The sequence below is a fragment of the Coenobita brevimanus genome, chromosome 13 (genome assembly GCF_032717465.1).
Source record: "Coenobita brevimanus isolate Jiangsu-jjx chromosome 13, ASM3271746v2, whole genome shotgun sequence".
In the NCBI taxonomy this organism is placed as follows: domain Eukaryota; kingdom Metazoa; phylum Arthropoda; class Malacostraca; order Decapoda; family Coenobitidae; genus Coenobita; species Coenobita brevimanus.
Window position 1 is genome coordinate 20,819,965 of NC_136966.1, and position 72,089 is coordinate 20,892,053.

The following is a 72,089-nucleotide window of genomic DNA, read 5'->3' on the forward strand; positions in this document are numbered from 1 at the left end:
GACAACTGCCTTCAAATTAATGTTTTTTTTTCTCTCTCTCTTTCTCGAACTGAAGGGATTAAATAGAGCTTTCATTAAAGGTTTGATAACAAGAAATCCTTCCTAAGCTGAATAACATTATCTAGGATGGTACTATTATACTAAAAAAAGATCTGTCTATCTATTGCCAGACGCCTTAATCCCGTAAGGGCTGGCCACAAACAAATTGTCCCTATGTCGCCCTGTCCCCCGCCATTTCACTGCCCTGCTCCCAGCCTACACCCCTCTCTCTCATATACCTCTCCATTCCATCCTTCCACCTCATCCTTAGCCCCCCCCCTCTCTCTCTCTCTCTCTCTTTCCCGGTCCACCTCACTCTCCTCGTCAGTCTCTTGCTGTTTATCCTCTCCACATGGCCAACCACCTCAATGTATTTCTCCTAACGCTTTTTATCACATCCACAGCCACACCACAACGCTCCTTCACTTCCTCATTTGTCAGTCTGTCTCTCCATGAAAGTATGTGAATGTCTGTCTGTCTGTTACCACGATAACTTCGCAACCGCTCAAGATATCATCACCAAATTTTTTTTTAAAGTGAGTAATAGGGATGAAAATCTCGTACGAGTATTGTTTTCAGTTTGCGTGTCTGTCTGTGGGTCTGTTAGCACGATAACTTCGCATCCGCTCAAAATATCATCACAAAATTTACAGGTGTGTAGTAGGGATGAAAATCTCCTATGAGTTCGAAATTAGTGAAAGTATGTCAAGGTCTGTGCATCTATTGCCACAATAACTTCGCAACCGCTCAAGATATCATCACAAAATTTTACAAGTGTGTACTACGGATAAAAAACTTCTACGAGTTCGAAATTGGTGAAAGTAGGTCAAGGTCATATTCCGGCTCGCGGCTGGCGTGATTCCGCCCTTGGAGGCCCTCTAGTTTGTTGTGTGATTCACATTGCTATCACATGGCAGTTTTTCATGGAACACCTTCTACAGCCGGCAGGGTAGTGTTTACGAAATTTTCATCGTGCTAGTACTGATCCTCTGTAGGATTGCATTCTAAGTGGCTTTGGAGATTTCTTCACACCTCTTCCTTAGCGACTTATTCTGCATACTACACATCCATATTCTCATGTATCTTACCGGTGTAACTATGTCGATATGAAAGGGATAAAGCAGTGCATGGTATGGTGTAATGTGTAATATAAATTATTAAGGAGGAGATGCTACGAAGTTTCCCATGCCATCTAAAACACGGCCCCTACATCAATAAGGAACTGGCATCAATACGTCAATGACACTGGGTAATTCATAAGATGAAGCAACAATCTCACACGCCATCTTGGCAATGCATAAGTAAGACACAAATCGCGTGAGTGTTTTCTGACACAGTCCCCTGTAACACAGGTCATATTATTTTCTGCGTAACGTTTTGCTGAGTGTAAAATTTATGCTGTTAACCCCTTTTGTATTATAACGTTATCCATTATATAAGAGCACAATGTGTGTGTGTGTGTGTGTGTGTGTGTGTGTGTGTGTGTGTGTGTGTGTGTGTGCTCGCAGTGCACTGTCATTATTTACTTAGGAAAATTATATTTTGCACTGTAATATACCTGCATTCGGACTTGGTATTGGGACCCTTTGGGCTATCCCCACGGAGGACGGCTCCTGGGAGGGGCAACGCTGGGTACCCATCATATTTCTTTTTTATTGTTCTCGCTACTTCCAGATAACTCTATGTAACTTAAGAGACTTTTAAAACTGAAGGCGTTAAATGTATCATTCATTAATCCCTTCACTAACATGGGGTTCTCCTACATTGTATAAAATATTCTGGTATCATGTCTACACTGTATTGTAATGGCTGGCTTGAAAACAACTGGCATGGGTGGGCATCTACAATGCACGTTCAAGCCGTGTTTTACGGGTCCTAAGTGCAACAAATCCGTGGCATTGAGGAACACAATTATCTATCACTTAGGCAGTGACCCACCTGAACTTAATGCTTCACGCATGGGTGTGTATAATTATATATAGTAGCAGAATAAACGAAAAAAGAACGTCAGAAGTTCAAGAGGTTAAATTCTATGATGAGAGATATACGATTAAGGTATGAAATAACTATATATCTTTTATCTTAACTTGGCCCCAATTTTTGACCTTTTGCAGCATATTTCGCATGTATCTCAGTAACAGAAAAAGGCAATGCTACGGCTCTACATCTTTTCCATAGCACAACTTTATGTCTAGCATCATGTTCTAGTGTTAATGTATAAAAACGATTCAGCGCTGAAGGTGGAGAGATGATAGTTTTACGTCAAATCTAAGTACAGTGAATATGTAATCCCATTGCTGAGTGCTGAGAAGAATATTTATTCCTTCGCCATTTAGTTTAGTAAGGGCAACCTTTTTATTGTATGTATTCATTTTTAAAGCCGTTTGACGAATTTATTTACCACATATGAGATCTTTATTACCAAAATTGTTGTATGCTGTGTGCTCACAGATTTTAATACTATGACGCCTCTATTCTATTTTTCCTGCAGCCATACGATTACATTAATTTCAAAAGAGCCGCAAGATGCGAGTATTATGGTAATAGGACAAAGAATGAATGTAGGCTGTGGTTTGAATTAATCACCTTCAGTGTGATTGTGCATATTTGTGCATTATTATTGCTATCACCCGGAAATTTCAATCAACTTTAGGCAAACCTCTAGTGAAGGAGGTAATGGCTTTTCTTTCACTCCTTAAGATCGAAAATCTCTCCAAAGGTAATTTGAATGGTCTAGTAGTGGTAGTAATAAGAAAATACAGAACAAGTCATCGGAGTGAAATGAATAAGAGTGCTCCGATTGTGCTAAATATTTTGAGTAACAAGTGTTGTACAATGTTTTCAATGGCTTGAGTCATTAATTGTTATTGCCTCAGGTTGTACTTGAAGAGTTAGCTCAGTGGTCTGCAGGCTAAATTCGCCTTTCTGCAGCATACCATCTTTTTTGAGGTTATGGATGGAGTTAAGGGACGTTTGTGTGGCCGGGCAGTGAAGCCGCTCAGTTCTATCGGTACCACCGCATGAAGGGGAATGATGAGAGGATGTATTGTCCAATACATAGGGCATTCAAGCTATAGCTTCAAAGAAACTCTGTCTTCTGACTGTGGCAAAAAAGCTCGTATATCCCACTGATCAATGAAGCTATACTATTCAGAAGCAAACATACTTGACAAATTCAGTGTCATAGATCATACGAAAAAATTTCCTGGGAAATGATTGCATGAATCGGATCTGCGAGGTACCACCTCAAACCTCCCTATAAACCACTATGATGATGATGATGATGATGATGATGATGATAATGACGATGGTGATGATGATGTGGCTGCAGCTGTGAATCAGGGAAAGTTTGTAAGTTTCTTTCCTTACCGCGAGCAAGAGAATCTACACATCACTTCTGTAAGTGATCTGTAAATCGAAGGATGGATTTTTTTTTTCTCCGACTGTGAGCATATGCATACTAGTCGGTTCCCTAAGGCCCAGCAGTCCTCTTTCATGTGCATCCCAGAGTCTACAATCTTTTGCATGCTCGTATTTTAAGTACCACTTCCTGGAAAACTTGGGTTCTTTCGTTGTTGCATAAAATAAAATTCACCTCTGTCAGTACTAACACAATACCCCACCATTACCATCACTATCACAATCCACCTCTTTTGTTATTACCGCCACGCATAACCATCATCGCCATCATCATTATCATCATCATCATCATCACCATAATCATCGCCATTGCCTCCATAATCCACATCTTTTGCCAACACCTCCACACCCAGTCATCATCATGAATACCACCACAGTACTTCCCAATTACCATTATCTCCACTGTCCACCCCCAGAATCAACACCATCTACGTCACCCATCATCATCACCACTGCCAGAGTACTTCATGGTCACCACTACCATCATAAACCACCTTCTTTATCATATCAGCACCATCTCAACCAGGTTTTTTCATCAACACCACAGCCTCCCATTATTTTCAAGCATGGCAACCACCACCTCCATCGTAAGCGAAATTATCCCCAACAACTTCTGTCATGAATTCCATCACCACCATACTGAAGCTTCATGACAACGAACTGTAGTATCTATATCGTCTTTATTTTGCACCTCACCACGATGACTGTCTCCCTCTTTAAGTAACCTGATCATCTCCACCAAAACCAACAATATCTTTCACGATCACCACCATTCCTATCATAAGCAAAGCCATCCCCCACAAACCACTTCCATCACCATCAGATTTTCACCCCCATGCCTTCACTACCACCACCACCATCACCATTCCCCCATCACTTGTATAGCAGCATTTCCTATCACTACCACAATCCTATTCTCCTACCATCACTATTTTCCACATTCCCCATTACCATTGCCATTCTCCACCACTACCATTCCCCCCACCAGTCGGTCATCCTTCGCGGCCTTTGCCCTCCCCTCACCATCACCACCACCGCCGCCACCACCACCATTTGCTCACCCTGGCCTTTGTCCTCCTCTTACCACCAGCACCACCATCCCACAGCATTTCCGGAAGTCATCATTTAGGGGCGGGAGGCCGGGTTTTGTTGACAAAGTACGGGTTACCAATTTTCCCAGAGCGAGGGTCATGGAGGGGAGGCATGGTGGAGAGAAAGGAGCATTGGATAGGGCAGAGGTTCTCAACTGGTGATCCATGGACCACTGGTGGTCCATGGTGACTTTTTGGGTGGTCCACAGGACGTTAACTATATTTGGTAATAAACTGGAGATTGGTGCATATATTTTTAAATTTATTGAAAATTCAGTACGAAAAATTTCATCAAAATAAATAATTGGCCATTCATTTTATTGTATTATTCCTATTGATTATTCCAGTATGATTGGTACTTACCCAGATCTGTCAACACATACAGTCAGATGTCATCTGCCATTTGCATCAACTTCCATGTGTGAGAGCAGATTTTCATGTTTGTTGCACATTAAGTCCAAACAAAGGAATCGGCTTGCAGTGGAAAGCGATATTCATTGTGCATTATCAAGTACTGTACCACTCCTAACATTGAAAAGCTTGTCAGTGAGAAGAGAATCCAAAAGTCTGGTTGCAAAGAAAAATGTTACTTGTATACTCCTACATAATTTCAAAATTCTGTTTGTTATAAATAAATTTCACAGCAAAATGTTAGGGAAGTATTCATGTACTTCCTGGAAATTATATTTGGAAGAAATATATTTCAGACCAAAATGTCAGCTGTCTACTATTTTAGATCATTTCTCGAAATTCTGTTTGTAAGAAATATATTTCTAACCAAAATGTTTGTTGTCTATGCATTATTTATCATTACTCAAAAATGAAATGGTCCAGAATATTTTTTTAAATTGGGCTGGTGGTCCATGGCCTGAAACGAGCTGAGAACCACTGGGATAGGGGGTGAAAGAGAGACATCGTTGGGGAGGGATGGGGGGAGGGAAGCATCGAGTGGAGGGTGGGAAACTGCCATATGTGGGCTGGTTCATTAGTCCCACTACCCTTCATCGCTTGAAACTTGCCTTCTCGTTAAGTGAAATATTGAACTGGAAGTTCGTGTTTCGCACATCGTCCTGTGTTTCTCGGTAAGTTTGATAGCCTTTGATCCAGTTAACCATACTATTAAAACTGAATACTGTACATGAAGATTTAAGTAAGCCGTAATTTATGAGTGCAATATAAAGCCAATGAGGATATGAAGTGATGAAACTTTATTCCACTATAAAATCTTCACTATGGTGACTTATTTTTAGCCCGTGGACTGCGACATACCTCATATGGAGATGTATTGGAAAGCTGCAACATACCTCATATGCGCGAGATTATCAGCAAGGCACCACAAAGGTTCTTGAAGGATCAGCACAACACAAAATTATGGGGTATTAGGGTAACTGGTAGCTCTAATTCCCATCTCCTATCTTGAGCTCATTTGCGAGTTGCACCAGCAACAATGACCTAAAAGTACGCACTTCATAATGCATTTCCTGCAATATTATCACCCCTGGAATGGCAGTCGTGGGTCAAAATTGCTTAGAATAACATAGAATATAATGTAAGGTAAATAGGAGGTAAGGGAACAGAAGTAGGGTGGTAAATAAAGGGTGTAAAACTAGCACCCTAAGCTCATACTGCAACGTGCAGACGAGCTGGCAACCCACCTGGCTAGCGATAAGGTCTACAGCCTGTCTTCTGCCACAATATGCATTGATCATTCTCTCTCTCTCTTTCTCTCTCAAACCATAGACTAGATTTCACTTTCCTGCCTGAGATGCAATTTCTGACAATTATTTTTCCAAATTTATGCAGACTGAAAAAAACAAACAAATCTGTGGGTAATGGCACGATGCAGTTTCCTAGCCACTGAGATACATTTCACGATAATCGGTAAGAGTGACCAAAATTGCCATTTTGCCACATCACGGGGGCTGTCTGCACGGTCCCTAGCCACAGACCACGGGTTAAAAATTTATCCTTCACATAGCCAGATGCTTTTTTTTTTTTTTTTTAAATTTAGAATCTGTTGAAGTGAAAGTGGTTAATGAAGGCAGTATCTAAATAGCCTACCTCCATTTCGAAGTCTCTCCTAAGCTGAATAAATATGTATGGGTATGACAAGAATAAACTAAAAAGGATGAAACTAGCACCAAGGCAGATAGGACAAATTTTTTAATATGTCGTGTTCTTCAGAAACAATCTTTAAATGTGGAAGCATTCTATACCTTTCTTGGTCTCAAGAAGAGTCCAGGAGCTTCACTCTATTGCATGAAGTCATCTGATGGTAGTCACAATAAAATAAGTGAACTTTCCATTATCCAACGAAACTCAGCCAACCCCCGTGCCAGATAATATAGAATGCCGGATATTGCATAGTACCCCCTAGTGGCTATTGATTTGGCATCAAGTCAGATAATGTGTTACTGTCCATCTCGACTTCCTGTCCCTAAAACTTTCCTACGGTATTACCCTTGAGTAAAAGATTAAAACTGAGCAGAAAATAGAATACAGTATTGATAAAGTACGCTTAGTACAGTAATACAGTACATAGTAAAATCATCATCACACAATACTAACCAAGTGTTGGCATCTATGGAGGGTAGATATGCACAGATACATCCTCACTATACTGTAGTCAGAGAGGCCACAAGGTTAGTCACAGTACTGCAGCAACGAGCAAAGCAGGGGAGGCCAAAGACTAAGTCACAGCATTAGGGTTTAGCCACTGTATGGGTCACAAGAGCAGAGTGCACAGATACATCCTCACTGTAGGGCGTCTGGCGTCCACGGGAGAGACTGAGAGAGCAACAGCAGGCTCGGTGTGCCAGATGGGCCGCTCCTGCAATGCGCTGTGATTGGCTAGCACGTTGCAGGGTCTACCCATGCACCAACATATCCCATGTCTGAGCCAGAGGGCTGATTGCTTCCCATTTCTGAGCTGGATATTGCATAAATTTGCTGGATGTTGCTTTAAGACAGCTAAGCAAAAAGCACCCGAAAATGCATTGGGCCGGATATTGCAATGACAGATAACTGAGAATTTACTGCAATAAAATGTCCCAGTTGTCTTTATGGGATTAACAGCAAAATTCAATAACTGCTGAAATCATAAAAAGAACTGTTGTAGCTTGAGTTGATGTGACTATGTGGAGAGAATGGAAAATAACTGATTGACTAGATGAATGTTCGCCAGTGAGGTAGAGAGAGGGAAGGGAAAGGGAGGCTGAGGACGAGATGGAGGGATGGGATGCAGAGGTATGTGAGTAAGGGTGTTGTGAGTTGGTGAGAGGCCAGCCTTACGGTGGAGGACAGGTGGACATAGAGGCAAATAATTTATGTTCACCTTCTGGGATTAAGGTGTCGGCAATAGCTGGATAGATAGATTTATAAATAAATAGTAATACAGATAGGCAGAATACCTTCATTAAATCCTTGCTGGCTTTTCCACCTCCTTTTAACTAAAATTTCTTGAATATCCAATTCCTGTAGGCGCATCATCGATGTTTCAGCTCATCCACTTCTCTTTTTCTCATTGCTGTCATGTTTAGAGACCGTGCACCTTCCCCTTCCTAGTTTACTTCTACTTAAAGCCCATAAAACTTACGTGTATGATATTTCTGCAACCTACCATATATCAGTGGAGAACGCCTGTGACAGAACCCTTAGGAAGGTGGTGAACTGGGCAATGAGAAAGCTTGGAATCGAGGTGAGAGTTAAAGGAGATTCGAGTGATGAGTATTCCGTGAATGTTGGTGTGCATCAGGGGTCAGTCATGAGCCCTTTATTATCTTGGTGCTCGAAGTCCTCTCACATGACTTCAGAGATGAACTCCTGTGGGAGATGTTGTATACCGATGATTTGGTGTTGATTGCAGGAAATGAAAGGGAGGTGAAGGAAGGATTTAGGAAGTGGAGAGATGATATGGGTCATAAGAGCTTAAGAGTAATTGCAGATAAAACAAAGGCGTTGGTATCTAGTGTTGGTGGCGGTACTGTCAAAGAAGAGGGATTTTGGCCATATGCGGTTTGCCACAAGGGTGTGGGAAGTAATTCCATCATGTGCAGTGTTTATGATATGCAGGTGCACAAGAGATGTAGTGGTATTAAAAGTAGACTGCAAGATATTGATGATTTCATGTGTGCAGTGTGTCGGGGAAAGCATGTGGAGATTGTCAGACATGATAGGCTTAATCATGCCGGTGAGTCTCTTGAGTATGTGTAAGAGTTTTGTTACTTAGGAGACACATTATGTGACGTTGGTGGGGCTGGAGCTAGCTCTGTGGCTCCAGTAAGGAGTGGCTGGAAAAAGTTCAGGGAATTGTTGCTTCTCCTGACACTGAGAGGGCTCTCCCTCCATGCTAAAGGATCTTTGTATGTGGCATGTGTTAAGAGCGTAATGCTGTATGGTAGTGAGACCTGGGCAGTAAAGGAAGAGGATATTATTTTGTAGGCTTAAACATACATAAATGAAAATGATTAGATGGGTGTGCAGTGCGTCCTTGAATGTGAGGCCGGAAGGGAGGGGGGGGGGGAGCTAGGTTCACTGTGAAAGAATTGAGAAGGATGGGGCTGAAGTGAATTGGTGTTGTGATGGGGAGGGGTTGATTGTGATGGTCTGGGTATGAGGAGAGAAGGGTGGAAGACAGTTGCGTGCAGAAAATGAGAAGTGTGAACGAAATGGGTGGGGTTACGAGAGGCAGGCTGAAAAAACCTGGGACGAGGTCATAAAGTGTGACATCAGGGATAAGCGACTGAATAGGGAGGCTGCTAAAGCTCGAGCAGCATGGAGGGGCACCACTGTGTGACCAGTGCCGACGAAGGCAAGCGTGCTGGAACTTTTATAAACGAATCGAACGAACAAACGAACATAATATTACACAAGAGAAGAGGAAGGTGTAGCATGCAGAGTAAATTGCTAAGGAAGAGGTACTAGCAAGCCTAAGCTGAGGAGTAGGCTATACGGCTTTCTGTCCACACTCTTAAGTTGACTTAGCTAACCTGTACTACTGTCCTTTACCTTATGTTTTCCAAGATTTTCGTCCTTTTGCAGTTTATTTCAGGGAGCTCAGTGGAAGAAAATGACAATGTTGACGCTGTGCATCCTTCTCAAAACATTTTTTGTGACTAGCATGATATTCTTCTGTTAATTTACTGGTACAGCTTAACATTCACGGTGGTGAGGTGGAAATTTTAGGCCAAGTTAAAGTGACAAGAGTATATTACTAGGTGGCTTATCTCAGACTTTATCCATTATGGCCGCCACAAAAAGACATACAACACAACCCTTATCACCTTTCATCATCACGTCCTCATGGCAGTCCAAGCTGTCCTTCCACATATGCTCTTCCATCTTATCCTTCCATTTCCTTCTTGGTCATTCTTTATTCATTCTCTCATCAGCTTCGCGTCAATGCACTTTCATTATCAACCTTTCTTCTTCAGTGCTTTCCATATCTGATTCCTGTCTTCAGACCGTCTCATCTGTGACTTTCTCACCTTGTGTAAAAAATTTAAATTATTATATTTTGGGAGATAAAACTCTAATGTCTTTTGACGCTTATTTTACCTGACTCAGTGGCAGAATAAGTCAGTGCTATGGCGCTACATCTTTTCTGTTGCATTTCTTCATGGCCAGCATTGTATTCTTTTCCGCTTTTACAATTCGTTATTCAAGATAGAGAGAAGAAATGTTAAGCCAAATTTAGGTAAAAAAAGTATCGGCAGTGTAGCTGTGTAGGTGCAGTGATGGTGGCGTATTGTGGTGCGTGAGTAATGAGCCTCCCTGTCATTGTTATCAGACGACCAGCTAAATACTCGCTGATTAGTTGCCATTTCTTAACGCGCCTCCCTTGCCCATGCTGCAGTATAATAATCATATCCTGTGCAACTTTATTTTTGCCTCTGTTCTTCCTTATGTCAGATACCTCTTTATTTGTATTCAGTAGTATGTATGGAGGATACAGGGAATGAAGAGACTGAAGAACATAATGAAAAAGTATATGAGTGAAGAGTGTGGGAGCTGGAGAGAGGACAGATTGATAGCAGAGGAGAGAATGACATGAACGTGATTCGTTTGTGACCACTCCTTCCGGGATTAAAACGTTTGGCTATAGATAAACAGAAAGAATGACAGATAGACAGATAGATAGAAAGAAAGCTTGCTCTCGTTTATTCCCTCCACTATCCATTTCCATCTGTCAATAAACAACCAGCTCTAATAGAAATAGTGCAGCTCCTTCAGTTAGCTACGCACACAAGGTCATCTTTCTCCTCTTACCGTCTCTGGTTATGAACCAACAATTGCTAATATATCTATTCCTTAGTATTGGTAATGGTTATTCTAAAAACCGAAGTAAATGCTCTAGTATTTATGATATATAGAACAGTCAGTTCACCTTTACATGTAAAAACTTAGCTAAATAGCTAAATATTTTTCCTATACTGGTGATCAGGATGGTGTCATGATCGATTTGTTTTTGTCTGGCGTAAGTGAGCCACTCTCAGCCTGAACACCGAATCGTGGCTATATAGCATTCGGTGAGCCGTAAGTAGGAGGCAGGAATGTGCCTCTTTGGTTACCAGTAAAATTAGCCCTCCAGTCCGTGTACTCATGACCATAACCAAAGTATACGAGGCTAGGGAACTTTGTAAGGTTAATATCAATGCCATATAGTACAGACACTTTATATTCAGGGTTTACTTGCTTCGTGAACCCATAGACGGGCTGGGATGATGGGTGCATTAAAACAGTTGAATGGAGGATGGTGTGGTGTGATGTATAGTGCAGGATGGTTTGTGGCGTGATGCAGGTTGGTGTGTGTGTGTGTGTGTGTGTGTGTGTGTGTGTGTGTGTGTGTGTGTGTGTGTGTGTGTGTGTGTGTGTGTGTGTGTGTGTGTAAGGTAGCCAAGGAATGTGGCCACTTCTACGAGGAACGCGAGGGGTGGCATGGTTGACGTGGTTTAGGGTGAGTGGTCTTTGTGGTGTCATGGACCCGCATTCTCGTAAGCCTAGCACGATTACTAGCGATTTATTCGCACACTACATCTTACCACTGTCTTGTACACGCCACACGTCTTTTTAGTGCTAACACAAACCGATTAAAGAAAATGCAAGGGATTATTAACATACTGTAAGAAGAAAAATGCAAAACTGCAAAGCAAGAAGTGCCGTGAGGCCTCCTAAAGCAACGAGAATACGGACAAAACACCCATGTTTAAATAATTTCAGCAGACTGTCAAGTACTTTTTCCTTTACGATTTATTCTAAATATTACACTTGGTTATTCTTTTCCGTCTTACTTTTCCCAGTTGTATTTATAGTTTGCGTAAATGGCTTTCAGGAACGTAATGTACTGGTGTCGTATGCACGGAGTGACTTATGCTGGAAGTAACCGTTTTCGCTCAGTGCGCATGCGCCGAGTGGCCGTTTAGCTTCTACTTTGAAAGTATCCGCGTGTTATCTCAAATTTTGTCATTTATCAACAACATTGTATGAAATACATGTGCCAAGTAGATAGTTGGATGTCTTATCGACCTATAGGTAACTATAGGTCGATATATGGATATATATAAATATAGATACTGTATATATGTATGTTACAGGCAGATTGTGAAATGAGTCATTTCGTGAATTAAGATTAGCTTATTTTAGGTTTATTTAGGTTAGGTTGATCTAGGATAAGGTTAGGTTAAGGTTAGGTTAGGTTTGGTTACGTTAGGTTAATTTAGGCTTAACAGAGAAGGGAACGGTAACTTCCAGCATAAAGTCACTCCGTGCATATGATACCGGAAACAGAAATACAGAAGTCAGAATAAGTGTTAAAAAGCCTCCTAAGAATATGGGAATACTGGCCAATGTATTTCGCGATGGCAGGAGTGTTAGAGGGGTCAGTATGTAATGTAGTCAAGGTGTTAATGACGTCAAGGTAATAAAGAGATCAAGATGTCAATTATACCGAGATGTTTCTTATAACAGGGTGACAGAGGGATTAGTATGTTAATGGAAGAAGATGATGTGTTAATAAAGACGGCTGGTTAATTCAACAGTGCTAAAGGATCGATTGTTGTCGAAAATTTTGATTTTATCTTCTATATTTTCGCAAATTTTTGTACATTATATAATTCTAAGGTTGATGGTTTACAGCAACATTGTAAATCTGTTAAAACAATGCCACTGAATTTAATGTGTGTGTGTGTGTGTGTGTGTGTGTGTGTGTGTGTGTGTGTGTAAAAGAGAGAGAGAGAGAGAGAGAGAGAGAGAGAGAGAGAGAGAGAGAGAGAGAGAGAGAGGCCTACTAAGTCACTGTAGGCATTAAACCTTTGTTGTTCAAAGGTAAATTCACAGGCATTTTTCAGAGTGTGGGTGGGGGAGGGGAAAGGAGGAGGGAAGAGAGAGGAAGGGGGAGGGGAGAGATGGAAGGTGAATGGTGAAAGGAAATGGGGCGAAAAGGAAAGGTAGGGTGGAGGGGAGAATGAGGGAGAGGAAAAGGGAGGGGAGAGAAAGAGAGAAAAGGGAAGGGGAAGAAGGAGGAAGGAAAGCAGGGGGAAGGGAAGGGGTGGAGAGCAGGTGGGTGCGTTACGATAAGTCATGTGTAGAGCAGAGGCTTTATTCAAAAATATTTCCTGTGTTTTGATTACTTGCATGATTTTTTGTGTATTATAATTCATCTTCACTCACACAGCTGCCAGGTACTTCACCACCAAAGCCGAATCAGGATGGAATTTCCTAATGAGCAAAAGACCTTATAAAATTATATTAATTTTCATAGAAAATTATTTATCTTGATAGCTGATTAAGATACTGTATTAGTAGTCCCGGTGCTGCAGATGGACCTCTTCAGGGGTTATCACCAATACTGCCAGGTTATAAAAACGTTTTTCAACAACTCTTTCTCTCTAATGGAGGATGGTAAACTGCGGGAGATTGGAAACTTAAGCCTGCACTTCACCAGTTTCACATTCCTGGTCAGCCAAGGACAACAACAGCACCACCACCAACAACAGACCAACAAAAACACCGCCAACAAGTCCAAAACAACACCACCAACAGCAGTAAAACAATAACATAAAAAAAAATAATAGCTTCCCTGTCCTTGTTCTCTCTCAGGCCAGTTAGTTCCACATGGTGCAGTTGGCCTTCCAGGACGTACTTGATATTTCCAGACTCTTTTATTCAACGCAGAGTAGTAGATTCTCCCAGGTGAGGCCAGATAACCTTCACTAACTCCTTCACTATGAAAGGTATTTCCCAAGTCTCTCTCTCTCTCTCTCTCTCTCTCTCTCTCTCTCTCTCTCTTCTGTTCGATATACAAAATTCCCTTACCTTACTCATACACATTCACTAATCATCTTTATTACCCTTTATCGTGTTCACCTATTTATCCCCTCTATATAATCTGAGCAATAAAGATAAACACCACGAGTCGCACTGTTGCCTCATTTACTCCAGTTTATCGACCTCACTTGATATCCATTCTGCTCTCTCCAGACGTGTGTATTCAACTTAGGAGAGACTTTTTCGAAATGGACATCTTAAGTATAGCCTTCATTAACTCTTTCACGTATAGCATGCTCTTCTAAGCTTAATGAAATCGTCTGAGAGTATCAAGAGAATAGAATACAGAAAAAGAGTCGAGGAGCTTAATGGAAGGTTTGTGTTGTTGATAAGGCGTACATGATAGCTGCTACCTGGCCTTAATTAACGCCAATTGAAAGATAACATCACGAGAGAGAGAGAGAGAGAGAGAGAGAGAGAGAGAGAGAGAGAGAGAGAGAGAGAGAGAGAGAGAGAGGTTTAATCTTATGCATTCATTTTTTCCCTCTAGAGATGATAAAAATTGTGAAAAGCATACCATTGCTGAGTTTGGCAGACATATAGGGTACATGCGTACAATTTCCTATGATCTCCAGTCTTTCAAACGCTGTGTCCAGGCATCTCGAAATGAACAGGTCATGAATTTGGCTCTCTGCTGGATTGTTTTTTCTTGGAAGGAACGGTTTGCAGGCTCCTGTCGTTTGGTTCCTTCTTCCTTGCATAAAAACAAAAAAATACTTCGAAAATATTACCTCACTAATAGAGAGTTATAACAGGTAATGTGAAGCGCATGATTGTAGATGTTTATGCTTATGAGGTGGAGGTAGGATTCCGGGGGCTTGGATGGTGAGTGAATGAAGGGTCGTCCAATTAACTGGGCAGACTTTTTGATAGTTCTACTTCCATTATTTATTTATTTATTTATTTTTTGTTCTCTGTACAGTACCTTCCCTAACCCCATCCATAGGTAGGGGAAGAGGATGGGATGATAATGATGAAGATGATGATGATAACTCAAAAATACCTCTCTGAATTTCTAACTCGATATTACCATTTGTATATATATATATATATATATATATATATATATATATATATATATATATATATATAGCTATATATATATATATATATATCTAACCCGATATTACCATTTGTATATTAGTGTTTGATGTTTCAGGCTGTTTTTACTTAGCTTTGGAAAGTCTGTTAATGAAGAGTATGTTAAGGCTGCATTTAACCTCTACAGTTAGAAAAGTAAAATTGTGTCCTATGAGAATAAAATCAAACTCACGTCATGGCATTGAAGGGATTAATAAATGTCATGCACGGATGGCAAACACTGGGGAATAGCGAGTAATATGAGGGACAAAATAATAATATAAAGTGAGATATTAGCTTTTGCCTGATTGATAGTGTTTGTACTGAAAGATATACGTACTATAATGTATGAATTCTAATGCTACCCGCCAAGCAGAAACTATACGGCTACTTACATGCTAAGTCAATAGAAAGATGTGACGCACGGGACTCACTTCAGCTGTATAGAAAAATAAATGGATGGCCAGTTAAAACGGATAAGTATATACGGGGTGTTTATACATTGCGTTTTCTCGGTCTTAGTTTGTTCCAAGGACTGCTCAATCTGCTGTTGTCAAGAGCGAACATTTAATTCACGAAATTATTAATCGACCATATAATTCCTTGATGTGATGAAGCAAACACTAGAAAACATGAAAAAAAGTTAGAAGAATATGAAGCAGGGTAAACGCTGGTAACACCGAGAGAGCCGTATCCGCAATACATGCGAACTGAGATGCGTATTATACGGACCGCCCTGTCCATACTTTGCAAGATCATCTTCCATATATACCACTAAGCACAATAAACTCTAAGCTTTAGTTAAAATACTGTACTCCGGTAACAGCCAGACAGTCATTAAGACTCTGCACGTCTCTATCTATCTATCTATAGCCCGACGCCCTAATCCCGCAAAGGGTGGCCGCAGACAAAACGCCTCCAAGTCACTCTGTCACCCACCATTTGACTCCCCTCCCCCCAACTCACCCCCCCTCCCTCATATACCTCTCAACTCCATCCCTCCACCTCATCCTCGGTCTACCCCTCCCTCTCCCTCCCTCCACCTCACCTACATACACCCTCTTAGTCAGTCTTTCATTCTCCATTCTCTCCACATGTCCAAACCACCTCAGTGTATTTCTCCTAATCTTTTCAACCACATCCACATCTACCCCACAACGTTCCTTCACTTCTTCATTCGTCAACTCTGCACGTAAAGGTTACTTTCTGTGAACTGGATACTGTTTCTGGATCGTTCATTCAGGGAAAAAAGTTTGGCCACTATTCAAGTACGTCTGTCGGACATTCAGGGATGTTCGTTGCTTTTCTCCCTGACGAACTGTATTGAAAAGAATCTTCCACGAGGAAAGAAATATACTCTCACCTTGGGAGAACTAGCCAGCAGAGAAAAGTGTGAAATAGAATTAGTAAAATATTAGTCGCACTATTTTCCCTGACTGGGAAGATTATCACATCAACGAGGAAAGTAGTTCTGCGTGCCATGCTGGCAAGTATGTTAACCATCGCTTAACACACCACTGTTTCGTGACCGAGAACAGTTTACCAGCAGCACTGTCGTCAAACACCTGCCACCGCTTCCTTCACCCATAACCTACACCATACTTTTTTTTTTTTTTTTTTTCAACTTGGCAGGAAATTGTCATCCCTCCATCATGAATGCTGAGTTGTTACAATCGATGAATAACACAATTTGGTGTTAGTCACAATGAAGTGCTATGGAAATTCTTAGAGTCGCAGCATTTCTTTTTCTGCCTTTGAAGTATGTGAAATAAGCTTCAAAAAGATGAAAATCTTGACCAAGTTAAGGTGAAGGGAGTATCCTATAAGTTACTGTGGCTTGCAGTATTCTCTGGCTTGACTTGCATCATCTGTTCAGTCTGAAAACATCCTCTATTTTAAGTACCCACATCTACAGTCAGACAGCTTAATCCCGGAGACGATGCCACAGACAGTTGGCCTCCACGCCTCGGTTTTTTGCCTCCATCAGAGATACATATCTCACCTTCCTCACTTCATCCCTTCACACCATTCTCGGGCTGCCTCTCCCATTCGCCCTCCAACACACTCAGGTACATTTTCCTGGTCAGTTTGTGCATATTTCATAATTTTTGTTCTGCTTACGATTCGAAGTGGAGTCGATATAGCCTGTTAACCCATCTTGACTACAGGATTGACCAAAATGGAGTAAGGTCGTCTGGTAGTAACAATTATACAACCCCCGCCCCCCCCAAAAAAAAATATATATATATATATAAAAATATAGGGTCATCGTTGAGAAGTTTACAGTACACTAAATTCTAATAGTATATGAAACTTTTCGGTCTTTACGTTTTGAAAGGGTGGATGAAAAGCTTGAAATTAACTTCCATTAAATTTTCGAGTGAGGCAGTGAAGGAGCGTTGTGGTGTGGATGTGGATGTGGTTGTAAGCTTTAGGATATATACAATGAGGCGGTTTGGCAGTGTGGAGAGGATGAGAGAGTGAAAAAATAACCAGGAATGTGTATGTGAATGAGGTGGAGGGGGGAGGGGGGGAGACCGAGGATGAGATGGAGGGTTGTAGTAGAGAGGTATATGAGAGAGGGGAATGTTCAGAAAGTTGAGGGGGTGGACAACTAAATGACAGGGGACAGGGCGACATCGAGGCAATTTGTTTGTAGCCACCCCTTACGGGATTAAGGTATCTGGCTATAGATAGGCAGATGGAAATTTTCATGAGAGCGTATGAATTCTGTTATCAGTACATCATAAAGAATGGACATTATGCACCATAAGAAAAACACCATCCACTACATAAACGTGTAAAAAAAAAAAAAAAAAAAAACGAACTTTTGATTCTATCGAACACCTGTTTCATAATTGTACATTTCGAAGCAAGGGTATACTTACATAGCTTACCTGCCAATTTGTAAGTATCTATGTTCCTGTTAACACCTGACCCAACTGTTTCTTGTATCCTGCAACTGTACTTGGCGTTATTTTTAGCTCCTATTATCTTGCATCATTAGATGGCTTTGGTAGAATTCATTATTGCATTAACATGATTCCAATAATTAACGAAAAAGATAAAAGGAAATAGAGGACGACAAGGAAAGAGAAAGAGAAGGATTAGGACTAAATGAAAAGGACTTCACGAATCATTAAGGCAGGCAAGTAATTATTACCAACTCACAATCTTCCCCTATAATACGACACATTACAGTTAAACGTATCTCCAGGCCCCCGAGTGTTGTACTGGGTAAACAAGGCATATCGAACACAAACTTTGTTCACGAGCCTGACCGGCCCGAATAAAGAAAGGGAGGGAAGCTAGGAATGGAGGAAGAGAAGGTACAGTTCTTATGTTTTATCTGAAAGAAGATTTGGAAAGAAGAAAAATGAAGTTTTAGTGCATGGGACTAATGACAGTAGGCAGAGGCTGACGAGGAGAGGTAGATATAAAAATAACTAGCAATAATAGATCATTACAGTGAAGCCTTGTGTTGTGGTTAGAACGCCCTAATTAAAGCAATGGCCTTACACAGGTTCGTTCTTCAGGAGGTGACGAAGTTTTTTCAATCATGTACCGTCAATAAGGAAAGTAGGTTAGTCACCTGCCCTTGAATATACTGGACTAAGGTAGCCTAGCCTTGGGCCCCTGCACCTCGGAGAGGGTAAAATAGGACTAGCTATTACCGTTACTGTTTAAAGTGAAGCAAAAATGTTTTCAACTTGAAAGTCAAGAAAAAGATGGCAGGAGCAGGTAAAGTATGTCTGGTAAATGCATAAATATTACATGCATAAAATAATTACAAAAAACATCCCACAGGACTGGCATTGCACATACGTACCAGTGTCTTAGTTATAAAGATTTTATCCAATTTACAATATAAACGCTCCTCCCTAATATTTGCTATTATCACAAGATTGCTTTGCTTTTCGTATTTTTCCCTTTACTACTCTACTTGGTTTGATTGTGAAGAGTTTGACAGCTGTATGAGTGAGGACAAATTATGTACCCGCAATATTACAGAATAATTTAAGCTCAGAATTAATTATAAATATGGGCCAAATAAAAAGATACAATTTTCCTTTGAACGAACACCGCCTGTCAATTATCATCATTTACAGTTATGGTCACTGTCAGGAATATTTAATTACAAAATACTAATTACAGGGGAAGGAACGAGCAACGATAACCTGGCATCATATTTATAAACTCTACTTTGCTTAAGTTTTGTACAAGATTGTTTTATACACTGTTCTCTCAACCATACAGCTGCCATACACTAAACAATCAAAACAACATTAATTTGAAAGTAAAAATATTCGACCATGCAAAAGAACTTTCGATGTTAATTAACGTCAACTTTTATATTTACTAATTATAATAATATGGCTAAGATCCTCTATAAATCCGACTCGTGAAGTAATTACAGGTGTACGTGTTGGGAGGGGAGGGCCACTTCCCCACACTGGCCACATGGTTGCGAGAGCAGGTATGGTACCGCCTCTACCTGAGCCACACCACCAGATGCCATAGGTTGTTATTATGCACATCGCTCCAATGACGATGATGATGATGATGATGATGATGTGATGATGATGATGATCGTATTCTCGTTGACTTAGGAGGGTTTCTAAAATTTGTTGCTTCCTAGTTGATTAGGCTACTAAATAAGAACGCTAATAATTTCTCTCAAAAACACATTCATGAAGTTTTGTTAAAACTGGATAAACCCTTTGAATGATATCAATACACCAGTCCTGAATGAGACATCCCTAGCATGTATTCAGTATGGTTGGTGGGTGTTAGCGCCGAAGTGGTGACATGTAGAAGTGTGTGTAATGTAGGATGACCACTGGGCCTTGGGAGCAGACTGTGAAGCCTATGCCCAGAGCCGTACACTTAAAAAAAAAAAAAAAGCACTCACGCACGGGCGCTGGCGTACACACACACACACACACACACACACACACACACACACACACCACCTGGGCCATACAACCCACTGTTTACACTAATAATTTAATGTTATCTCAGTAAGGACTGGTATAATCATAAATGGATTTTCACCCGTGGTATATATATGAACAGTGAGAGTAACATGCGTTTGTCGTGTTATTCTTCTCAGACGTATGACAACAAAACCATAATTACGTTATAATTACGCAGCGTGACAGTAATGTTGGGTGATCACAGGGAGAGTGGAAGGAAAACACGTGAGTGGACGAGGAAGGGAAGACAAAAAGGGTGAATGGGAGAGGCGGAGTAGAATAACTGGTGAGTGATGATGATGCATGTGGAGCAACAAGACGGAGTAATGAGTGAGCAATGGAATGAGTGAGGTGTGTGGTGGGAAGAACAGGAGATGGTGGCTTAGCTTAACTCCTTCATTACGATGGTGTATAATTTTACTACCTCCAGACGATTATATTCAGCTTAAGGCAGACAGCTTACAGTTAAGGGGCTAATGAAGGCTGTACATAATAGGACCTTCCCTGTTCAAAATTTTCCCTTCTCTGAATGAAGTTGTCTGCAGGTACCAGAAAAAAGTAAATGAATAGAAATGAATAAAATGCGTCATTTTAGCGATCAGGATGTAACATGAGACATTAATACAGATAGCTATTTGTACCAGGTTTCAACCTTCCCCTGGAATACAACCAGCAATAGTACGTCCATTTCCAGGCCCCCATATGTACTGCTGGTGAAGAAAGGATCTGAAGGAACTGAGTGGAAAAGCTGAAGGGTGAGAGAGTATGGAAGACTGTAAAGAAGTAGTAGATACAGAGGAGAGAGAGAGAGAGAGAGAGAGAGAGAGAGAGAGAGACATACCTATTGGCCCATTCGAAATTGTTTGTTATTAATTAGGTGGTCTAGTGGTTGAAGTGCCCCAGTCGGAGTGATGGTCTGGCCATGCAAATGAGTACAGTTCCTTAGAGTTGAATGTAGGATTATCGATCATATAATGTCACTTGTAGAAGTAGGTTAATCATATACCTTTGAATGGAGTGTGCCAGAGTAGCCTAGCCTCAGGACCCAACAATTCGAAGGGTCTAAGGATGGATTGGTAGTTACAGTTTTATTTTTCTATGACTCAAAAACAAGAGTTGTATAAAAAGTTAGGTAATAAAGAAGTTATATTTTCATGTTTACCTGGTGCGGAAACTAAAGAACAACGTGCAGTTTCATCTCCAGTCCCCCGTACTTCCCATCCCTCATTCCTTCCTTCGTGTTTTCCTTGCCCCGTCTCTCCACTGAATCTCAGTTTTCCCGCTTCTCCTTTTCCCTCTCCTTTCCCCATTTCCCTATACCCTCCCATCCTCCTTTCTTTCTTCCCTTGCCTTATCTCTTCATTTCTTCCATTTCTCCCTCCCCATTTTTCTATTCCCCTCCCTTCCTCTCTTCCTTCCTTGTCTCACATTCTTTGGTTCTTCCCCTATTTCCCTCTCCCTTTTATTCTCCTCCCCTCACATCTATCTCTTCCTGTATTCCCCTCTCCCCCCATTCTATTTTTCCCGTCCCCAACCCTCTTTCCCCCTTTCTCTTTTTCTCTCCCCTACCCTCATCCCTCTGCCCTCTCCTTCCCACCTCCTTTCCCTCTCCCTCCACTCTCATTATCCACCACTTTCTTCTCCCTTCCTCACATTTTCTCCTCCCTCTTCCTTCCCCTCTCCTCTCCCTCCCCTGCCATCCCCTTCCCTGCGTCACCACCATCAATAAACAATTCAGTTCTTGTGTGGGTCGAATGAAGGCGTGTCGCACATTCTTCCAAAGCCTTTTTATTTTTGTTTTTCCCATGTCCTCTTTACCCACAGCTGCAGTTTCCCTCTCTTTCTCTCTCTCTCTCTCTCTCTCTGTCTCTCCAACTATAGACCTATTTTCACTTAATCATCTCTCTACCCCTATTCTCTATCTGTCTATTCATCTGTCCGTCCTCCTGTCCGTCTGTTTTTTCTGTTTGTCTGTTTGTCCGTCCGTGTCCGTCTGTCTGTCTGTCTGTCTGTCTCTCTTTCTCAACTATAGGCCTACTTTCACTTAATCCTCTCTCTATCCCCATTCTCTATCTACCTATCGATTCATCTGTCTATCTGTCTCTTTATCTATCTGTCCGTCTGTCTGTCCACTTGTCCGTCTGTTTTTTCTGTCTGTCTGTCTGTCTGTATCTGTTTGTCTATCTGTTTGGCTGTCTGTTTGCCTGCCTGCCTATCCGTCTGTGTCTATCTGTCTGTCTGTCTGTCTGTCTGTCTGTCTGTCTCTCTCTCTCTCTCTCTCCACCAATTATATTCACAGGCAGATGGTTGGGTGTGGGGTGTGGGGACAAACCCATAATCTGATTTCCGTGTACAAGGAAACACCACCAAAGATTTGTGATGATGGCTGTACTTCAGGAGAATGGAGGGTCTACTGATAAATTTGATATTCGACAATACAATTACATAAAAATAGATAAGAAAAAATGTAAACAGACAGATAGACAGACAAACAAACAAGTAGATAGACAGATAGATAGACAGCTATATTGGCTGTGTCGAGTTGAAGTTATATGAGTATAAAAAAGTAAAAGACAAGTATAACAGACGTACTAGAGAGTTTGAAGGAATAAACAACCAAAAAAAATATTCGTGAAAACCTATACAGGGATATAGAACAGAAAACCTCGGCCAAATCAAGCATTGTGGAAATTATAGTGGTGACTATGAATGAGACATAAGTCCAGTAAATGGGTAAAATAAATCGCCAAGGAAAAGGTATTAGGAAGCCTTCAATACCACCTACAATAGTCACAAAGCTCTACTGGCCCGAACCACTTAGCACCAGGCCGATCCCGATGGTCCGTCCAGCTCACCAATGTCCGTAGTCTGGTCGCTGAGGAAGCTTTCTGGCACCTCTTCATTGCCAGTATATTCTGTGCCTGCTACCTTAATACTGTTCTCTTAGGACCTGCGTATATTCTATTAGGATTATGCAGTATAAGCAATCTATGGTGATATTAAAATGATAAATATAACATAAACGAATGCCAGTGGGTAATGTACAGTGTAAATCGTCAAAGAAGAGGTGCTACAAAGACTCCTAATGTTATGATAATAGGAGACCCAAATCCTGCCACCACCTTCCCCTCGGCACAGGACCCCCGCCGTGAGACAAGGCGCCAACATCTGCACACACTGATGGCTTTACCTCACACAAATTACTCACGGTCTCACGGTTCCCTTACTCCTCACTCCAAACAACATGCACACAATGGACAGAATCTGATTACCTGCAGTGGCAGTTGACTATTCAGAGCACAATACGAAAGAAAGTCTTCATTCTTTCCTCATCCTTCTGCCTATGGGTGACTGAGTGACAAGCCAAGTGGTTTCCTGTACACCAGGAAACCATTTACTACGCTGGGTGGTAACCATGTAACCAAATTATGGCGCCTGGTGGTTTAGTGGGTAATTAAGGCGCTCCAATCGGATTAAGCCGGTGTAGGTTTATACCCAAGGGATGGTTGAGGTTTATTGCTCAATGCCAGTCAGAGATGAGTGAGGCTGGTCACTCTCATCTTAAATGTCAGGACCAACTTGTCTGGTCCCGGCTCCTACGCTTCTCATGGAACAACATAGGATTGGATGGTGGATGGATGGATGGAAAAACCCATAATAATTTTTAAAAGAATGAACACACACACACACACACACACACACACACACACACACACACACACACACACACACACACACACACACACACGAAGGGAGAAAAAAAAAAGATCTCCCATAAGCTGAACAGAATCGTGTAAGAGTAGTAAGAATTAAAAATAAAATACGTCATCAGAGCGAAGGTGTTAGGGAGCAACACTACTCATAAAACAGTGTATAAAACAAATTAGGGAAAAGCGGCCGAAGAATACTGAGAACAATAGAAACAATAAGACAATGAAGACTAAAGACAACACAGGACTGGTTGACTAGGAGAGTGTTGGTGCCTGAGGCGAAAGGGGAAAAGGGGGAGAGAGAAACCGAGGATGAGGTGGAAGGATAAGGTGGAGAGGCATGAGGTGGTGTGAGTCGATGGAAAGACAGCTTGATGGCGGAGGATAAAGTGACATGGAGGCAGTTTGTTTATGGCCACTCCTCCAAAATTAAGGCGTCCGGTTACATGAGTACATACATGCACACATACATTATTATACTAACATACATACAAAATCAGATTGATCACATCGCTATCAGTAGGAGGCATAGAAGTTCTCTGCTAGATGTTCATGTTAAACGGGGAGCGGATATTGGTAGTGACCATCAACTCAGCATTGCAAAAATAAGGTTTAAACTTAAAAATCAGAAGAAGGAAAAATCTGGTGTTGGTAGATACGATATTGTTAAGCTTAGAAGGGAAGGAGAAGAAAAGGAGGAATTCAGATTAGAATGCAGAAATAGGTTTTTGGTGTTGGAAACGTTGGAAGAGGGGGAGAGAAGTGTAGATGAGATGTGGGAGGATGTGAACAAAGTTTTGCATGAGACTGCTGAATGTACGATTGGAAGGAGACATAGATTCAGGAGAAAGAAATGGATATCAGAGGAAAAGTGGGATATGATAAAAAAGAGAGGTGAGGCTAAATTGAGGAGTGAGATGCAACGCGTTGATGAACGAGAGATTGAATTAGCAAGAGCTGCGTACTGGAGTTTGAATTCAGAAGTAAGAAGGTTAGCTAGGAGAGATAAAAGAAGATGTGTGGATGAAAAGGTTGCAGAGACTGAAATCTTAATAAACAAAAATGATGGACAGAGTCAAAGAATAGCATATGAATCGATTAGAGAACTGAGTGGTAAAGCAGGTAAACGCAAGGAAATACCAGTTAGAGACAGGGAAGGAAATTTATTGACCAAAGATGGAGATATTAAAAATAGATGGAAAGAGCATTTTGAGACAGTTCTTAATAGACCAATACCACCAGAAGAGGATATACCGTCTGCTCAGGAAGATTTAAATATAGAAACAGGAGAGTTGAGGCTTGCAGAAGTGGAGAAAGCAGTAAAACAGTTAAAGAATAATAAGGCACCAGGGGAGGATGGTTTATTTCCGGAAATGTTTAAAGTGGAGGGGGATAGATTAATAATGATCTTGACCAAGCTATTCAATAAGATATGGGTGACGGGGTTACTACCATCAGTTTGGAAGAATGGTGTAATTGTTAAAGTTCCGAAGAAGGGAGACCTGAGTGAATGTGGTAATTGGAGGGGAATCTCTTTGTCACCAATAGCTTTGAAAGTTTTCAGTAGAGTGTTGTTAAATAGGTTGGAGCCGGTGGTTGAGGGTATTCTGAGGGATGAACAGGCTGGTTTAAGAAAGGGACGTGGTTGCAATGATCAGATCTTTATAGTTAGGCATTTGATGCAGCAAGTTAATGAAATGAGAGTACCGTTAAGTCTTTGTTTTGTTGATTTTGAAAAGGCTTTTGATAGTGTTTCGAGAGAGACTATGGGGAAGATCATGAGACATTATGGAATACCAGAGGAGTTTGTGAGGGTCATTATGAACATGCATGAGGACACATTTTGTAAAGTGATGGTTGATGGTTGTCTGAGTGATTCGTTTGAAGTCAAGTCCGGAGTAATTCAAGGTGGTGTTCTATCGCCTTTACTATTTATATTGGTCATTGATTACATTATGAAACGCGTTGGAACAGAAACCGGTGCAGGTATACTTTGGGAGAGAACAGGAAACTTTTGGATTTAGATTATGCAGATGATATAGTTTTGATTTGTGATGGGCCAGAAGAGATGCAGAGAGTGTTGGACTGTTTGGTGAGTGAAGGTCGCAAGGTGGGTTTGGTTATTAATTGTGGAAAAACTGAAATAATCAATATGAATATGGAAAATGCGCAGGAATGTGTAATTGGAGGTATGGTTGTAAAGCAAGTTGATGGGTTTAAATATTTAGGTACTTATTTAGCCAAGGATGGTTCTTTGAACTTTGAATGCGAGGAAAGGTTAAAGAAGGCTAATCAGGCAATGGGAATGCTTAAAAATATTTGGAATAATAACAATTTTTCTGTGCATACAAAAATCAAACTTTATAAGGTAATGGTTAGGAGTATCTTAATTTATGGACACGAGTCTTGGTACAGCACAGTGACTATGGAAAATAAATTCTTGGTGTTTGAAAACAAAGCACTTAGAAGAATATTAGGAGTTAAGTGGTGGGAAAGGATACCAAATAGTAGAATTAGAGAAATAACGGGAGTGCAGCCGGTCGATGAATATGTTAGGTTCTCACGATGGAAGTGGCTAGGACATGTGTATAGGAGACAGGGAATAGTACGAGGTACACCAGGGTGGGTGGCACTTGGTAGGAGAGGTAGAGGAAGGCCAAAAGAGACGTGGGTGAGGACAATGAGACGGGAAGCTGGAGATGAGTGTTGGGGAGATCTTGAGGAGTTAGCACAAGATAGGATGTGGTGGTGTGAGTTCATCGAGGCCCTATGCATCCCCGAGGGTGCCACAGGAAATGATTGATTGATTGATTGACATACAAGCGTACACAGATAGGTAGGCAGACAGATAGATAGGCCGACCGACAAAAATAGACTGAATAATATGAATATGAGCAGAATAACAAAGAATTCTTGGTAACCGGTGAGTAAGACACATTAGAAAACATGTTAACTGCAGAAGGCCAGTTGGTCCATGTAGCGTGTTTGCTGTAACGTGGCGGATATTCCTGACTCTTTTCAGTACAGTTGATGGCCAAGAGCAGTGTGAGGGAGAGGTATACTTTGGAGACCCATTCCTACCCCATAACTCTGATCAGCGAATCATATACAATCGAGACTTAGTATTCATGTTATCTGAGTGGTCCAGCGCAGTCAAGTAAAAACAAACCGATTATAGGTGGCTTCTGTGTTTAAAGAAAGATGGTTATGTCGGAGAGAGGAAAAATGAAAGGGGTAGCAAAAGAAAGTGTGATGCATATTAAGAAAAGGAAGATGTGAAGTACATGGAGAAGAAAATTGAAGATATCAGTGAAAGGAAAATGGGGACGTGAGAAGAAAAATGAAGATAATACTAGCTATTGGTATGATAAATGGTACGATAAGCAATATGAAAATTAGCTGAAGAATATGAAAATAATATAAAGAAAGCTGGGAATGAGAGAGAGAATAAAAATGAATATAGTGCTAACTAGAGGCCCCCCCCTCCCCACAAGGAGGGAAACACACCAGCCGCGAGCCGGTACATATCTACCTCGGCTCGGAATATGACCTTGACCTTGACCTACTTTCACCAATTTCGAACTCGTAGGAGATTTTCATCCCTACTCCACACATGTAAATTTTGTGATGATATCTTCAGCGAATGCGAAGTTATCATGGTAACAGACACACAGACCTTGGCCTACTTTCACCAGTTTCGAACTCGTGATCTATTTTCTTCCCAACTACACACCTGTAAAATTTAGTTATGATATCTTGATTGGTTGCGAAGTTATCATGCTAACAGACACACAGACAAACAAACTGAAACGATACCAACTTCGCTATCGCGGCTGGTAACAAAACGAGATGATAAATGGTGTGCGTGGTAAGAGTGTTTGATTAATGCAAAAGTGTGGGTAGGCAAAGTCGAGGTAGCAGCAGGAGGGGCAGCGAAGGAGGAGCATTAGGGGCAATTATCACAGCGGGGATTTGGTTAGGGGGTTCACAGTGTACACACACAAGGCTGGGGGAAGGGGGTGGAGGAGGGGTTTTGGAAGGAGGACAGAGAGAGAGTTCTCAAATATATTTTCCATCGATTCTGGCATAATTTAGATCTCTTTTGTAAGAACAAGAGACATGGGAAGACACTGTACTTTCATAATCTAGCTCTTTTTGCTAGATCAAATACCGGGAAGCGACATACTTTTCCTTCCGTGACTAAGATTTCATTTTGCAGGAAGAACACGTGAAACAAACTAAGCTGTCCTCTTCTTGTCTTTCATGGGGAAAAAATAGGGTACGACTGTGAATCCAGTTTGAGATGGGTTATTGATGTTGTCGTGGCCCCAGGCTATTCTAAAACGTAAACCTGGTGGACTGTGAGCTTAAGTTGCCTTTTTCCTGCGGTTAACCATGCTCATTTTGGGGAATAGGGAAGTAACTGAGGGGCGTTTGCATAAAGGGGCAGTTAAGCCTCCCGGTTATATCGGTGTAACGACATGAAGACGTCCCTCTCCAGTACCGCCCAAAAGACAAACGAAGGCCATTTACACGGCGGTAAGGATGAATGTTTTAAACAGTCGAAATACAATGAAGATAAAACGAAGAGTCATTCAACACTAAATTGGTTCCTCAAAAAATCTCTGCGAAGCTATATAAAACTGTACAGCAATAGAAGTGGAGGAATGATTCGATAAATGTGATTTGGATAAGATAACGGAGCTGGAAGGTGTGTGCAAAATATTCACAAAAGAAATTTGTGTGTGGTGATATGTGGGGTGAAGAGAGGACAAAAGGGGATGCAAGAAATAGCATGGTGGACTGAAGAGGTGAGACAAGCTTTGAAAGAAAGCATACAATGACTGGATTGAAAGCAGAGATATGGAGGATACTAAGAAATGGAAGAGAGAGTTTTATGTACAGAGGAAGAGGGAGGTGAAAAGATTAACAAGAGAGTAAGAAGAGATTGGAAGTTTTTTTTTTTTTTTTTTTTTTTTTACAAATTTGCCTGTAAAGTGGAGCAAATGTAAGAAAATGTTCTAGAAGGAGGTAAAAAGAGTTAGACAGGGTGATAAAGGAGGTAGTAGGGGAGTGAAAGATAAAGATGGTAGATTGATACTGGAGAAGCGAGAAACAGTGAGCAGATGGAGAGAACACTTTAAGGAACCGTTAAACATAGAGAATGAAGGTAATGCGAGTATAAGTGGCTGGGGAATGGCTGGGAATAGGAGGGAGGTGAGAAGGGAGGAAGAGCTCATTAAGACAAGAGTAAACAATGAAGAAAGTAAAAATGGGGAAAGCCCTTGGAATTAATGGAGTCCGTGGGGAAATACTGAAGCATGGGATATGGAAGATGTGCAGATTGGCCTTGGAGGAAAGTAGTGTCTCGGAATATTGTACGTCAGGTATAATTATTTCCCCTGTACACAGGAAATGAGGAAAAAGAAGTGAGTGGTAATCATTGGCATTTGTCTTCTTAGTTTAATGTGAAAAGAATATGGTAGGATGCTTATTGGTAAAGTTAGGGAAATAACAGACGTATTAGTTCGAGAAGAACAGGAAGGTATTAGGAAAGCGAGAGGTTGTGTTGATCAGATATTCATCCTTAGGTCTTTAGTAGAAAAGTTTCTAAAAAAGGGAAAGAAGTTGTATGCGGCCTTCATGGATTTGGAGAAAACATATGACAGAGTGGATAGACAGAGAATGTGGAAAATATTAAAAATATATGGAGTGAATGGGAAGCTGGTGAATGCCGTGAAGAGTATTTATGAGGGTGCAGTACGATTGGATGGCGATCCTAATTAGTTTTTCCACATGAATGCTGGACTGAAACATGACTGTGTCATGTCTCCATGGCAGTTCAGTCTGTTTATGGATGGGGTTATAAATGAGATACAAGGTAGGGCAGTGGATGTTGAAGTGACCGTAATGAGAGAGGGTTACATTTGCAAACTTCCTGTTCTGTTGTTTGCAGATGATATTGACTCATTAACTGAGGATGAAGGGGAACTGCAATATACATATAAATATGTGTGTGTGTGTGTGTGTGTGTGTGTGTGTGTGTGTGTGTGTGTGTGTGTGTGTGTGTGTGTGTGTGTGTGTGTGTGTGTGTGTGTGTGTGTAGTAATGATGGTGAAGCAGGGACCATCAGCTTCACTACCGCATGGATCTGCTACGTGGACCAAACGCAACATGATGGTATGGAGGAACTGCACGAAGGGTGTGTGAAGTGGAGAAAAATGGGGAACAAGGAAGAGGGTTGGGTGGGAGGGGGAGAGAAATGGAAGGGTAAAGGGGAGAAACTGAGAGGGGGGGGGAGAAAGGAGGAGTTGGAATAAAGGAAGGAAAAGGTTGAAAGAGAAGTGAGATTAGGAGAGAGAGAGAGAGAGAGAGAGAGAGAGAGAGAGAGTGAGAGAGAGAGAAATAACAGAGAGGGAAGAGAGAGTGAAAAAAGCGGGAATGAGAGAAGGTGAGGAAAATTAGAGGAGAAGGGGGGAGTGACAGAAAGAGGGAGGGGTGAGTAAGAGAGGAAGGTGGAGGAGTGAGAGAACGGCACGACAAAAATATAACCTTAGAGTTTCCCAGTGTGGAACAGACAGTACAGAGAGAGAGAGAGAGAGAGAGAGAGAGAGAGAGAGAGAGAGAGAGAGAGAGAGAGAGAGAGAGAGAGAGAGAGAGAGAGAGAGAGAGAGAGAGAGAGAGAGAGAAATGACTGGGGGAAATGGTAGGAATGAAAGAAAGGGAGGAGGAGGGTGAGAGAAGAGGGAAAGAGGAAGTATTAAAAGTTTATACAGAAAAGGAGAGATGACAGAAGAGAAAGTGGTAGGAAAAGAGGATGGGATGAGAGAGAGAAGAAGCTGGTGAAGAGAATGGGAAGAAGGGAGGGCTGAGTGGTGAGTGGGGTGAGAGAAAAGATCAGATGAAAAGACTGGACGAGAGAGACGAGAAAAAATTAGGAGTGGGTAAGGCTGCGGCAAAATAGATGAAGGAGGACTGGGGCAAGGCAGTGGAAAGGGGACAGTAATCTGGGGAAGGCTTTAAGAGGGATGGGAAGGCGAAACGTGAGAGCTGCATGGCCTCAGCTGGGAGCAACCATGTATGGGAGTGAGACGGGCCTCCGTAACAAAGAACTTCCCCCCCTCCCTTCCCATGCGGTACTATGCTGGGACAAAATAAAACAGAGAAGAAATGGCTTTAATGGTAGTGCTATGTGGAACAGGAACATGACTTTTGAGTATATATTAATTCAGTACCCATGTAAGTGCATACGTGCTTACGTATGAAGTAAAACAGAATTCTTATACAGTTCGTCATAATGCCAATGCTCAAAATAACAATAATACAGTACTCTAACCTAACAACGATTGCTACTTCCTTTTATCTTAGTTAATTTCCAAGTGTAACAGATTAGAGGGATGAAGCAGGAACCAAGATATTCACTGCACCATGTTACGAAAGTTCATCACTCTTAATGCAACTGTGCACAAATTAGTACTCAGGCTGAGAATGCTCTAGTTATGAAACAGGCTGAACACAGAAAAAATGACACAGAAATCCTGAGAAACAGTCGAGTTCACGGCTTCTCGGTTTCGTAATTCCAGAGAATATTTACAAATGTGAATTCACGGTAGGTTTGCGGTGCTGGTGAGGGATGCCTTCATGCGGTGGTATCGATATAACCGGATGGCTTGACCGCCTGATTATTCAAAGGTCCCTTAATTACTTTCCTGTACCCAGAAAGGAGGTTGGTGGACTGAAGGAGGAGGGCAATTTATTCTTCTGACCCACAAGACTCACGTTTTAGATGGGTCTGGCGCCGTCGCTGCGGTCTTTTGTATGTCCATTGATGAATTATACATAAAACATTTAGATGTTTTTACTTACAAAAGTCTAACCTAAGGTGCATAAAACCCACTTAAGAAAGCAAAATTAAAATATAATACGTCACCATATGGAAGGGGTTAATCGATTTCTCGTTTGTATTTGAATGGTGTGATTATATTCGTTTTCAACTTCATATGCTTGTTGATGCTGTTGTTGTTGTTGCTGCCTCAGCCTCTTCTGAAACATGAACCCAGTGAGCTTAATTTGCCCTACTGAAGTCCATCCTCCTCCTCCCGGGTGACAGGAAAGTAGTTGAGGGACGTTTGTATAATCACGCAGTTGAGTCGCCCATTTACATCTGCGCTATGGCATGAAGGCGTCCCTTTCCACCACCACTTCGTATCCCTCGTTTAATAAATAACAGTCTCCCCTGTCCCTTTTGTTTGAAGATCCTTTACAAAAGGCAAATATCTGGATTAGCAAACTTCATCATCATATCGGTATCAGTAAGTCCTGCCACCACTATCACCACCACCGCCACAATCATCGTTATCATAAACCTACTTTTGACTGTTATAAATGGGGTGAAGCAGATGGCATCACTTCCCACGGCATCTCCTGGGAGTTAAACTGTCCCAACTAACTCGTACCAGTGGAGTGTGACGCCCCAGCGCTGCTGCTGTCGTTGATCCACCTGGAGAGCAGGGGCCAGGGTGCCGATCTTCTATCTCACGCGAAGATCCGGTGAGGGCGATCGGTTTCGCCCATTGCTCCGGTGTTCCGTCTCAGTGCCACCGCGGGCAACTCAACAACAACAAGAATAATCAATGCGGTATGATCGATCCAGAAACAGGAAAACACACAAACACACCTGGTATCTCTCCACAACTCAGATCAGCTTATCAACCTTCACAGCCCAGCAAGCCTGACTTTAATTTTTGCAAAACTTTTCACAGCAGAGCACGACACACCTTACCTACAGACTGTTTGTTTTCACCTGACGGAACTGAACCACACCCAGCACTTCAATATTAAGTGGTGGTTGCATGAAATTTCTTAAGCCGTTGGTGTGAGGTTGGAATGAGTCTGCTTGGTAACTAATCTTATCTTCCATCCAGTCTGGCTACACTTGGTCATCACCTCAGGTCAAAGGGGTTGAGATGGTCAGATTAACATAAATGAGCTACAGTCACTCCTGAACAGGTGATGTGTAAGGAACACGAAGGAAAGGGGAAGGGGTGGACACTAATGGAAACACCACAGTAAAAATTTTTAAGCAAAGCACAGCACAGTATGCCTAATATATATTTTCATAATACGCTATAGCACACCTGACATCATTATTTCACAATAGATCACATCGCATCACCCTTCATAACATAGCAATTTTGACTTCACTTTTCACATTACATTTAACAACACAGCACAGAACAGCACAAAACAAAGCGCACAGAACAACACAGCACAGAACCGATGGGGAAAGAGGAGGAGGGAAGAACAGACTTACACGAGCGCTATCACAATGGGCCTGACAATTGAAGAAGATTCAACGGTACAACACACAACTCCAAATACCTGGACAATGCAGCCCAGCAGAGCACAACATAGCATAACAAAATACAACATGGCACAGGTATGGAGGAAACAACAGCGTAAGGCACAAGTTTTGGTCCTAACTACTTCCACGTGACTGAGGCCACAGAAAGAGTAATATATAACACAGCAACACCACACAATCACACGCTGCCATCACAACAACAGACACCATACCCTCAAACAAATAACAAGCAAACACTCTCAGCAATCACTTTTCACAAGTCAGCCATCTAAACCCCCATCCCGAAGACCGACGTATCATCCGACGTAAGAGACAATTCCCCACAGACCCAGACTATGCACCTTTCACTTACAACCAGACGAAGCACATCATTAACAACCTCAAGCACTCATCTACCTGTGGACCAGACAACATAAGCAACATTCACCTTAAGCACCTAGGAACACAAGACATACAAGCACTCACCAACATATCAAACTACAGCTACTCACACAACATAATACCCAACATCTGGAAGCATGGCAATATCATCACTATCCCTAAACCCAACAAAGACCCCACGTTACCCTCCTCACATCGCCCCATCACACTCCTCTGCAACCCTTATAAAGTCACTGAACGACTGATACTACAACTAGTCACACCTCACATTCCCCTAGCCCAGTCACAACATGGCTTTAGGCCACTACACTCCACAAACACTCTTCTTAAAGACCTTACACAGAGAGTTTTCGATGGCATGAATTTAGCTAGGCCACCACACAGAACAATCCTAATCAGACTAGACATTAGCAAAGCTTTTGATGCCATCCCCAGCCACAACCTCAAAAACAAAATAACACAAACATGCACAATAACACAAAAAGATGGCTGGCAAACTACTTACCAGGCAGATGTGCACACGTAACATTTGCCGGTCAATCTTCTAACATCAGAAACTTCACAAACGGCGTCCCCCAAGGATCTGTTTTGTCCCCTACACTCTTTAACCTATACATGCACGACTTACCCACACCCCACACACCACAGGTACACATAGCTTCCTATGCAGATGATATAAGACTTACATGTACGCACCAAAACGCAAACACAGCTGCACACATCATTCAACCTTACCTCAACACACTACACGAATGGTTCACCACAAACAGGCTCAAAATAGCCCCAGCCAAATCTACAGTGACTCTTCTCACAAACTGGACAGCGGAACACAGTCACATCCCACACCTCACCATAAACAACACTCCCCTACCACACACACACACACACAAAATCCTTGGTCTAACATACAATACATCAATGTCATTTAAACAACACATCACAAACAGTAAAAATAAAATAACACCAAGACTCAATGACTGAGGTCTCTTGCCCATACAACATTCGGACACAACAAAGAAACCACCACCACAGTATACAAACAATACATACGTTCAGTGATGAATCATGCAAGCCCTGCCTGGGCTTCTAATCTCACCAAAACACACTACAACACTCTACAGACAAAACAGAACAAAGCCCTAAAAATAATCACAGGCTGCACGGCTACTACACCCACAGACCACCTACATCAAGAAACCAAAGTCCTCAAAGTCAAGGATCACCTAGACATGAGAGGCACTCAGTTTCTTGCTGCAGCCTCCACAAACCCACAACATCCACTACAGTACATGGCAGCACATCCACCCACACCAAGGAACATCAAAACAACACCCAGCACACGATACCATACACAAATACTGTCATCTCTCCCCCCTCGCCCACCTCAGACCAGCTTCCAGAAGCATATCCACACTCAGATCACTCACCGCTCCATCCAGTCACTTAAAGACAACACACAGCTGCATGCATGGCCTCCTGACATCCACCCTTCTGAATCCTATCTTCCTCGTGAGGACAGGGTCCACCTGGCCAGGCTGAGATGTGGGCATCATCCAGCCCTCTTAAGCTACCAGAAAAGGCTGGATGACTCCGTCGCTGATGCCTGTCCAGGATGCAACACAGCACCCCATACTATTAAGCACATTATGGAAGACTGCATTGCACACAATCGCCTACGCCAACAACACAACATACACTCTTTGAGAGCTCTGTGGGAAAGCCCGGTCTCGGCCATGGCCTTCCTAAGGGGCTCGGGGCTGTTCGGCCAGAAGGCCTAGGGAACAACAACTACTACTACTACTACTACTACACATGGCGTCGCACTAAGTTCCATGGCCGTCATAACTAATGTGCATGCCCGCCGAGCCCGTGTTCCTAGACTCATGATTATTATTATTATTATTTTTTTTTTTGTAGCTGATTATTATTGCCTGTTTTGTTTGTTCTTCGCATCTGTCAGTTTACCTATCCACCTGACTATTCCCGCTGAAGGCATACAACATAACTAATGCATCTGGGGACGTTTATTATTTGTATCGCGTTGTTTGCTGTTCTTACTATTGACTTTGCACCTGTCTTTCTGTACGCCAAGATTATCCCTTTGTGTGTGTGTGTGTGTGTGTGTGTGTGTGTGTGTGTGTGTTGATTATTTTTATCGTTTTGTTTACCGTTTTGTTTGCCCTTCATACTACGAGTATTGTCTCTGTATCTCTTGATTTGTTTATCTGTCTGTCTGTAAGTACTGTATGTATGTTCCCAAAATTAAAATTATTATTTTCATCTTATAGGTGATTGCTTTTACACCTTTGTTTACGTTTTTACTATTGCCTGTTTGTGTATCTATCAGTTCATCGGTCTGTCTTCAAATAAACCTGACGAGTCAAGTAATAATTTTGCAGTTTAATGATTGAATATTTTATTGCTGATTGTTTTTATCGCTTTGCTTGTCCCCGTATTAGTCTCTGTCTAGGTACATATGTACATATGTTTGCAGTTATCTATTTATTTACCTGACTATAGTAGCGGCACACGACTCCGAGGTTGTCATTATCGTACCCTGGCAACCTACCATTCAAAAGTGCGTCCGATTTCGTATCGTACTATACACGAATCATATTATTATACATGAATATATTATACACGAATATTATTATACATATGATACACGAATTCCATGCGTCTCATATTATACACAAAATCGGACGTACTGTTAAAGGGTTGGTTGCCAGGACACAACAATAAAAACCTCAAGAGTCGCGCCCCGCGACTATATTCTCGTTGAAGGCTTACGGCATTCACAATTATTGTTTTGGAGTTTATTTTATTTATTTATTTTTTTTTGTTATCGCTTCATTAGTTTTATCAAAGTATGTGTCGCACTGTATAGCTACCTGTCTGTCTGTCAGTTTGATCAGCGGTCCTGGACAGCAATATTGTTCTCTCTCTCTCTCTCTCTCTCTCTCTCTCTCTCTCTCTTTGTCTGTCTGTCTGTCTGTCTGTCTCCTGTAAAAGCCAGATGATCATCCAGTTCATCTCTCACATCAGTACTCTGTCAAACTGAACAGCAAAGATTTTTTTTTTTTTAATGCACTGTACACATTCACTATTCTCTTTTCTCTTAAACTGTTATAAACTAGACTTATCCATGATACTAGTCACGAAAATAGTAATATGGGAATGATTTAGAGTCGTAATATTATATTATTCTACCTTTGAACTAAGCGAAATAGGCTGGAAAAGGATGACAAACTTGTTCTTTAAACTTTTTGGTGGTAACAGTTATCTTTACTTCAGAAAATTCATATGTACCTAGAAACTGCCCACCTATCTATATCTATACATCTATAGCCAGACGCCATAATTCCGTAAGGGGTGGCCGTTTGACTTTTAGTTTTATACGAGAAGGGACACAAACCCTTCGACAATCCACTTGACACGTAGGGAACACGTATGGCTTGGTTATATGGTTACCACCCAGTGCTGTAAGCGGTTTCCTGGCTTACAGAAAACCATTAGGCTTGTCACCCAATGTAAAGCCACCTGAAATGGAAAGAAGAGTAATAATAAGTGACAGGAAAGATGGGAGAAATAAGAAGAGAAGGGGGCACATGCCAAAAATTAATGATAAAGGTGAACGATAAAGTAGGAGCACTACATGAAGTGAGTGGATGATGGTCACCACTACCTACCACCAAGAAACTATGATGCGATTATGTAATACTACAAAACCGCATAGTCCAGCCATCTCTTCCTCCATTTGTCAACCGCGTATCTTTACCTTTACGTTCATACTCAGTTGCAGGGTCTTTTAAGTCTGTCAGTAAGAAATATTTGACGCTGATGGCAGAGAAACAAGTCTGTGAGAAAGTATTTGTGTCATCAGGGGACGGCCAGACATGGAACCCCAGCCTGTGAGAGGAGTAAAGAATCCTGGGTGAAGACAAGGCCACTTCGACGGCAATTTGTGTCTCGGAGAAACAACATCAACAATATAATCTCGGCGCTGACGCTGCGTTCATCTCTGCTCATTCTTTCTGCTTTCCTGTTTCTCTCTCTCTCTCTCTCTCTCTCTGTTATTCAGAGTCATTTCCTCCCTCAATACTACTCCCCCTTTCTCAACACAGTTTTCCTCACTCTCATTTTCTTCTCCAGCATCCATTTCTGTCCATCCTTTCACTCCTCTCCTTCACCCTTTCTCGTCCCGTCCATCTGGCACGGGAAAGGGTGGAACAAGGAAAGCGAGGGAATGAGGAAAATATTTTGGTGGTGAGATGCGGAGAGGACGGATAGTACTCGTATGAGGGTCGTGGTCTTAGTGGCATTGGAGGTTTTGTAGCCACTCTTGCTAAGCGATAAATTTTGAACATTGCGCCTTAATATCCTCTTATATGCTAGTGATGCAAACTGTGACGATATCAAACCTATGGAAATAACATCCAGGAGAATGCTAAGATATAATGCCAAATGAATCGCCAAAGGAAGTGATGGAGGGAGTCCTTTAATGTCACCTGGAATACGGCCAGGAGGTTGAATACGGTCACTTCTAAAGTCAGATTCTCAACGAAAAAAATCCCCTAACTTGGTAATCCAGTTCACTAAGGATTCCATTATAACCATTCTTGTAATTCTCATGTATGTACTTCGTGTGCCTACAAAAACCTTCGCCAAAGGTGACTATGGGAGCAGAGGAAGAACAGTGAAGGTTTCGTTGGTTAGTATCAAAGTGCAGTGCAGCGACTGTGGAAGTATTTTTATGAGAGTGTGGGAGAGTGAGGTTGGATACATAAGGGAAAGGGAAGACCAAGATAAAAGGTGAACAGATAAAGTAGGAGAGTACTTGAGGAAAGGGTCCTCACCGAATGTGGACAGAAATGACTGAACAACCTTTTGTCAAGTCCAGCATGACTGGAATCGAGCAATAGTAAATGTTAATAACCAAGAAAAGGAGATGAAGCGGGAAAAGAACCGTGGCCTTCTTGATAAACTTTTCTGGGCGTGAAGTGTGTATAAGCTTCCTTGTTTATTCTTTTACCGTTTCCCATACAGTAAAAAAAAAAAAAAAATCTGAGTGAATATGAAAGTGAAAAATACGGTAAAACAGACCGATTACCTTGACTATTGAGACAGGTTATTATAATATTTGATAAAGATGTTTTATGAATACTGTACAGACCAAGGAGGGGATGAAATGAAGTGAATTTAGTAATGGATTCCAAGTTCAGTTATCAAATATCATATAACACTATTCCAGAACAAAGGTATATGACTAGCGGTGGAATACAACTGCAAAAGGAGACGTAAAAATGGTCTTGGCGTGGAAGTGGCCTTGTTGTTGAAATTGTCTTGGCGTGGAAGTGGCCTTGGTGTTGAAATGGTCTTTGTGCAGAAGTGGCTTTGGTGCTGAAATGTCTTGGCGTAGAAGTGGCCTTGGTCTTGAAATGGTCTTGGTGTGGAAGTGGCCTTGGTCTTGAGAAGGTCTTGCCTAGAAGTGACTTTGACGTTGAAATCGCCTTAGTGTGACAGTGGCTTGTCGTTGAAATGGTCTTGGCATAGAGGTGGGCACGGCATTGAGGTGGTTTTGGTGTAGAAATGGCCTTAGCATTGAAATGGTCTTAGTGTAGAAGTGACTTTCAGGGATGAGTGAGGCTGGTCACCTTCATATTAAATGTCAGGACCAACTTGCCTAGCCCTGGGTTCCTACGCTCCTCATGGGGTGATATAGGATTGGATGATGGATGGATGGAGAGTAACTTAGCCCTAGCCCCCAACGCTCATGATCAGGTAAAAAAAGGTCTAGGTAGACAGACAGATAGAAAACTTCCTACAAAATAGACAGTATATAATATGGGCAGCGTACTGAGTGTAAAATCGTGGTTAAAATGGAGTGTGGTTAGAGAATGATAGAGACATCCGGCCAGATTCATGGTGTATCGGATATTTTGTATTTGAAGGTAATTCTCTTTTGTCAAAAATATAAAATCGGCCCTCCTGTCTGATTACGCCTCACCATTAACTTATTTCTAAGAGGCTTGGGATCTTTGTTAGGTTAGAACAAACGCGCTGCATGCAATGTACCCGTATAATTTTGGTCAGTTCCCTGGCAAGTCAAGAGGGCTTCTTTTCCTGAGTCTGTTCATAGGTAGAATGAAATTTGGGACGTGGTTTTGTAAAGGGACGTTGTGTGTTGTATTCTGAGGGAATGTTTGTTGATGTATTCCCTGCCAGTTACATCAGAGTTATCACAGTCATGGCGTGTTTATACCTGTGTTTGTTTACTAGAATATCCATAATGCATGATGCTCAGTGATATCGTGCTGGTAGCAAGTTTCCAGTTATCAAAGACGCATACCAATGTGCATATATGATCGTGTTGGCAGGTGGGTTTGACGCTGACTGCACTGAAGGCCAGAGATGAAAAATTCGTGTTCGAATACATTCGAATACAGTATTATTGAATATCAAGGTACTCGCATTCGCATTCGAATACTTGGGCAAAATATTCGTATCTGTTAATATAATTTGACGAATAGTAGTAGATTTATTACCAGAAGGAACCGTCCATTTGCCTGCTAAATTCAGTTTGAACGCACAATATGCTATGTAATGTGGGTTGACAGAGCATTGCCATAAAATGAAATGTGATGTGAACCATATAAAGTTTGTGTTGGTCAACATGTCCGGCACATTTGAGCTGGTACTGCTGAACGTGTCCAGTATGCGTCGATGTGGAGTGCGGTGAGATGTCGGTAACTATATAATCAGTGAGCGGCTCTGCCTTCTGTCATCCACGCGACAGATACGTTGTGTGAGCTTGAAGTTGTGAATTAGGTACTGAAACTGTAAAGCCAGAATTTAAAGCGTGAATTTGTGATTTTAGCTTCAAGCAGTGAATTATGTTCCTGATTAAGTTAAACTGATAAAATATGCCTGTATTATTGACAACAAAGAATTACATTATTATGATGGGCATATTCACTGTAAGGAGTCAATTCTACTTATGCATAGATAATAATATTATTGTTTTACAACATTTATTCTCTCTCCAGGTTCAATAATGAAGCTCTTTGTTAAAGAGAAGCCATATCGTTTTTGGTGAAGTTTAGTATGACAAAAAAGAGCAGTTTAATTTTTGGTGGTTAGTATGTCAAAGAGGAGCAGGTTCGTTTTTGGTGCAGTTAGTATATCAAACAGAAACAGTTTAGCTTTTTGGTGAAGTTAGTGTGTCAAAGAGATGCAGTTTCCTTTTTGGTGAAATTTATATGTAGAAAAGGCGCAGTTAAGTTTTTGGTGGTTAGCAAGACCAAGAGTGGCCCAGGTGTCTATTTGCTTCGTTGCTCATAATCAATAAAGACTTTCCAATTAACCTCTTAATCTCGCGAAGTCATAAGCCGTATTAAATCGTCCCGGGGAATAAAGAAGAAAATAGAAACTAGGATTCGTTTTCTGACTGAAGGATATTTTTGCTCATGATACAAATATGTTTTCTTTCGATGTAAGACTTAGAAAGGATTAAATGAGATAGGGACATTTTCCATTAATATTGTATGACCCTTCAGTTTTATGTAAGCTGACTATTTTTTCTGAGAGGATCCTTAAAGATACTTTCACTATATATCCATGTTGACTGCGAGGCCCGACCTTTACGACGAGCCCAAGACATAAACCAAGTGAGCTGGTTAAGCAGAGGGGGTGGTGGTTTATGGTGGGTGAAGAGTGTGAGTGTGACCTGGTGTGGCCCGTGGTATCAACATCAGCGGGGAGCCAGTGTGACGCCCTTTGTGCATGCTAACCCTCTGACCTGACTTGGGCAAAGAGGGACAGGTCAGCTGGAGGAGGGTGAATGGAGGGTATTGTGAAGGGTGACGGAAAGGATAAGTTAGGAGGAGACTGGTACTTGAAGAGAGGGGGGAAGGGTAAAAGAGCGAGGAAGAGAAAAATGATATGAGAACAGAAGGATGAGAAAGATAATGGAAGGAAGGTACAGTTAAGGGTTAAGAACAGGAAAAGTAGGAAGGTTACTGGTATATGAAGAAGCTTGACGGAAAGAGGGAGAGATGTGACATAAGGGATAGGAGGAATACAGAAATAGGAAGGGTGGGCAGGAAAGTGAGGGGTGGACGGGAAGCATGGGGGATAGAATAAAAAAAAGGTGGGGGCGGGGGTAATGGAAGGAGGGGGATGAAGGGTGCGAGAGAGTGAAAGAAGAATTTGGTGAAGAGAGCGGGAAGATGTAGGGGATAAGGGGGAGAATGTAGAGAAAAGGTGGAAAGGAGGATGAAAAAAGAGAGTAACAGAGACAGGAGAAGAGTGGACGAAAAGGTTGAAATAAAAGATGTAGAAGGGACGGTAAGGGGAGAAAGACAAAGACGAGAGAGAAGGGTGAAAGGGATGTAGGAAGGATAGAGAAGAAATGGAAGAGAGAGAGGTACAGAGGATGGAGAGTACGATGTATAAAGGAGAGAGGAGGTAGAAAGAAAAGGAGAATGAAGGAAGACGGAAGAGAGATGAAGGAGGGGAACATGGGTGAGAGAAGAGTGGGAGCGAGGGTAAAGATGAAAGTGTAGGCACAAGAAGGATATGGTGAAGGGTGAAAGAATGGTATAAGGTAGATAAGGTGAAAAGGGGATGTCTAATGTCAACGATAATGAAGTCTGTATTCTAGGTGCCATACGTACATGGTGGCCGATATATAACACTTGTCTACTACTCCACCGCACTAATTCTTGTGTGTTGTGGTAACGACTCAGTCTGCTTTATCATATACATCTTGCAATATTTATTAATTTTCTATTTCCACCACCACCCTCATGTCTAAATCAGCAGACTGAGCTACATCACACAAGATGCCTCCAGGTGAATTTCTAGTATATAGCACTAATTAAGGACCACCCTCTAGATGGCTCTGGACCACCTCTTCCTCAACGATTAATTTTATCCATTAAACCTAACTGATGTCCAGCATGTTATGCATATTGCTTGGATATCGACAAGAATTGCGCTAATAAAAGAAAGGGAAATGGTTCACTAGGTAAAGAAATTTCTTTGAAGAAGAGTCGTTGAGAAAGCTCCCTATGCCAACGAGAACACGACGCTCAGACGCCTTGGAGTTGCAACATTCCGTGGTTGGGTTTCTATTGGCACAGCAAGGAGCGCCGCCAAGCCTTATACAGAATACCCTCCACCAGTTCAGTTCTCTCAGTCATCAGAATGGTCAGCGAAGGGCCATCCACCGGACACTGTTTGCAGGTAGCACGTCATGAAAAGGCAAAATACATTCCTTCACTGACCAGCATTTGTAAAAAGATATGTTGCTGGTGTTCAGACATTTTTTCTTTTGCTAAGGTATATGCATAGCTTTTTTCTTAACTTTTTTTTTTCAAATTGAAGGGGAAATGGCTAACTGCATCCTTGTTGTTATTTCCTTTGTCGGAAGTAAGAATTATAGAAAAACTAAAAAAATAGTTTTTTCTCTTGCAGGTAGCGCAGCTTACATGTGAAGCCAGGAAAAAAAGAAAAAGAGAGATACAAAGAAATTTATGATGACTCCACTGCATTTCGTGACAGTATAGATCTTCCATTAGTTTTCATCCATAAAGCTGCTCGTAAAACAGAGTTGATGTGGTTCGCCGCGGTAGGCTTGGCTCCATAGAATCCCTCTTTGTTCGTCGGAATAATATCTCTGCTGCAGAGTACAGTATATAGGATTTTTCTGAGGTATTCGACGGTATAAATATTCTCTGTTCGACGACAGACGAGGTATCTCTTCCACACCACAAAATCTCTCTCTCTCTCTCTCTCTCTCTCTCTCTCTCTCTCCCTACTGTGGTGGAGTAATCACTCTTTATGCCCTGAGGAGAACGTCTAACAATCGCTTAAATTCTCTCTCCCAGCCCTCTTCCTTGACCCCATTACTTACAGTATAAATAATATACTCGTGTATAGCCCATAGACATATATACATACATACATATATATATATATATATATATATATATATATATATATATATATATATATATATATATATATATATATATATATATATGTGTGTGTGTGTGTGTGTGTGGGTGTGTGTTAGTGATTGCCTGCAAAAATTTGCTGGACCAACTATTAGCCTTTCCATCACAAACTATTTGGAAATGCCATTGTCTTTATTTCCATCCCGTTGTTGAGCCCACAATGACAAGTTCAGACCAAAAAGTTGAAAAAATGATCTTCCACAATACATTAGCGTGTCGTTATTTTTACAATTACCTGCTGTAGCGCTGCTTCCGATCACCAAAACATTTGTTTGGTGTTTTTCTGTCACTCTCAAGACTTATTGCGACCTAATGCAAAGAGAATTAGGTCGATATCTATGACCTTTTTCGTGAAGGGCACGAACAAATGCACAGACAGGTACACACATACACAGCTTGATTATATATATATATATATATATATATATATATATATATATATATATATATATATGTATATATATATATAATATAAATATATATATGAATACTGTATATATAAATATAAATATATATATATATATATATATATATATATATATATACACACACACACACACACACACACACATATATATATATATATATATATATATATATATATATATATATATATATATATATATATATATATATATATATATTAGTGGTAGGTGGGGGCTCTCACCATCCACTCACTCAATGTAGTGCTGCTCTCGGATGTTTGTCCTGTCCTCTCCTCCATCCTTCTTTCCTTCCATCTTCTATCTTTCTTTCCTTCATTCTTTCCTCGTCCTTCTGCCTACGGGTGACTTTACACTCCCTCTTCTGTCTTTCATCCCTTCATTCTTTCCTCTTTCTTCTGCCTATGGGTGACTCTACACTGAGTGACAAACCAAATGGTTTCCTCTACACCAGGAAACTATTTACTACGCTGGGTGGTAACCATATTACCAAATTTTGGCTCCTGGTGGTTTAGCGGGTAATTATTGTGCTCCAATCGGATTGAGCCGGTGAAGGTTTATATCCAAGGGATGGTTGGGGTTTATTGCTCACGTAATGCCACTCAGGGATGAGTGAGGTTAGTCACTCTCCCTTAAATGTCAGGACCAACTGCCTAGCCCCGGGCTCCTACGCTCCCCATGGGGCAACGTAAGATTGGGTGATATATATATATATATATATATATATATATATATATATATATATATATATATATATATATATATATACTGTATATATATATATATATTAGAAGACGATCAGAGGAAGAAAAAACAAACAACTTAAAACAGCTTCCATGATCAAGAATAAAACCTAAATGAGACAATAATGAGTTTTTTTTTTTTTTGGGGGGGGGGGTTTCTTTCTTGTTGTAGTATCATTGCACAACTACTGGATACAGTTGTATATAATGAATTAGCTCCAAGGCATAATATGGCTCCAATGGTACTGTAGGAGCAGAGGGAAAGTAAAAGCCGAAAGTAACACGGAAGTCTCAAGAAGAGAGGTAGGACAGTAAAGCAGAAGACAAATGTAAGGAGAGAAAGATTGGAGAATTAAGGCCCCTTTTATTTGCCTCGTACGACAATTAGGGATACGGGGATAATAATTGTTTCCCGTCTCCCCAGAGGGTGACCCTACTATAAAAACTAAACGCCAGTATTGACGAAAGTGAGCGTCTGACGTTCCTGTTTTTCGTGCCATAAATAAATTGCTGTTCACGCCAGGCGTTCGTCACCTGGTTATGGCGTAAAATAGTAATGGAATGTCACAGGAGGATAAACGCCACAAGAGACCCCCCCTTTCGTTTAACAAATATAAATATTAATAAATATGATAACAGGTTTTTCTATTTATAAAAACTGAATAATTCAGGAATCAAATTTTCCCTCGCAGGCTAAAATATATGAGAAATACAAGGCTGTTCATAAGATTTTACAAGACTAAACGCTTCCGTAACGAATACGAGTAAACAAAAACTCCTATGGTGGTGACGTGGCGCGTAATATTGAGTTAGAATATTAAGTTATGCTTTCTAGTTTATTTCAGACTACCTGTATACTTTCTGAATAGATTTTTGAAACGGCAACTGTTTGAAAGTTTGTGTGTTAGCCAGCTCAGTGCTTTAGTTAGCACATTTGAGGGCAAGCCAGTAAGCTTCTGCCTCTAGCCCAACGACATCATTGTATGACAGTTCTTGCCTATGAAAAATCATGAATAAATGACGTGTAAGAAGTGCATATACAATATTATATTACGTGGCAGAAATTACACATATCAGAGTTTGGTCAGCGTTGGTAAATGGTTAGTCTGGTTTGTATTTTTCACTTGTTTTAGTGTTCTCTCTTACAGTTAGTTTCAGAAATTGATAATAAAACAGACACAAATTATTCATCAGTACCGACAAGTATGTGCAATCACTTAAGTTCTTTCTTGAAAAATGTGATACGTTTTTGCACGAAAATAAATTGATAAGCTGATATAGTTAAAATAGTTGGGTAAGGTTACCAGATACCGGTATGAGTGAATTGGTTGGTTACCGTAGGGTAGGATGCTGGATGAAATATTGCCTGTTTCAATCAAGCATTCAGGTTTGAGCATAGGTGTGTTGGCTTTAAAGCAAAACTAGTTAGTAAATGCAGATTTTTTCAGGCTAATTACACACACAAGTAAAACTTTAGGCATCTTTCTATCCCAAGAGCTTTTCTTACAAATAGCTTCAGGCCTGAGAAAATGGCCTGTTCCATGCATATATAATATGAACTCTAGTTAATTGGATAGAAATGACAGTTATTGTAATGGAGGAGTAGATAGGTGTAGGCAAATCATGGAATATTTGTTAGGGTGGAAGGGTTATACTAAGAGCACGAAAGGTGCAGTTAAGCAATGACTAACAAACAGAAAGTAATGAGATAAATATTTAGTGGAGACAAACATCAAGCATATGACCAAAGTAGGAGAAAGACAGGAAAACAGAACAGTAAATAGTCTGAACTTATATAAAACAGAACTGGATGAAAGTATTATAGAAGTGGAATGATTTCTGGGAAACAAAAAGAAAAGCTTGTCTAGCAGACTGGGACAGAAATAATTAGCTATTGTATATACCATGTAACTTAGGAAATCATTGCATACTGCTTGAAGTGAAAGGTAATGATAAAGAATGTGAATCTCAGAGTAGTATAATTACTGAGCTAAACTGGAAATTTACTAGTACCGGTAATACCTCAAACAGGGAAGGTAACAATAATGTAGAGAAAAAAATAATAGCTAGATATATAGAAATTGAAAGAACAACTGTTACAGTACACATCTTATAACCCATATTTTCCAATATGGGCTGCTGATCATGGCTGGATGACAGGCGTGGAAAGAAGCAGCTGAAAATGAATGGAGTGTTGCTGCATCCCTCTTGTGTTGGTGCTGCAGTGAATGTCACCATTCAACCAGCTTTGTAAAGCAGTAAATTAGTCTCCATGCTAAAAATAATTCTCCAGTAACTCTGTATTTACATTTTGCAATATAAATTTAGGAACACATGATGTACTGCTGCATGAGTAAAGGTGCACATAACCTGGATAAACTGCTGTATAATTCATGACTGGTGAGCTGGCCAGGAGCAACATGGAAATCTATGAAGAATGCAATAATACATTCACTTTGCTCATATGAAATCAAGTTTGGATAACCTCAATAATTATTTTCATGCAGATAACTGCAAAAGGAGGATAAATCATAATTCAGTCTAGGCTATACATTACACTGTATTTTGCTTGTAAATGCATCCTCTTTATGCTTTCTACCATCCTTTGATACCAATTCTAGCGCAAATATACTTATTTCCTACATAAAAATAACAGTTTAGAATGGGTTGGCGAAGTGTCTGGTTTATTAAACTGAAGAAACATTCAAAATTTGCGCGCTTTTAGTGCTCATGCAGCGCATTCTCACCCAGTCTAGCGACTGTCTTGGCATTCAAACGCCAGAACTGGGTTTCGCCAAGACTGACGGTCCAGTTTTTTTATAGTAAGAATGACTGACGCTCCGGAACGTCTGACGACGGAACGTCGCCGTTGGACCGCCTAAACTCTGGGTTTTTATAGTACGGCCCAGAGGAGTAGGTGAATGCTATAGATCTTTGGAGAAAATATCAAAGGTGAAAGTCAGAAGGGATGTTGCTGCCTTTGCAGATTTGCTCGTGTTGTGTGCCCACAAGCTCACAGAAACGTGTACCCGATGGACTGCAGGCCGAAGTTGGTCTTCTCCTGCAGCCCACCTGCCTCCTTGCAGGGAACAGGGAGGGAGTTCGGACTGCATGACCAGACAACAAAGCTGTCCGGTTATACAAACAACATGTCTACATACATGTGGTTGGCAGCTCTTGGTTGTGCCCTCAGTAGCGAGTGTCTGGCATAAGGAAACTCTGCCAGGAACCGGGGCACCTAAGCTCCCTCACCACGACAAGGTGGCTGCCACGGGGGAGGGGGGAGGGTGGGGGGAGGGGTGTGAGAGCGGTAACTATTGCGAGAGAGCAGGAGGGGGGGAAGGGGGAAGGAGGCCGAAATTAAATTAGCCAATCACTGATGGTCGCTGTCGCCTTGTCTCAGGACAATCACGACTGTGATGAGTGTCATAATTTTTCTATGGTACTCTCCCGGGGCGTACCTGTGTAGGCACTGGTCAGGAGCACATCGGTTGTTTTCGCCTCTGAAGGCGCTGGAGGGACACTCTCGCTATGCTCGCCGCCTCTCAAAAGCAGCTTGCCTTTTCAATTCTGCTTTTAAACCGCCCATTATGATTATGTAAGTGAGGAGGTTGCGGAACCAACTCCTGTCACAAAGATATAAGCACAGTACAAAGCTTGGTGTTAACCCAACAGTTTTATATCGATCCTGGAACATTTACTTCCATACATTAACATGATGGTGTAGGCAGTTTCTGTGATATTCCGTTGATTTTATGAAGGATAACTTTGTACATTTTTCACTTTATGAAAGACCGTGTAGTAGTTTGGTAGTTGTGTGAGTAAAGATAGATGTATAAGCAATGCATGTTAAGCACAGGGTGATCTTAAGAAGGTTTATGAATACGACCGCTGATTTTAATAAACCTTTAATACAGCGATAGGCCAATCCTTAGCTGCAGAAAACCCTTGGATGGCTGCCACTGTGAACGGGTTAACAGCTCTGTCGTAGGCCAATATTTTCTTTGGTTGAGGAAGCTTCTTAACACCTCTTCCTTAGTGATTTATTTTGCCTGTTATTCCTTACTCTCCTCTTCAGTCTCATTTAAATCATTCATATACCCCTATTTTGAGCAAAAATAACAAAATTGATAATAACCAACCATGTACAGTCTCCCCAAGAAGTGATGGCAGAGTTTCAGATTGCTTCGGTCATTCTCCACTGCAGTACGTTCAATGAAAACAGTGAATATAAGGTAAACATTCAATGCCTTCATCACGTCATATCAAATAAATTATATATTGCGCTAAGAATGATGTAAAATGAATAACAGGAGGCAGTGATATAATAGAAGTTAACACTTAGTTACCTTTCCTGATTTGAATGAATGTGAAATGTATTACTTCGCGCGCGGTAGGCAGTAGGCCTATAACTCCGTGTTCCTGATTTGTTTCCCAGGATTTCAAATACAGATGCTCTAGTTTTGAAGACTAGTTAAGGAAAATTCTAGTGACTGCAATACACTGCCTTATTTTCAAATGCTATGGTGGTGATCCAGCAACAAGAAGGATGCCATAACAATGAATTTATTCTTCGTAATGATGCCCTACCTGCGGTAGCAGCAAGACCATACTGCCTTTTATTCCATCTTCCTCTCTTCAGTAATAATTATATTTAGCAACTTTACTCCCAATTGATGCAAATTATTATTACTTGTAAGGAGGTATGACAGATTCTGTCTATTTCTCTTACACTAAACAATAAACAGGACCAAAACATGAGTTCATAAACACTTGCAATGCAAAACCACGCACTCTTTATTCCATATTTTAATCTTAATATCTGTCTTTTTAAGTAAACTATAATGTCCTGCTGAACAGAATATGCTGACTTGAAAGTTTTGAACTCAGTGATTTGTTTATGAACCTCTGCATGTTATTACTCTTGCTAATCGATAATGCACTGAGGATATGAGACTATGACGGAAGTTAGCATTCTGCAAGGAGCTCCGACTCTAGGCAAACATCGAGGTTCTTTTTTTATACTTCTTTCACCGACAGCCCTCTGGCTTATATTAAATAATCCAGAGATTTCTCTTAATAGAAAACTGGCCAAAGGCAGTGTAATAACTGCATGTCTTTGAGTAAATGTTATCTCTTTTCGTGCGCGTTGATCGAAACATTTAAAATAGCTTACTGGCTTAAGCAGTCTTCCCGCTTTCCGTCGTCGTCCATGGAGACATTGGAAACGGAAATAAACGACTTTAAATTATCCCCTGGTATTGTAATGGAAATTATTTTATAAATAATAATTACTAATTTTTATTATTTATTGAAGCTCCCTTTTTTTCAGTCTTACGCTACTAAAATATGTTTGCTTGTTACCATACTGGAGTTGAACTCCGCAAATAATTCCTGACTGTCCCTGAGCGATAGTTGTGAAATTTCAATTAGTTCCGTTTAAGATTTCCTATTATCGTAACTAATGAACTGCTTCCTACAGTTTTGAAATATACAGGTACTTTGGCATTGATTTATTGTTTTTTGTAACAATTTTACGTATTAGGTTTCACCTCGTAGAGATATAAGGAAGAGTATGTGCACTGTCGCTGACCGAAAATTTCTGGATACTCCGCCGTCACTTCTTAGGCCGACTGTACAAAAATAAATGGCTGAGGAGGTGCCAGGAAGCTTCCTTAACCGACCAGAATATGGGCCTTAGTAACGTGGTGAGTGGAGATATAGTTTTTAGCTCTTATATAAGGAAAAGGAATTCATATTTGATTAAAAGCCCCTGGCGGTAGCGATATTATCCTGTAGTGAAGATTGTTTTTTTTTCTTGTCATGAGATTTTTAAACTTACGATGACGATAGACATCCTTGGGTTAAAGAGAATCATTTGACGGCACTGAAAAACATAGTTAAGATCTCTATTGTCTCGAGAGAGTTAATGGAGATTTACTGTATTTTTGAACCTTTCGATGAAAAACGGCCATTCTTAATCTGAATAAAATCGTCTGACGATGGCGGAAATGGGGGGAGTTAAGATTTGTAACCTAACGAGTGAAACAGTTAGTGAAGATTGTTTTCTTACCCAGTGACGACAGAAGGCCACTCGAAAGCTTAACAAAATCGTCTGGCGGTAGAGAGAACATATTATAGTTAAGATCTCTGTCGTCGGTATTTTCTTGTTGTATCTCTGAATGGCCCTATATAAGCTGTCAGCTATAACTGCGCAGTGATGATGGTGTGGATACATCCGTCGTGTGTTGGTATTCAACATGGTTTGATATTTGCTCCTCAGTCACGAGTCTAATGCATTCATCCCTGAGGGTGTGTGGGAATCACTGGGCAGAAAGTCTTCTGTAAACGAGCATCGTGTCTCTTTTTTTTTTTTTTTTTTTTTCGTTTGCCAGTCACTAATCCATAAGATTGTTTCTTTCCTTCAGGTTTGAGGGTCTGTAGAGCCAGGATTATTGCTGTAGATGCGGCCTTGATACTCATCTCCAAGGGATGCGCCACACAACAACTGAAGGATGAACAACCATGTTAATGGTGTGTGGCGAAAGCTGGTGATTACACAATCACCGTAAATGCACAGTCATGACTGACCGTCTGTAGGACCCTTAAGATGACGAGATGCTGATTATTTAAGAGTTTCAGAAGTAGCGGGAATAGATAAATTGATAGTTAAGATGTGTATTGTCCTTAAAAGGTTGGTGGAGACTGTTTTACTGTTTAACATGACTAAGGGCCATCTGTAGTTTTTTGTTTATTGATTATTTTACACACTGCAAGAACAGTGCAACAAAGGCTCAACAGATCACAAGTGACTTCGTCAGCAGGGAGACGAAGGAAAAGAATGGATGACAAAAGACAAACAAGGCACAAGTAGAGGCTTCACAACTGCCCTGAAGGACTTACAACGAAGGACAGTGATTTATAAACTCGGGCAAGTTATTCCACAACCAAAAACTAGTATTCATAAAACACCTAATGAACTGTTTCGTCGAACAACGCAGCAACTAGATTGTTGGCCATGCAATCCTGCCGCAGCTGTGATGCGAAATTAAATAATAGAGCGACATGGCATAGCACCCTGCATGGTGTGACACAAATTGTTCACTCTTATGCAACACGGACACGCCGCCCACACATCGACAACGAGCAAGTCATTCAGACCTGGGGAGACACGCTGGTTGGAAACCAAGTCCATTAAACTGGCAAAAAGACTGATTTAAAAAGCGGACAGAAAAACAAACTTTTGGTACTGACTTCGTCGAAGGCTGCTACAGCGCACAGCCTCACCCAGCTTCTGACTCGACCCATGCGAGTCCCACCCTTGCACGCCTGCAGGAAGCAAGTCTTCCTCCCATATCCTAAGTGAATCCCAACAGCAATGTTCATCTCGCTCCAGCAATGGGTGTTGCGGGCTTCCCTTTGGTTTCCACCACTTCAGCATAACTCTATCAAATGCCATCCCAATAGAAAAATCAGCCTCAGGGAAATTTGCCGCGCGCCCACGTAGACGGGGTTGGCGTTCATGTAATATTATGCAGGAAGTAGGCCTCCAATCAAACTGGTGAAGTAATCACTCCTTACACACTTTGGCATACCAGCGATACCGGTACCTCGTTATCCATCGAGGGCACTCAGCAACAAGGAACTAATTTACTGCTCCAACGTACTGTTTGCTGCCCTCGTCACACATGGACTCTAAGCAAGCCTATAAGACGCCATGGTACAGAAGGGTGTTATGGAGTCTGCTGGTAACCCACTCACAGGAACAGATCCGCCCAACAGATACGTGGGGCCGTAGCAAGAGAAAAATCAAAGACGTAAGGGGCTGTATGTTACTTTTAACATTTTTAGACTCGGTGTGATGAATTTAATCCCTTTTACTCCGAGTGCGTCATTTTTTGTTTGATTTTGGCTATCAGCGAACTGTTTTGCTCAGCTTAGAACAGACCTGACAATCAGGAGTGGTTAGATAATAGCTCTTCATGAATCCTTTCACTGCCAAGAGGCTTTCCTAAGCTAAATAATATCGTCAGGTACCGGGGAGTATAACAAAAAATTACATTTTACACACATAAGGGTACACAACTTGCCATTAAGATTTAGTAGTGAAGGGGTCGCTTAGGGGTTTATCTGAAAACTGTATCTCTCGTTTTCTCTTAGTTGAAGATAATCGTCTAGCACCAGCAAGTAATGGTAGTAGTAGTAGTAGTGGTGGTAGCAGTAGTAGTAGTAGTAGTAGTACTAGTAGTAGTAGTAACAGCAGCAGTAGTAGTAGAGCAGCGTCAGTCTGTTTGGCCGATCTGACTCCCCAACCCTGTATTTGGCTCTATGACTACCACCCAGCGTTGTAAGTGGTTTCCTGGGATGTAGGAAAATATTAGGCTTGTCATTCAGTGTTGAGTTACCTTAGGAAGACGTAGGCAGCAATGCATCGAGTGCGTGGATGATGCTTGCCACCAGTTACCACCAGCAGCAGCAAGTAAAACAATTACTGATTTACTCTTCCCTACTGACATGGCTAATCTCCCACAAGAATATTTGATTGAAGGTATTGTAAAAATAATGGCAAATAGTAAGGGTTTATTTTCTCCCTCTCCTTGGTAACTGAATAAACCCGTCTGGAGAAAGCATGACTAAAATAAAGGCGTTGTCACTGTGAAGATAGTGAAGGGAATGACATTATAACATTTACATTTATTTAGTTTCTTCCTGTTGCCTCTGGACGATTTTATTCAGCCTGATCCCAGCTGTACCATGTGCCCTTCCTAATCTGTATATAATCGTCTGACAGTAGTAAGCATCAATTAAAGGAGCGCCATCGTATTAAAAATTTAGTTTCTGACATCTTCACTATGGGAGGCATTTTCTTAATTGGGTGACATGAGAGAGAGAGAGAGAGAGAGAGAGAGAGAGAGAGAGAGAGAGGCCTCTCATAGCGAAGATGTCAGAAACTAAATTTTTTATACGATGGCGCTTCTTTGATTGATGCTTGCTGCTGTCAGACGATTATAATATATAGGTTAGGAAGGGTACGAGGTACAGCTGGGATCAGGCTGAATAAAATTGTCCAGAGGCAGCAGGAAGAAACTAAATATAAGGAAACGTTAAAATGTCATTCCCTTCACTGTCTTCACTATGACAACGACCTTTTTATTTTAATATTGCTTCCACCAGACGGGTTTATTCAGTTACCCAAGAGAGGGCGAGATTGATTCCTTTACTACTTGACATTATTTTTAATTTGAAGGAAACCGTCTGGTGGTAGATTGGCCTCGTCACCAGAGGAAAGTAAATCAATAATTCTTTTACTTGCTGCTGGTGGTAATTGGTAGCGACCACCATCCACTCACTCGATGTATTGCTGCCTACGTCTTCCTACGGTGACTCAACAATGAATGATAAGCCTAAAAGTTTCCTACAACCCAGGAAACCACTTAAAACGCTGGGTGGTAATCGTAGAGCCAAATGACGGGGTAATGTGGAACGTACTGAGGTGCTCCTGAACTTGATGGCAACGCAAATAAGGCATCCAACCAGGAACCAAACTGTCACATTCTTCCCTACAACTATATGTGGCGAGGCGCTGCCCACTGCAGGGGAACATTGGTTCAATGAATGGGACACCCATGCGGTTTTGACTGTTTGCCTGCGGTTGGTGAGTCTACTCAGCTGCAGACCGAGGCTGCTCTACTGCTACTGCTACTGTTACTACTATTACTACTTCTACTACTGCTGCTATTACTCGCTGGTGCTAGACGATTATATTCAGCTATGGGAAAGCAGGAGATCCAGTTTTCAGATAAATTCTTCAGTGACCCCTTCACCACCAAAGGTTTATAGTAAGTTGTGTAAGTTTATGTGTGTAAAATGTATACCGGTATATATTTTTTATACTTCCAGCTACCTGACGATTTTATTTAGCTTAGGAAAGCCTCCTGTCAGTGAAGGGATTTATGAAGAGCTATTATCTAACCACTCCTGATCGTCAAGTCTGTTCTAAGCTGAGTAAAACCGTCCACTGATAGCCAAAATAAAAAAAATGACGCACTCGTGGTAAAAGGGATGAGCTTCATTTTACTGCGTCGAGAAATGTTAAAGGCAACATTCAGTACGTGCCGTCTTTCATTTTCCTCTTGCTACCTCCAGACGTATCTGTTGGGCGGATCTGTCCCTGTGAGTGCGTTACCAGCAGACTCCATAACAGCCTTCAGTACCATGGCGTCCTATGGACTTGCTTAGAGTCGATGTGTGACGCTGGCAATAAACAGTTCCTTGGAGCAGTGAATTAGTTCCTTGGTGCTGAGTGCCCTCGATGGATAACAAGGAACCGGTATCACTGGTATGCCCAAGTGCGTAAGGAGCAATTACTTCACCATTACGATTGGAGACCTACTTCCAGTAAAATATTATGTGAACGCCAACCCCATCTACATGGGCATGCGGCACGTTTCCTTGAGGCTCGTCTTTCTCATAGGATGGTATTTGGCAGAGTCAGCCCGAAGTGGTGGAAACCAAAGGGAAGGCCGCAACACCCATCGCTCGAGGAAGATGAATGTTGCTGTTAGGGTTTACTTAGGATATGCGAGGAAGACTTCCTGCGAGCGTGCAAGGGTGGGCCCATGTGGGTGGAGTCAGAAGCTGGGTGAGGCTGTGCGCTGTTGCTGACTTCGACCAAGTCCGTACCAAACTTTTTTTTTTTTTTTTTCATTAGTCTGTCTGACAGTTTTATGGACTTGGTTTGCAACATGCATGTCTACCCAGGTCTGATTAACTTGCTAATTGTCGATGTGTGGGCGGCGTGTCCGTGTTGCATAAGAGTGAACAACCTGTGTCACCCCATGCAGGGTGCGTTGCCGGGTCGCTCTATTGCTCCGCGTCGCATCACAGCTGCGGCAAGATTGCATGCCCTGGCAATCTAGTTGCTGCGTTGTTCGACGAAACATTTCAGAAGCTGTTTTATGAATATTAGTTTGTGGTTGTAGAATAACTTGCCCGAGTTTACAAATCATTGTCCTTCGTCGTACTGCTTTCAGAGTAGTTTTGCATCCTCTACTTGTTAGTCTTTTGTCATCCATTCTATTCCTTCGTTTCTCTGTGACGAAGTCACTTGTAATCTGTTGCGTCTTTCTTGTACTGTTCTTGCGGTGTGTAAAATAATCAATAAACAATACAATACGGATGGCCTCTAGTCATGTTAAATCGTAAAACAGTCTCTACCAACCTTGTAAGAACGACATACATCTTAACTATCTATTTATCTATTCCCGCTACTCCAGAAACTCTTAAAAGAGCAGCCTCTCGTCATCTGAAGGGTCCTACAAACGGTCAGTCATGGTTGTGCATTTAAGGTGATTGTGTAATAGTTGGCATTCGCCACACACCATTAACATGGTTGTTCATCCTTCAGTTATTGTTTGTGTGGCGCATCCCTTGGAGATGAGTACCAAGGCCGTATCTATAGCAATAATCCTGGCTCTACAGATCCTCAAACAGAAGGAAGGAAATAATCTTATGGATGATTGACTAGCAAAAGGTAATAAGAAATAAATAAATAAAGATGCGATGCCATTTTACAGAACACTGTCTGCGCAGTCATTCCCACACACCCTCATGGATGATTGCACAGGCCTCATGACTGACAAAAAAAAAAAAAAAAAAAAATCAAGCCATGTTAGATACTAACACATGACGGATCTATCTACACCATCACCATCACTGCGCAGTTGTACCTGATCGCCTATGAGGTCATTAAAAAAAAAAAAAAAAAAAAAAAAAAGAGGACATCTTAACTATATGACGTTCCCTCTACCGCCAGACTATTTTATTCAGCTCTGGAGTGGCCTTCTTCCAGCACTGGGTAAGAAAACAATCTTCACTAACTGTTTGACTCCATACAGATCTGAACTCTTATTTTCGCCATCGTCAGACGATTTTGTGAAGATTAATAATGGCCGCTTTTCTTTGAAAGGGTTAAAAAAAAAATCCCAATTAATTCCCTTGAGACAATAGAGATCTTAACTATGTATTTTTTACTGCCACCACATGATTTTATTCCACCCAAGAATATGTATCATCATCGTAAGTTTGAAACTCTACTAACGACAAGAAAACATAACTACAGGATGATATCGCTACGGCCAGGCGCTTTTCATCAAATTTGAATTGCCTTTCGTCATGTAAGAGCTAAAAAATAATCACTCACCAAGTCACTAAGGCCAATATTCTGGTCGGTTAAGAAAGCTTCCTAGAGCCTCCTTAGCCATTTATTTTTGTACGTAGTTGATTAATATCAATTTTGTGTTATTTTTGCTCAAAATAAGGGTATATGAATGATTTAAATGAGACTCAAGAGGAGAGTGAGGAATAATAGGCAAAATAAATCACTAAGGAAGTGGTGTTAAGGAGCTTCCTTAACCAAAGCAAATATTGGCCTACCACAGAGCTGTTAACCCGTTCACATTGGCCGCCATCCAAGGGTTTTCTGCAGCTAAGGATTGGCCTCTCGCTGTATTAAGGGTTAACATCAGGGGTCGTATTCATGAACGTTCTTAAGGTCACCCTGTGCTTAACATGTATCACTTATAAATTTAACTTTACTCACACAACTACCAAACTACTACACAGTCTTTCATGAAGTGAAAAATGAAACAAGGAAAGTTATCCTTCATAAAATCAACGGATTATCATTGAAACTGCCTACACCACTATGTTAATGTATGGAAGTAAATGTTCCAGGTTCGATATAAAACTGTTGGGTAACACCAAGCTTTGTACTGTGCTTATATCTTTGTGACAGGTGTTGGTTCCGCAACCTCCTCATTTACATAATCATAATGGGCGGTTTAAAAGCAGAACTGAAAAGGCAAGCTGCTTTTGAGAGGCGGCGAGCACAGCGAGAGTGTCCCTCCAGCGCCTTCAGAGGCGAAAACAACCGATGTGCTCCTGACCAGTGCCTACACAGGTACGCCCCGGGAGAGTACCATAGAAAAATTATGACACTCATCACAGTCGTGATTGTCCTGAGACAAGGCGACAGCGACCATCAGTGATTGGCTAATTTAATTTCGGCCTCCTTCCCCCTTCCCCCCCTCCTGCTCTCTCGCAATAGTTACCGCTCTCACACCCTCCCCCACCCTCCCCCTCCCCGTGGCAGCCACCTTGTCGTGGTGGGGGAGCTTACGTGCCCCGGTTCCTGGCAGGGTTTCCTTATGCCGGACACTCGCTACTGAGGGCACAACCAAGAGCTGCCAACCACATGTATGTAGACATGTACGTTTGTATAACCGGACAGCTTTGTTGTCTGGTCATGCAGTCCGCACTCCATCCTAGTCCCGTGCAAGGAGGCAGGTGGGCTGCAGGAGAAGACAACTTCGGCCTGCAGTCCACCGGGTACACGTTTCTGTGAGCTTGTGGGCACACAACAACACGAGCAAATATGCAAAGGTAGCAACATCCTTTTTCATTTTGTCTTTTGATATTTTTTTTGAAAGATCTATAGGATTCACCTACTCCCCTGAGGGTCACACTCTGAGGAAAGGTGGAAAGAATACTGCCTCTGCATCCCTAATTATTGTCGTACGAGGTCACTAAAAGAGACCTTTTTTTCTCCAGTCTTTCTGTCCTTACTCTCGTCTTCTGCTTTTCTTTCCTACCTCCCCTCTTGATGTTTGCATGTTACTTTCTGCTCTATTTTCCCTCTACTCCTACAGTGCCATAGAGCCGTAATATGGCTTGGAGCTAGTTCATTATGCGCAAATTTATCCAATAGTTTTGCAACAATACTACAACGAGACAGACAAATAAACCAAATCAAAATCAATCAGTCGATCTATCTGTCTATCTATCTATCTATATTATTGTCGCTATTTAAGATCTTATTCAAGATTTGGTCTATGGAAGTTGTTTTACTTGTTTTTCGTCTGATCATCTTCTGGCCAGAGGTTATCTCGTATATAAAATAGTATTGACATTTAAAACGATGTTATTCAGCATATGGTGTATGGTATTCTTTATTTAATTATTTTTCGTTCCTCTTCTCATGTTTTAAAAAATGAAACATCGTCAAAGGAGTGGCCAAGATAAAAAAGAAAACAAAAACTGTTGTACTAAAGGGAGGTCAAAGGAGTTGCGTGTTTGGGTATTTTCCGGAAGATAGGATGACTCTGCTGTTTGTACCCTAACTTGGCATATATTTCCGTCGCTTTGTAGATTATTTCACGTAGCTCAGTGGCAGAAACGGTCAATGGCTCTACATACTTACCATTGCACCTTTTAGTGATTATCATTGTATTTTAACGTTAATCCATTGTTACAACTTTGCATTTAACATAGAGAGAGGGTTATGGGCCAAGTGAGAGGGGAAAAACTGTATAGTGGATGGTGAATGTGGTGGCCAGGTGTATTTCAGGGGGTGGGCAGTGACCCCCCCAAACACCCCTCTGGATACGCCACTGCAGGTTAGTACCGGTACAGAATAATCAAACTTGACAAGATGGATGTTACCTTCATCAACGCCCTCACTATACTCTTTCCACTTTAACTTGGCCATGAATTTCTTTTTTGCAGCTTATTTCACGTAGTTCAATGGCAGACAAGGCCAGTGGTGCAGCTCTACATCCTTTTCCTAGCACCTCCTCGTGACTAGCATCATATTCAGGTGATAATCTCTTGCAACAACATTCAAGATGGTGGTATGGGATTCTTAGGACAAGTTAGAGAGAAAATATTATAGTCGACGTCTTTCCTAGGTTTAATAAAATCTGGAAGTAGCACGACAAAGTCGGTAAATAAATAGTAATATAAATTTTCAAATAAAAAGCGTCATTGGACTGAAGGAGTTTAGAGGAACTATGCGTATTAACCCTCCCGTGGTCGCTTCCTCTCTACTACGCCTACTGCATATGTGCAAACACAGGACGATTTTATTCATCTGGTAGTGAGTTATAGGAGCCTGCCTGTTAGCCCCATGAATCCGGTGGTTACAGTAGTCCCCTGTGGTAGTGAGGGGGTTAATGAAGGATGTATCTAACCCCCCCTTCAGTTACAACCTCCCCCCTGCCACTCCCTACGGTATATAAAATCGTCTGCTGATGGAAAATAAATAAAAATTAAAAATTAAAACGGCATCCTCGGCCTCAAGGAGCTAATTTCTAGCAGATAATAGGGTGGTAATCTAGGCCTGTCTTCTCGTCAGTTAATTAAGCTCCCTAACACCTCTTCCTTGGGGATTTATTTTTAGATCTGGCTGGTTAATATCCGTTTGTACGTTCACTATGGAGAGTATGGTGATACTGGAGGAATTTATGTAACACGGGACAGGTCAGTATGGTGTAAATAAGCAAAATAATTCGCATAGGAAAAGGTTTTAGGGAGCTTCCTTAATCGACGAGAGTACAGATCCTAGTGATATATTATCTCTCCGCCTTGTAAAGGCGGAGCAATAACGTTTTTGCCAGCCTCTTTGTGTGTGTGTGTGTGTGTGTGTGTGTGTGTGTGTGTGTGTGTGTGTGTGTGTGTGTGTGTGTGTGTGTGTGTGTGTGTGTGTGTGTGTGTGTGTGTGTGTGTTCCTATTATATCTGAAGAACGGCTTGAGCTATCAACATGAATCCTTCAGGGTTTCAAGATATGGACAAACTCTTGGCCGGGTTTGAAAATGGGTACTCGGGGTCAAGGTCAAGTTCACCAAAATTGCTGCCAAAGGTCAACTAGGTTTTATCGCCCGCCTTCAGCACCATTATACCTCGTGAACGGCTTGATCTATCAACATGAAACCTTCAGGGTATCAAGATATGGCCAAAATTTTGGACTTGGCCAACAGCATATTCTGGCAAGCGATTGGCATAAGGCTCCCGAATGCTTTTGTTTCATTTTTCACTGTATTATTGCTAGCACCAGACGATTTTATTCAGGACAAGATTGATTTATAATACTGTACAGGTTAATGAAGGCTTCTGGTACGTCTATAATACTGCACAGGTTAATGAAGGCTTCTGGTACGCCTATAATACTGTACAGGTTAATGAAGGCTTCTGGTACGCCTATAATACTGTACAGGTTAATGAAGGCTTCTGGTAAGTCTATAATACTGTACAGGTTAATGAAGGCTTCTGGTACGTCTATAATACTGTACAGGTTAATGAAGGCTTCTGGTGCGTCTATAATACTATACAGGTTAATGAAGGCTTCTGGTATGTCTATAATACTGTACAGGTTAATGAAGGCTTCTGGTACGTCTATAATACTGTACAGGTTAATGAAGGCTTCTGGTAAGTCTATAATACTGTACAAGTTAATGAAGGCTTCTGGTAAGTCTATAATACTGTACAGGTTAATGAAGGCTTCTGGTACGTCTATAATACTGTACAGGTTAATGAAGGCTTCTGGTACGTCTATAATACTGTACAGGTTAATGAAGGCTTCTGGTACGTCTATAATACTGTACAGGTTAATGAAGGCTTCTGGTACTTCTATAAGAAAATCCTCCAGTTCCACAAAGTCTTCCCTGAGTTACATGAAATCGTCTGGAGGCAGCAAGAATGGGATGCACCCATTCAACCCCATGACGAATTTTTCGTCTTCTTCCTGCCATCTCCAGACGATTTTATTCATCTGTTGGCACTGGATGGGTTACATTTCGCCTCCACCCATCCCCCCACGCCTAAAGGCTTCTCCTAAGGTAAATATAATCATCTGGTGATAGCGAGAGCCAAATTAAAAACAATAAAAACAAAGTCATGCTCAAGCTTCAAGAGTAAAGTATCGAGTCATACCAAGTAAAGAGGACGTGTGTACCTTTGGCATTAAGCCCTTCACTGTGAGGTGCTTTTTTGGATGATAGTATGGCTAGCATGTTATTTTTCTTATACATGTTGATTCAACAAAGCATATGAATGTTATACCGATATTTGTTGTACTCACTCCACACACACACACACACACACACACACACACACACACACACACACACACACACACACACACACACACACACACACACACACAACCAGATTTATCTACGCCGGACATGTCAAGGAAACAACGCACTGTGAACCCTATAAACTGTGTCACTGTCATTTGTGTCACTCAGCCACCGACGTGTGAATAGGTCATTTGTCAGCCTCAGCCTTATATAAATCTTTGCTGTGATAAATGTCTTGTTGTCTGGCTTTGGCTATGACCTCTTACTCGTGTGTGTTCAGTACATAGGTTCTAGTTTAGCAAGCATTACGTAGCATAATGATGATGATAATGATTACTATCAATATTTAACTTGACAGTGGACAGTTATTCCTATCGGTGGAGGGGGGGAGGTAGGATTTGTCTTGCTTGAACTGTGGCGTGAGACCCATTTAACTTGCATGTCGTTGTTTATTACTTTCTCCCACTACTGTATTCTTTCCGTTTTCTTACGGTACCCTACGTCACCCCTCCTACGGGTGGGAAGAGGGGGTGGGATGTTGATTGTGGTGGCATAAATTTCTGAATCATGCTAGTTTTTACATTTACACGCACTTCCTGCTGCCGTAGAAAACTAAGATTGAGATTGCTTTGAACTCAAGTACTCCGCAGCGAGAAAGGGTAGAAAATAAGTAAATAAGTGAAGTGTTTGATCAATTAAAGCTGTAATTACTGGAGTCATAAATCATTACTATATTTGTAAAGTAGCATTTGTTCGTCTTTACTGGAGACTAGAAGGGATACCCGGCGTTGCCTGGATGGCATCTACTTGTAGAAGACCCTCGGGCTCCCGTTTTATCCTTGGGCCCATTTCCCCAAGGTTATAGTCTCCATGGACCTGTTTACCCACTACCCACCCACCCACCAACCCTGCCCACCCATCCCACCAATCCGTCTATCCATCCGACCCGCTGTTGCTAATAATATGGTTTTAGAAGTAAAGAGTTCAACTGTAATTGGCCACCATCTTTCCACCATGTTCACGTGAGTATTTTTGATTAATTATAATCTTGGTCATCAGAGGAACCACTTAGGTTATGTGATATACACGTTTAAAACGTTTAAATTCGTTGTAAGAAGTTTCGCCTGTCAGAGCTTTTAAAAGAGTTCTATATGCATTCTCTTTGATTTCCATAGAGGACAGACAGACAGGCTGACAATCTCTCTCTCTCTCTCTCTCTCTCTCTCTCTCTCTCAATGCAGAGACATAAAACTCCACGAAAGTGCCCCACCGCATTGACATACTAATATAACATGTAGACGTGTGTTAACATTTTTAATAAGCTGAGGTCGATTGCATCCGTTTTATTACTCTTTCTTTAAGTTAACGCATTCTAAGTACGTTCATTCAAAAAATGTTGCGCTGTAATGCACCGTTTTGGCTGATTACAAGGTGTAGCTCAGTCGGTAGAGAGGTGGCCTGCAGTCCTAACAGACCCAGACTCAAATCCCCGCTGGGGCAGGGAACAGTTTAAGGATTTGAATTTAGTAAAAGCAGACTTTACTTATCTACCAGAAGACCCGCCGACATGTCGTAATAATACCCCCGCTAATACCAATACACCAGTCCTGTATGAGACAGCCCTAGCATGTATTCTATATGGACGGTGGGTGTTAGCGCCTAAGTGGTGACATGTAGAGGTGTATGGTATGTGGGAGGAGGCTGTGAAGCCTTTGCCCAGAGTCGGACTCATAAAAGAAGAAAAAAAAAACATAAGCAGAGTGGGAATTTTTATAGTATATAGATAAATGTTTAGGATTCATTTATTCTTCATCATATGGATCCTCTTGTCTTCATTTATGGAGAAAAGATGGAACTAAATGCTGAGCTTGCAGAAACTGTCCTTTGCAAAGAAAGTTGAATAAAAGCAAGCCGTAGTCAAGAACTTTTCATTTTGAGGTTCCCTGACACATTGAACTTTAAAGACTGGTGGCGATCGGCACTGAAAACGTCAGGCTAAGGGAGACAGTTCAAGATTTAATTGGCAGTGTACAAGAAGGACTGGTCATTAAACAGCTGGAGAAAAAGGGATCTCATATTATTGTTTGGGGGAAGATGCGTGCCCTGCATAAGGAGCACTGCATGCAACTCGACATGTCAGGATAACAGTGACCTTTGAAATATATGTTAGAGGGATGTAACACTGTATAAAAAGTAAGAGGTTAAGGGAGTCACAGATGAAGAGACCATAGGACTTTGACTCCACCTTATTTGTAAGTGCTGTATGTAGTTAGTTCCCCCACACATGAGAACAGTACCCTACACAAGGCCGAACCCATTGACCCCTGGACCATCTTTCTCATTTTATTCTTGTCATCTCCTGCCGAATTTATTCAGCTTACGATAGACTTTTTGAACAGAAATAAATCCACTCATTACGAGAGGCCCTTACCAAGTTGCACAAAATCATCTGGTACCTGCTGAAAAACAAAAAAAAAAAAAAAAAAAAAGGACGAGACCAGGATACAAGGGATTAAGGCCCGTGTACAGTGCTTAAGATAAAGGTATGGAAAGATGGATAAAAACCATAACAGGACACTCTAGAATATAATACTTGCGCCAGACATTGTCGAAGCACTGAGATATCTAGCACAAACATATTCCCAAAGACTACTAGAGTATTCCACCGAAGAAATATATCACTCTTTAATCGATTTGTCTATCAGTCAGTCAATCAGTACGTAACTCAATCAATCTCCTTATGTCTATTTACCTGTCTGTTTCTTTATCTACCTATATCTCTCCTGACAACCCAAACAACTCTGTCGATAGGGTAGCCTGGGTAACAATTCCTGTCCTAAAATATGGATATAAAGTCGAACTTTTTACCGTCTCCTAGCACTTAAAGATGGCTCCTTCCTCATTTCACTAAAAGCGTTCCTCCTTCCCTCCTTCCTCCTTCCCCTCCTCCTCCTCCCCCTTCCCTTATATATAACTTTATCCCTCTCTGGGCACACAGCTGTCTCCTTGTTTGTTTATGTTTGTGGTGAGTAGGGCGTCAGGTGTTAATACGGCTGTCATTTACCTGTCCCTTCACTAATAGTCTTCTCAATCTTCATTACTTTGGGTTTCTTTTGATTTGATTGTCCTTTCCTCCTTCATTCGCACCTGTCTCCGGTCATCTTTCAGTTTCATTATCCCTTTTGCTTTCTCTTCTTCATTCCTTTTGTTAACCTGTTCGTCTAACTAGTGAACTTCTTTCTTTCCCTCCTTCTGGGTTTCTTTTTGATTTTCCTTGCCTTTTCCTTTTATTTTCTTGTCTTTCTTTCCTCTGCTTCTACATTCCTTAATATTAATTATCTTGGGTCCTCCTCCTCTATGTTTTTACTTCATTCCTTCCTTCTCTGTTCACCTGACATCTCATTAATTTACCTACTTCTTTCTTCTTCCCTTCTACTTTTACCGTTTGTTTTCTTCTTCCTGTCCATATCCTATCCTCATTTCTTCAAGTCTCTTTCTTTCTTCCTTTTTTCCTTCAATTCGCCTGTGATTACTTAAATGGAATTCGCTCTCTCCTATTCCTTGCTTTTCCTTTTCCTTTCCTTTTCTTTTTTTTCTTTCCTCTTTTTTTTAAATCCCTTTTCTTTCAGTTCGCATCTCCTTCCCTGTTTCCTTCCTTCCTGCACTGCCTATTCCCTTTCCTTCTGATTTCCCTCTCCGTGATCTCTTCACTCTTCACATCACAGGCGTTTCCTTTCTTTCATATATGCCTCCTAATGTCCTCCCTTCCTGCATTATAATATCTCTGTTTTCTTTCCTCTTCCTTTTCTCCGTAGTCATTTTCCTATCTTCCTTTCACAGTCTCTTCCCTCATTTCACATTCTCATTCTTTGTTTCCCCTTTGTAGATTCACCACCTTTTCCTCTCTCCATTTCTTTGTTTACTCTGCCCTCTCTCCTCTCTCGTTCTACATCTTACTCCCTCTTCCAGCAATCTTTTTTTTTTTTTTTTTCGCCTTCCTTCCCATCCTTCCTTCTTTCTTTATCTTCTTTTTCTCACCTGTTATTTCCTTTCCTTCTTTCGGTCTTTTTTTTTCTTTTCCCTCTCTTTTTCTCTCCTTCATAGCTCTTTTATCCCTCTTTTCTCTTCACCCTCTACCGTCCTCTTCATTGTCCCTACCTTCCTCTTGCCTCCATTCCGTTTCTTCTCTCCTTCATTCCATCTTTCTTACGCCTCTCCTCAATCTCCTTTCTTCCTATTTTGCTCTTTTGTACAGTTCTTTCGTCTCTGCTCCCTCTTCTCTCCACTCCCTCTCCTATCCTCACTCCTCTCTGCCTTCCTACTGTTCTTCTCTGTCTCTTTCCTCCTCTCTCTTCCTCGCCTTCCTCCCCTCAACCAATCACCTCCCTCCATCCGTCCTTTACCATGTTTATCTTACCTTCTTCTATAAATGCGGCATCAGATTCGCGGCCCCCTAATAAACAGAGCGTGGGTGACACCTTGACGTTTTAATTAGGGGCCACGACACCAGGGCCAGTGTGTGTGTGTCTGGGTGTGTGGGTGACGGTGACGCTTTGATGTTTTATTTAGAGGCCACGCCATCATGACTAGTGTGTGGGTGTGTGTACTGCCATGCCAACTGTGCAAAATAACGCCCTATTACAGCGTTAACTAATTCTGTGTCTGTTATATATATTCTCTGTTAAAGACAAACTAGGTTATTCAGGCAAAGGGAAGTTGTTTTTCAGACCTATAAATGGAATGGAATTTCCTAAGTACAATAATACCAACTAAATCAAATCCTTAAGCCTTAGGAGGCGACTCACCTGACTATATTCTTTTTATTTTTATTTTCTTTCGTTTCCTCTCTCCCTTTTTCTTTCTTTTATTTTTGTTACCGCCTTGCGATTTTACTTGTCACTGGGAAGTTGCTGAAGTCAGACGGTTAAGAGGTTGATGTGATCTAATCATAATAAAATCCCTTTTTCAGTCTACACCACTGAGAGGATTAAGTGTTGTGCATACTGGAATGAGAAAATGTATGGCTTCATGAGCGATAGTAAATGAAGATTAACCCTGAGAGAGGAAGTAGTGAGGGAGGGTGAGGGAAGTTAACAGGAAGGGAAGAGAAGAGGGCAGTGGGAAAGGACGGAGGGAGGGGAGGAAGAATGGGTGTTGAAGGTGAGAGTGGGAAAGAGTGAGGGAAGGGGAAACGCGAGGAAGGGAGATAAATAGTGTGTGTGAGAGGTAAGGGAGGGAAAGGTAAGAGATGTGTAAGAGGTGACGGTGGAAGAAAGGTAAGAGTGTTGGATGTGAGGAACGAAAAAGGTAAGAGTATGTGTATTTGGTGAGGAAGGGTGAGAGGTAACAGTATGTGTAAGATTCAAGGGAAAGAGTAAGAAAGGACTATGTATAACAGAAGGGAGAGGGTGTGTGATAAATACGAGAGATGAGTGAGAGAATGAGATAATGTGTAAGAGATGTAGGTGAGGGTAAAAAGTGACAGCTAAGGTATACGTGTGAGAGAGGTAGGTTGATGCTAGGGAGAGGGGTAGTGGGTAGGATCGGCTTGTCACAGTTAACCAGCCAGGTATATGGAGGGAGTAGACAAATGATTCTCACAAAATCTTTAATGGATTTTTTCTGCGGTGTAACAGAGAGATGGCATAACTTTTCTTTTCAGTTAACTTATCATGTACACAAGGTAACAATATGGGAAGCGTGTGTGTGTGTGTGTGTGTGTGTGTGTGTGTGTGTGTGATTAATGGACTAGTGCGTAGTCAGCGTACTAATATATGTATGGTATTGTACCTGATTACGTGTGATTGTGTGTGTCCTTTAAGTACATTCACTTTATGAAAGGATGTGAAGCAAAAGCTGAAATTGTGCAGATCTTTCCCCTTCCAAAGAATGCTATAGAAAGCAAGTAAATAGCGTTATCCGTTCACTTCGAGATGTCTGGACACATTGCATTTAAAACTGGAGATCGTAGGCAGTGGAAAAGACAGACGGAGGAAAACATTTTCCCATTGTTGAACAACTGTGTCCATAAAAGACTGGGAGTATAGGTAAATTTTTGCAGTAGATAATTCGACAGAAAAGAGGTAACAGACTGTAGCGAGGCGAGTGCTGTGTTGCCTAAAGCACCTACAGTAGTGGCAGGGGAATGCAAGCAGAGAGTTCAAAAGAGCAGTGATCAAAAGAGCAACGACAAAGGAGAGACGTGAATAAATAAATGAAACTAAAAGGCTTTGACTCGATCTTGCTTTGAAGTACTGAATATGGTGAGCTTCCACCCCCTTCCCCTCCTTCCCTGCACACACACACATACACAAGGCGAAAACACCTTGTAAGTGTCATTAAATAATTTATATTCAGTAAATACCTCAGGTTTGAATCAGACCGCTATTACCGTATAAGAAATTAAGAAAGTTTACTATGAAACAGGAAAATCGATCCATAAGTACGGATTCCAATCCATTCACGCTGTAACACACAATTACCCTCCGTCAAAAAAACGAATAATCCCTCTCACTAAATCCCATAGAAATGGTGAAGGGATCTCCGCCAGAGCACAGTAGACACGCAAGAGCAACACACACGCGTCCCATCCCTGCACCCACGCCAGCCCTCAGTCACATCTCATTTTCCCGGATTATACCAATGAAGGGGAAAATATCGCCCCTTCACCAGCACCGATGAAAGTCCGGGACAAAAGTTCGTCTAATATTTCACCTCATGTACTTGTCATTTTCCTCTGCTGTTTATTATAATAAACTGAGGGAAGTTTGGTATGTTTCTCTGCATATCGAATATTCTTCCTAAATAAGATGCGTCTGGGAACAAAGTGACGGACATGCCTTCAGTGTGAAGTAGACACACTTGAACAGTAGGCAAACTTTTGTCTCTGACTGTACCCTCACTGAGTGTGAAGGTTATGGTCCCTGATATTCGCACGTAACCATCAGCTCCCCAACCATTCAACTCAGTTATTCAGTCTATGGTGTTTCCTATCACTATACCCTTCAAGCTCTTCCTGGTATGCCTCTATAACTGTTATTTAACACTTTCATATTTCTTTTTTCTGTTATCCACACATTTTTTTTCTTCTCACTGGTACGGGTGTGGTCAGATGAAGCTGTGCGGTAAGGCGCCATAGTTCGAATCCAAGAGGTTCTTCCATCTCTGAAACGCTGTCGTGTACGTAGGATAGCTCCATATAGTTTTATCGATGTGGATTAAGAGACCCTAGCCTTGGTTCGCCCACGCCTCGGGCCCTCTGGAATTCCCGAAGGAGTTATAAGGTTTGGGACTGGTTGTGGGGGCGGGAGATGAGGGTGGGTGGCAGGAGGAATACAGGCTGCTAGTTAGTCATACACTGATTATTTTTGTCTTCCCTGTCGAGGACTAGAGTAGGCAGAGTTATGACAATAAAATGAGTTACAATCTTTATGCAGTCCTTCTGCTGTTTCATGCTAGTTTGTCAGGCAGGTTATGACATGCTACTGTAAATTTTTTTCAAGAGGACGAATGAACGTTTTAGCGACGTGAATGAACCCTTAGAAGTTTGTACATAAATTGCCATCCTTGCGAAATTTACTAAAATCTACACTTGATCACCATCATATAAATTTACCTGATCATAGTAATTTTCAATAACCATCCTACATTTTTCATATTCTGGGAATGCAATGAACAGAAACTAGCTTTCATTTTAACATGTGGATGTGTCTGGTGTTTCTGTATAATGAACCCTGACTGTTTCCCACCTTCACCCTAAGAGCCGATTATCCATTTAGCCATTTCATAACGTTGACGCATTATTTGATGGTTTAGTTCAGACTACCATCACACGATTTTACTGAAGTATAGAGGGTCCACTATTACTTAAGAAGTTAATGAAAGCTATATAGTTCGAAATCTTCCTTAATTATATACCTAATGTTGAGAACAAAACTGTAATTACTATACGTAACAGCCATAAAGGGGTTAATATCTGTTTCTGGAGTCCCCCAAATGAAAGATGTGGCTTGCCGCAAACAAGTTTATTCATACAAGTTTCAACCTGAAAGATGTCATTTAAATCAGAATGCGATAAATAGTACAAACATCATACAATGTAACATACAACGAAGAATAAATTATTATGTACTTGACAGTATTAGACTTCCAGATCAGTCCTCTTCTGTGATGGTATGAATTATACTGATTTGTTCAACCTTTAAACCCAGGAACTCTGATCGTAGGCGTACATTGTAATTCTACAGTCCACTGAAGAAATTACCTATTAACAGTTATAGCAGTTTGAAATAGCCCAAATAACACAATGTCAAACAACATGATAACGAACAAAATAAAGACTTAAAACGGAGGAACGAAATGAACGCCATCCCCGGTGAGAGTATAGGCCATGGTCGAGCGAGTGTGGAATCACGGTCGCCATGAACAGTGTGCGCGCCTGCACATTAACCAAAGCAGCTCGAAACTGACGTCGGGCAGTCATTCACGGGCTCCAGCTAAACATACTAAACAACTGACGAGTTACATCCACACCCGGGATGAGAGAGGCATCCTGCAGTCCTAATGGACCCAGGATCGAATCCAGACTGGGGGAGGGAACAGTACCGTATATGGATTTGAATTTCCTAAAAAAAAGCAGACTTTCTTGATCTACTTGGTGACCCTCCGACATGTCGTAAAAATACCCCCGCTAATACCAATACACCAGTCCTGTATGAGACAGCCCTACCATGTATTCAGTATGGATGGTGGGTGTTAGCGCCGAAGTGGTGACATGTGGAGGTGTAGGAGCATTACTGGGCCTTGGAATAGGTCAGTGTCCCCGAGAAATAGGCCCTGAAGCCTTTGCTCAGAGTCGGACACGTAAAAAATAAAAAGTATACTTTTTTCACATACAATACCTTCTTTACATCATAGGAATCCTAATAAATCTGTAAGATCTGCTGTCTAAATCACTCATGTTATATTGTATGCACGAATTGCGATAATAAAGTCCAAATACGCACAGAGATGATCCACAGCATAACAACGTCATTGATAAATGATGATACAATATCTATAATCAGTACCCTCAAGCCTCACACCCGTCACTGGCATTTATCTTTGCATCACAAGTATTCCATCATCATCATCATCACTACGTACCTTGTATCTACCACTAATACTTATCTCAAAATCCTGAACATTATATCTATTCACCCACCAGTCATATTTCTTTATAATTACCTCTCACACTCCTCCAGTCATCACTGATATTGCCCTATAATAAAAGTACCCTTCCCATCCCTCTCACCAACCTTCCATATTTCATTACAGTAAAATCATCATCCTTATCCCCACTCCTTTCCCCCACCCCCTTCCCTCATCTTTACCCTTTCCTCAACTCCGCCCCATTCCCTTCCCTCATCCTCACTCCTGTTCTTCCCCTACCTCTTCTCATCCCCTTACTCTTTTCCCTCCCCTCACCCCTTTCCTCATTCCTCCACCTCCCACCCCAACTCATCACCCCCACTCCTGGTATTCCTCTATAATCACTCCCTCCCCCTCCCACACACACACATGCACACAGGCCAGCCAACATCACGAACGCACGCGGCGTACACTCTCTCTCTCTCTCTCTCCCTGGTAAAGATCTAAGTCCTCAGTTACCGAGCCCAGGCTCATGATATCAGGGGAAGGAAATATCTGCCTGAAACGCGATGTGTTGACCGGAATTAACAGACTAAAAACTTGAAGAACTAGCCCGATTTAGTGGCCGACCATACGGAATCTATTGTCTAACTTCCAGGCTGTTTTATGTACTTGTTGCGTGATATTCTCAATAAGGTTAGGTTCGGATATACTCTGTGGAAATTCTTAGGCAGTGTGCGGTATTCAAGCGCAGATCCAGCGAGAAATAATGAAATAAGAATATCAGAAACTACCGTACGTATTTGTTGCATTATGTCGTCCACGATGTTCAATCAGGATACAGGGTCGTCTTCTTGGTGACACTTGAGGCCTCGTTTTTCTTAGTGAATTGTAATACAAATTTTACCTTGATATTTTCTTCTATGTCATTTAGTTAAGTTTAGTGCAGAGATAGTTTAGGCTATCTCAGTGACGTACACGAGAAAAAAGGGTATAATATGGCAAATAAAAAGCTGAAGAAGAGTTGCTGTGAAACCTACAAGCCATGTGGAAAGCGGCCCACACAATCAAAACTCTTAGGCATAAATCAGAAAGAAGCGTGAGGCCATCATACGAAAGAGAAACAACAAAAGACAAATACAAGACTATGCGAAGTGGAAGAATATTGCAGAACATCGCCTGTATTATTATTATTTATTTATATTTTTTTTTTCATGACATCGTCGACGAAGATCCGGTTAGGAAACACAACCAAAATTCCCCGGCACAAGACGGCATGGAAACATACACGTACTGCCAGAAATGGCAAGGCAACAGGAGATGACTGACTGAGGAATATATGAAACTACATATTCGATGCATGATATCGTCCACGAGGTTCGATTAAGAAACACACCGCCAAAACTCCCAGGCAGACACCGGAAAGAATGTGTGCGACACCAAGTTTCATGA